We start from the raw sequence: 66,210 nt of genomic DNA, 5'->3' as shown, positions 1-66,210 counted from the left end.
CTCCCACCGACTGGAAGCCCTCCTCCTACCTTGCGTTCCGACTCAAAGCCTACCTCAAGCTTGGAGACTGCACAAATGAGGAGTACAGAGCCATCCACAGTTGCGAGTGTAGATGTTGGCGGGTTCAAACTTCCTCTTACGCCTGAGTCTCCTAGGTCACCTACATTTTCTACGAGCTCGACAAGTCCTAGTTCAGGAAATGGTAGCCTACTTCGCCAGGAATGTTGTTGTACCTCCCCTTGTTGCACCTGTGCCTATCAGATCACCAACTTCGAGAACTCCCCCTCCTGGCTCGCCCCCTTTCATGTCTCACATCGCCTTACTCTCCCAAAGGGAAGGATAAAGAGTACCTTCTATTCAAGATGTACAGGCTGTTCTACAGCTACCGCCTCGAGCACTGTCTCCGCTCACCATTTATAACGCAGCATAATACAGGCTCACCGCCCTTGCCTCCCAAAGCCAAGTTATCGAACCTAACACCCCGGGCGCCTGTTTCTGTAGCAACAGTTCCTGTGCCACCCCGCACAGCCTCTAGTACAAGACAGTCAGAGTATCTTTTCAGACGCTCTCTTCTTCATGCAACAACTCGACGAAAAGCCCCAAAACCCGCCGCGACGCGTCCCAACCACCATTTCTGAAGCCTCAAATTCCGAAGAGAGCTCAGTGTCTGACAACCCATTGCACCCATCATCAGCGCGTCGGGAAATACCGATGTCATTTTCGGAGCTGGGAAGGACGGAAGCTAATATTAGCGAACACAGCATGATTGGCTCGCGCCCTTCTCTCGGCCGTAAGCCGTCCGGTGCACGTGTACAACCTATTTCTAGCCGAGGCCCAAATGTGGAAGCCATCACCTCAGTTTCCTCACCTTCTTTAGAGTACGTTCACGTCCAGGCCATGACGGATTCGCAACAGAAGATCATCCAAAAGCAGAACAGCGGCGACGAAGTTAATGTAGATGCACTTGCTGCGTTGTCTTTCCTTGATGGTACATCTGATGTCGCACCCCCGCCTGCAACTACATCCCAGCCGCCGCTGATAGAACAAGACGTGTCGTCAGAGCCTACTGTCGAAGGTAGTGCTGCATCTGAGAGCTCGGAGGGCGTCACGCAGTACAGGTCGTCATTTGCTCCGTCAAAGCAGGCTGCACAACGAAAGGCGCGTGCACAGGCGCAGCATCAGGCAGTGCTTCACAAGCCTGGGAGAGCGAACGGGAAGCGTGTCAAACCTGGGAACAGGGTCTCTGGGTGGAATGAGAGCAGTGAGGAGGAGGAGGAAGAGGAGGAAGAGGAAGAAGACGACGACGACGACGAAGATGCTGATTCTGATGAGGAATCCCCTTCGACTTTGGAGAGCAAGAAGCCGGCTCCTGTCCCGCCAGTACCGGTTCCGGCTGTTAGACCTCTGCGTCCCGGTAGTGCAGGGCGTGCTGTGACACCTGGAGAACAAGCAACGGACGCGAATCCCTACGCGCAGTTACGACATCCTCGTAATCTGCCGCCTGTTCCGAGACCGCTGACACAAGGTTAGTATACCTTTATTTGTTGAATTTTCTGAGCTGATGATCTTCAGGCGGTGTGTCAGATGACTATATGAACGCCATGCCACCACCTCGGCGACTCGCTTCCGATCAGCACATGCGAACACCAGATGACGCCCCTCACCTGCGCCCACAGTCTGAATATACTTCCCAAGTCCTTCGTCCACAAGCGGACTTCAATCAACACGGTGCCGCTCGTCAAAACATTTGGACACAGGTTCTTGATCCTGGTCGCACGCCCGGTTCTCATCCTCAACCTGAAACTCCTTCACACCAACGAGACCCTTTCATCCAGTTGGAACCTGCTTCTCAATCCATGACGAAAGCTTTCACTCCTCACGGTCTGCTATCTGCTGGGATGCAGGACAAGCAGGACCGATCTGCCAAGAGACAAGAAGAGCTTGCGCGGGAAACCGGTGCTTCACTTATCAACGTTCCTAATAAACCACCACCACCTCAGACGGGTCTCTTGGGTGCGATCACTGCTCATGAACGCGAGCGTAAACGCGAAGGTGGCGTTGGTGCTGCTTTGACGGAGCGTGAGCGCGAAAAAAGGATGGCTGAAGAGCGGCAACGCAAGATTGACGACTTCCAACGCAACCAACTGGAGATGCAGGGCATGTATGGAGGTGGCCAGCAGTACCCGAACATGATGGCCAACCCAATGATGGCCAATCCTATGATGATGGGCCTGAACCCAATGATGACTGGTGGGAACCCGATGATGGTTGGTGCCAACCCGATGATGAACGGCACCAACCCCATGATGACCGGTGGATATATGGGTTATCCGGGTATGATGCCAGGATTTAGCAATCCGCAGTTCTTTGCACAGCAGGCAGCGCAAGCTGCTTACCAGCAAGCTATGATGGCATATTCCTCTGCCGGGTCACATGTCGGCGATGGCATGCACCCCACGCCCATGAATCCCATGAACCCCATGATGACCGGCGGTGGGATGGGCTACGATCCTCGGATGTCGATGATGGGCATGCCGATGATGGGCAACCCCTTGGGCATGAATCATATGGGCGGAGGCATGGGGATGGGGATGGGAGGCGGTGGTATGGGAGGTGGTGGTATGGGAGGCATAGGAAGTATGGGCATGCAGATGACAGGTGGTTCGGCGTTCGACGCACGGTATTCTCCAGCTAATATGGAAGACCTTCGTCCTCCCGGCTCGCTCGCGCAGGGTCAGCGTACTGGCCACAGTTCGTCCCGGAACAGCTCGGCTGGTCAAGGATCGCCCGCCGGACCGCGCCCTGTCGATGCCCGCGACAACCCGAAAAATTGATCTGTGGTCTTACTTCTACACTTCTCATTTAGGCATCTCTCCTTCTCGGTCAGGCGTGCAATGACAGTTAATTCAATCGCGTCTTTTTTACGAAGTTTACGACCATAAAATGCCTTTTGCCTAGTTTATCACTTTTCATACCTACATTTTTCATGGACTTGGTCATATCAAATTATCTTCTGCATCGTTATATCTGGGACCCTGAAGAGATTGTTACGGTAGTTTCAGGTGTTTCTTAAATTGCTTTTTACTGGTAAACATCGTGCAAAGGAATTCGAGTCAGCGGATGCAATATTCGGCCCACGGGACTTGGTGCTCGCATTAGGAGTCTTGTCCGAATCCGATCAAAGTTTCTGCGCAACTACACCCGTACTCACCCGTACTCACGTTCTTAGAAGACTGACAAATGGGTGTGAAGTCACTATGGGACCTCTTGTCTCCAGTGGGTCGCCCAGTGCCGTATGTACTCCATGATTTCTGGGGTTCTGACATACTTAAACGTTGGGTTCATTCTAGGCTCGAGACCATCGAAGGGAAAGCTCTTGCCATTGATTCTAGTATTTGGATCTACCAGTTTCAAGCTACTATGCGCGACAAGGATGGACGTGCATTGGTTAACGCACATGTGCTTGGTTTCTTCCGACGTATCTGCAAGCTATTATTCTATGGGATTCGCCCAGTCTTCGTGTTTGATGGAGGAGCTCCTGCGCTTAAGAGAAACACGATTGTAAGGCACTTTTTCTTTCTGCTCACTGCAATGGTGACAGAATGGTATAGATCGAGCGTAAGAAGAAGAAGAGTGGTGCAGCTGCAACTCACGCCAAGATTGCGGAGAGGCTGCTGGCAGCCCACATGAGACGGGAGGCTTTAGTACATGCTCAAGCGTTACAGTATGCGACCTATCGTATCCTGAATGAGTGTGCAAATACTTATATATGTAAGCCAGCCCTTCATCGTCAAAAGGAAAGCAGAAAGTGCCCTCAGGACCCGTGATCCTGGATGAGAATGCGGTTTACCTTGAGGACATTGATAATTCTGCACCGAAGACACCGGCAAAGAAGAAAGCAGAAGAAACACCTCTTTCGTCAAAAAAGAAAGCTCGCTTTTATGATCATGATCCTTACAGACTTCCAGAAGTGGATCTTGAAGAGCGCGTAGCGAAGGCCACTAGTTCGCAGGCTCCAGACCCGCGCCTCGCTACAGAGGAAGAGCTCCGGACATTCATAGAGGAGATGCGTCCAGAGGACTTCGATGTATCCTCTCCAGCATTCCGAGAGCTGCCTACAGAAGTTCAGTACGAAATTGTTGGTGACCTTCGGTTGAAATCACGTCAGACATCGTACAAGCGTTTGCAGAACATGCTACAGAAGGCAGAAACTCCTTTGGACTTCTCCCGAGAACAAATCAAGAATCTCAAGCAAAGAAATGCTCTAACTCAACAACTCCTGATGACTACTGATAGTATCGGTAAAGCACACATCACCATTCCTGTTCGAATTGCCAGTGAGCGAAATAGAGAGTATGTTCTTGTCAAGAACGACGGGGCGGACGGTGGTTGGGTCTTAGGCATCCGAGACGACGGCACGCAGTCAAAACCAATTGAAATTGATCAAGACAAGCCCACACTTCAAAGCGACAGCGATGATGACATGCAGATGGAGGAAGTCAGTATGTATGCTGCCGGAATCCTTCGTTATCATTGATCATCCGTTCATTGTTTTGTCAGACCAGGGAATGCAACACCTGATTCCGATCTTCGAGAGTTCCAGGCAAGTATGGCACTGCACGCCATAGGCAAACGCTTGCAGCCATCCATGCCAAAACCTGTCCAAAGGCGAATCAAATCAAAGCCTTTATTTGACCTGGATGATGACGAGGATATATCCAGACCCTTGGATGACGAATTTGATCACATCGAGGATCCTGAGCTTGCCCTTGCCATCCAGGCTTCACTAGAAGACCATACTGCGAATTATAAGCCTAGTAAGTTTTTCTAGGGCAGGGATACTGCGAAATTTGACTTTCGTTTAGTCACTTCAGAACCTTCTTCTAAATTTAGCCCTCCTGCAACTCCTCAGTCAAAACCTACTCTTCGACTCCATGATTCTGACGATGATCTATACACGTCCCCTTCTCGGCTGGAGACCGCACTTTCGATCGCAGGGGCTGGTCTGGTGCGAAGGCTGGCTGGAACCTTGCATGATCTTCCATCGCAATCTGCGTTTGGGAAGGCGGCTTTGTTAGTTTCACCGAAGACAGCATCGCGTCCCATGCCAATCGTTCAATCATCCTTGTCAGAATCAGAAGAAAGCATGGATGAAATATTGCCTGTACAGGTAGTCGAGGCATCACACAGAAAGCCGTCGCCGGTTGCTACTAGCGCCCATGTCAAGCCGCCACAATCCCCCAAACATTCGCAGGAGGCTGCACAAGATTCGGACGATGACATGGAAGAAGTCCCAGTCACTGATGGCAATCACGTCCGTGATGTATCCGAGGGTTTTGTACCTGCAGCAGTCTCAGTGCCGGAGGATGCGGCCGAAGAACGACGATCAATGTCTCCTACATCTTTTCAGCTACCAAAGTCATTAGAACGTCCTCAGCCTTCGACCTCTAATGTGGTCACGCCCGAAGCTCGGATACCTGAGAGCGACGATGAATTTGATATCGAATGGTCGCGGTCTCCGTCACCTGTGCTTGGTACTGCTCCGGGGAGTACCGATCAAGGAGCGTCTGCTGCTGTGGAAACCTGGGATGCTGCTGAGGAAATGGATCCACATGCTGAAGAAGGCGAATTTGCCCGATTCATCTCGCAAGTCAAGGGCAAAGATTTGGATGCCGTCAGACATGAGATTGACGAAGAGATTCGGACGTTGAATCAACAGAAGAAAGCAGCGATCCGTGATTCAGAGGATATCACTCAACAAATGATCTCTCAAATTATGGTATGTGTACCGTGCTGAAGGTAGTACTATTTATTTGAGCTCACCATCGGGTCCAAGCTCTTACTACGTCTCTTCGGGATTCCATACATAACCGCACCGATGGAAGCCGAAGCACAGTGCGCAGAATTAGTCTTGCTAGGTTTAGTTGAGGGCATCATAACGGACGATTCGGATGTTTTCCTTTTCGGAGGCATGCGCGTTTTCAAGAATATGTTTAATCAATCCAAGACTGTGGAGTGTTTTCACTCCTCCGATCTGTCCCGGGAGCTTGGCCTGGAACGCGATACGCTCATCCGTCTGGCGTACCTGCTCGGAAGCGACTACGTGGAAGGGCTCCCTGGTGTTGGTCCTGTAATAGCCATGGAACTACTAAAAGAGTTTCCGGGCGAGGACGGCCTTCATCAGTTCAAGGACTGGTGGACCAAAGTCCAAAGTGGGCGAGATCGAGCAGAGGATAATACTACCAAATTTCGCGAGCGTTTCGTATGTGCCTTGAAGAAAATTTTTGATGTCAGTTTATATGTGCTTATCTTTTGATCTAGAAAAAGAAGTTCAAAAACTTATACCTGCCCCTGGAATGGCCTAATGCGTTGGTGGTGAGTGGCTGCTGTTTTGTTGGGCTGCAATGGAGGGGTAATCTCCATGCCGTAGAGGGATGCTTATTATCATCCGACGGTGGATTCATCAGATGAACCGTTTAAATGGGGTATGCCCGACCTCGACGCCCTCAGACAGTGCGTAATGACCACCTCCGGCACTTAAAAAAAAATGCTCACAACTCCGCAGCTTTTTCCACGAAGAACTACACTGGAACCAAACCAAAGTTGACGAATCACTTCTACCGATCATTCAAAAAATGAATAAGCGGAACCAGGTACGGACCAAGCCACGTGGCAAATCAATGATTATTGATTCAATGTATTTGCTAGGCTGCAGCTATGAATCGGCAAGGCAACCTAAACAGCTTTTTTGATGTTGTACCCGGTAGCGGATTACATGCCCCAAGGAAACGACAAGCGTATGGAAGTAAGCGTCTTCAGCAAGTGGTTACGGATTTCCGAAATCAGCAGGCAAAACAGAATACAAGCACACCAGTATCTGATGAGGCAGATGTCCTTGTACTCGAAGACGGGAAGGAGCCTGTTGCCAAAAAGAGGAAAACAGGTGCTAAGAGCCGAACGAAACTTAGTTCCGCAGTAGGACAACAAGAACAGGGGACAGGGACTAGCCGCAGAGGGAAGGGCCGTGGCGCCAGAGCGCGGGGCTTGTCCTCCAAGACAGTTCAGGAATCCCATTCCGACACTGGGGATGAGTATGTCGGCAATGTGATTGATGACAGTGCTTCCACCACAGAAACATCAAAACCCTGTCTTCGCCCAAGGGCGAGACCAGTGGCGAAAGGGTCCCGAGTATCTGACACATACACCATGCTTGCGGCAGAGTCCGAGGGTTCTTAGCTTAAGCAACGTGTACATAACTACCATCATAGCATATGTACTTCCTAAGATCCGAAGTTCTGAACTTGCGTTATTTCCAGGAAAGACAATGCATTTGGCGTAGTCCAGTTACTCAACGGTGGCGAATTGGCAGGCTCGTGCAAAGATAGCAAAATGCGTGAGAGTGAAAGCCTCCCGGATAAGAAACGCGAAGTCTAGGTTACAACGCATTATTACTCGTCGATCTCTTCAGTCTCTTCTCTAGCCTAGAATAAGGGTCAAATTGACCCATTGAGTGCACACGTGGAGCAGGCCCACCTTGTTTTCTTCAAGTCCGCCAAGTTCACGTACAAGACCGGAGTACGGGTATTCCCGGGGTACAGTTGGCCTCTCTGGAACGAGCGCGTACTTGCATAGGAAACCAAAGCCAACGAATGCCGAGAAGGCGAGAGAAAGCTGAAACAAAGCCTTATGCGGAGGAATCGGGGGAGCATCAGGTCCCCACATGGACAGAACTTCGTCGTATTCTTGTATCTGAAAAAAGGTAAAGTCTGAGACGCGATTACGCGCCGGGAACTGGGTAATGTGCTGACCGGGTCACCGAAGTTCCGTCGCATCTGTTGATCCCACCAGCCTCTAGCAGGAAGTTCCTGGTCGGAAACCCATGGAAGGTCAGGGTAATCGCCTAGTTGAGGGTCTTTTTCTTGGGGTTTGAAAGTTGCAGGCGTTGCATAGGCGCGCCATGATAGGGGGGACAAACTTAAATGTCGCTTGGACACAACGCTGCTAATAAGACGTAGTGAGCTCATCGGAGTCGAGGTAAAGGTTCAGTGTTATAGTGATCACCCAATAAGACCACTGTCAAGACCCCAGAAATAACTATCAGGACACCGGACACTACTGCGGACCCACGACGTCTGAAGCGAACCCAAGCGACGGCATCTTTCCTATCTTCGCGGCCCTGCAAGTCTATGAATGGTACAACCTTCATGACATGCTTGGAGAAGATGCGGCTTTCCTCGGCCATTCCCCAAATTTTTAAGGTAGATCAATTTATCGTGTTGATTTAAGCTACACTGCTGACTTTCGAAACCTGGCAGGCCTCATAAACTGGCCTATCCGTAGCGTCCACTATCATTTACATGGCCATTGGCATCTCACATACCCATGCACCTTCTTCCTTCACCATGAACGATAGCCCACATACGAACATCGACGTCGACCTGCTTTCATTGCCAAAATGTAAGCGGCTTCGCGGCGAGGTCATTTCGCCTTTGACATATACAAATGACATCGTGGACTTGTGAGCTCTTTCTTAACAAGCTTCAACTTTCGTCGTTCTCACCAATGATGTCTCAGTGATCACTGGGATCATATGTTCATAACAAACTGCTGCAGGAGCTTGACTCTTCATGATTTCGACGGACCTCCATCTACAATTCTTGATCTCGGATGTGGGCGCGGTCTTTGGGCCATCGAAGCCGCCAAGCAATGGCAGGTTGGTGAGAATACATACAGCACAACCGTATTTTTCACGGAAGTGTGCAGGGCAGCATAGTTGTTGGTTTCGACATCGAGCGCATGCAGCCAGGCTTTAATGTCCTCGAAAAGTCTGTTTCTCGTCGGTTAAGATGGGTTCAAGGCAATCTGTAACGTGTTCTCTGCGCGTTTTATGTTCTGCGTTATATCTGATGCACTTCTTCAGACTAGAACAGCTACCATTTACGACCAACCAATTTGACTTCGTGAGGATGGTCCGAATGGGGTTGCACATCCCGGAAGATGAGGTTAGTGTCACTGACATCGACTTATTGACTTGCTAATGGCCCTTTCACAGTGGCCATCAATTCTGGCGGTAAGCGAGTCATCTGTCGCGTGTCGTAAAACCTTTTGAATTGCTTTTGCCCAACTCACATCAGGAGATCGCCCGCATCCTCAAACCTCACGGTGTACTCGAGGTGTGGAGCTGTTCTTCGGCCGTATTACGTATGGAGCTACCCTGACGGACTTCTAGATTATTGAAGAAGATCTATTATTTCCCTGCCAATCTACGCGATCACACGATGTGACACCCAGTAGCGGACAGTGTTCTGGTAGCTCTACCCAGAGCTCGAATACAGTTGTAACTGCAACCTCTTACCACGAATCTGTTTCGTCCTTGAAAGCCAAAGATGACACAAATACCAGCCTAGATACGCTTTCTGGAACTTCGTCAACCTCACTACCCTCCACGCTGGATGCCAAACTTAAGCATCCAAAACCTCCAGATCCTCAAGATCACACACGACTTCAGCGCGCGTGGGAGGAAATGCTATACAACTACTTCTTGTCACCGCAACTACTTTCCGTCTTGCCGTTGTATCTCTCGTTATCATTCCCCAGTATTCGGTCGCATCCCCCCCTACAAATTCCCTTGCCACTCGACTCCTCGGCCAGACAACAGCTGATAACCCAACATTCGGTATCGACTATACAGATTGATCCTGCAACTCTTTTTGAGCTTCGAGCCTTGTCAGCCCAACCGTCATTCGAAGCCGATCCCAGTGCCCGTGCTTCTGTGATGACGGCAGGGGATTCTGAGCAAACCATGTCGTCGTGGGCATGCATGCACCTAGCTCGGACCGTGCGGACAATCGTGGGTTGTAAAGAGTCGATCTGGAGTGCCTACGAAAGACTGTATAGCGAAGACCCCACACCCCGAGTTGTCCGAACAACACAACAGAAGCCTACCTCAGTTCGGTCCGACCTCCGCCCGTCGCCTACCAATCCACTTCGTGATTACTTTGAACGCGATTGGATCAACTGGGAAAAGTAATTCGTTCGCTTTTTGAACGAACGAACCTACTCAACTGATTTTTTGTTTGTATTCCTACAGCGACATGGCAGATCGCACTAGCTTACGAGGGCGCATGCGAGCGGAATTGACGTGGAACGAGCCCGTCGGTAAACCTCCAGATTGGCGCCTCTGGCGTAACTCTCTGCCGCAGGAAAATGCAAGTTCTTCTCAAGATGAATCAGCGGAATATTGCCGGAGCCTTCGTGGCTTTGTATGTTTTAAATCATGAATCATGACACACAACTTCATAAATATACCCCTTCATCATACACCATCTCGCACATGCTTCAATGAATGGACTGATTATATTAGGCATTTTCCGCACATCTGTGGCTCCTGTATATTATATAGGGCCTTCTGCATCTAAACCATTATTGATATGAGTGATCGGATTCGATCATCGCAGCCGCGACGTTGTGAAATCGACTTTAGAGTTGTAAGGGTTGTCAAGAAGCAGCTGTGAACTATACGTTATTATGTATCTATGCAGAGAGGAGCTTGTAAGGAGTGGATCAAAAGTGTAACAAGATTTGGACAAGATCGATACAGTACTAGTGTGCATCGATAGTTTAGGTATAGGGCCAGGATTGAAACATGTGGAGGTTAAAATGACAATTGCTCTTTCCGACGGAATCATTCATAGTATGCCACGCTTCCGATCGTGGCTGGCAAGAAGTTCAAGACGGTCGAGAACGTGAGGATTATGAAATAATATTTTCCGTGCCGAGTTGCGATGCAAATGAGGCCTCATACGTTAGTAGGCATGATGAAAGACCTGCATTTTGATAGGGTGAGGAACTGCCCAATCAGCAACCCTCCGTATCCTTATTGGTGTCACCTTCAAACCAAGTGAGCGACAGTTCGAGGTTCTGAGCAACTTTCACAAAGAAAAAGTCATCGAGCTGTGGAGGGAGCGAGGTAGACTCGGGGTCAGTACGAATGAAAGTGCGATCGACAAACAAAATCAGACAGGGAACAATCCCAACGGGAGATTCACACGGGCTCACAGCGAGGCGGATTACAACGAAAATCATAACCACAGCCCTTCGTGATCATCTGCCAGACCAAAAGAATATTGACCGCCATGTCAGGAGCATGCAGACAGGTGACTAGACGGATACGATGGTGATTTCCGTTGATAGCGAGTCAGGCTACACAATCATTACATCCACAGATGGCCAGGTGGCCGCCATTGCCAGACGGGTGCACGGTGACAAGACGATGGTGGAATACTACCAAAAGAACCCACAACCTCTTGAGCGATGTGGTGCAGTCCATGATGATAGAGATGTGAGCCGCGATGTCGGGTGGCAAAAGGGAAATAAGCGGCGAGAAGGTAGACTCTGTGGAAGTATGGAGAAGTCAAAGTGATGGACACAGGATTCGCTGGTGCGGCAAATGAGGGAATCGTGGTCGATACTGACGTGGCCAATACGGTACTTGCATCAGTGGCAGTCAACTTCTTTTTGCGCTGCCAACTTGAAGGAGCTTGACCTTCCATGCCACCCCCTTCTGCATAACAATGATCATGACCATGATCTCCCCTCCCGCATGCAGGTGTCGTGTAAAGCATACCACCTAGATTATGCTTATACTAGGGTAGCCGGGTGATAGGGTCTAGGTTATACCCTGCTCTTGCAGCTCTTTCCGCGCGTGCGTACTCGAATTCTGGGCAGGAAGAGGATGTGATGGTTTGCATGTTGAGAAGACGTGATGCCCCGGAAATAATACGTGCCGCACAGTTTACAAAGGTGTGTCAAGATGTATTGTTGCCATAATGAACACAGGCGTCGCCAGCAGTCCCAAGAATAAACAGGAAACGGTTTCGTTGTCGGCGCAAAAATCCATGTCCAAGAGTCTTTCCCGAAAAATATGTGCTGTCCGATAAAATGGAGGCGTCCGCCGAGTCTTGAGTCATCTTCGAGGTATGAATAATCCAGCTGGCGAATATGATACCAAGTGCTGATATCGTTGCGATGGAAAAGGTTATACGCTATCTTCGGTCGATTGTACCGATATTTTGATTATCGCTGTGGGTTATCGAGGATCAATGGCTTCCAACGGTTCCGCATGCTTGTTCTCGAACAAGTACTTTTCAGATCAGCGCAAGATCAACAAGTGGGATATGAATTGTTCACGTGACGCATTTTTACATTTAAAATTAACGCTCACTCTGGACCAGACGAGACTATCTTATCTGCGGCCAGACCTCTGCCATAATGCCTTCGCTTGATTCTTACAAAACACAGCTCCTCGAGCAAGCTGCACGAGTCGGTGCTCTCAAATTCGGCAATTTCACGCTCAAATCTGGCCGGTGAGTGACATACATAATTGTTTCCATCGACTTATCCTGGACTTACGCCAGTAAATCTCCTTACTTCTTCAATGCGGGTCTCATGTCCGATGGTACCATTTTATACACAGTCGCACAAGCTTATGCTGCCACCCTCTGCGCTGCGGCCTCTGGTGACGATGATGATCCCATGGTCAACCCCTTTTCCGACTTCGATATTCTCTTTGGACCTGCCTACAAAGGCATTTCCCTCGCAGCTTGTACCTCACTCGTACTTGCATCCACGTATGACCGCGATGTCAAGTTCGCATACGATCGGAAGGAAGTAAAGGATCACGGTGAAGGCGGCAATGTCGTGGGATGGCCGTCAGGTCGCAATCAGAAATGGCGCGTAGTGATTGTGGACGACGTGATGACCACTGGCCTTGCAGTAAGCTCTACGATAAAACTTGTGGCTCGGCAGGGTGGAGAAGTGGTTGGAGTTGTACAACTTCTCGATCGGGAGGAGTTTTCCGAGATAGACGAGCGGGGATGCAAGGTCAGCTCGGTGATGAAGCTGGAGACTTTACTGGGAGGCAAGGGGAAGGTGCGAAGTGTCTTGAAGATGCGAGATCTAGTACAGTGGTTAGAGGAAAAGGAAGCACAAGGGCAGACAACAGAGGAAGAGAAGAGGAGTTTGCGGGCGATGAGGGAGTATAGAGATATATATGGTGTGTCTTCGTCTTGAGACTATATACTCCTTTGAACTTGAATGTATTGGCGAGTATAACTATAGAAATTATAGCATCGATTCATGATAATCAGAAAAACCCTCGCGACTAATTTCTTGGTACTCAATGACGGCGTTCCTCCTTATATCCTACCGGAAGAAGTGTGCACCAAAATAGTCTCCTGGCCAAAGGTACCTTAGGCTTAAAGAACAGGCGAACAAGAATTAAGATCTCCATGGGTTAAGAATTAACGCTCCGCGTAGGTACGTTTGTACCAGATATGGTATCTCAGACAATGATATGAGGTGTCCTATCTTCCCGAAACGCAGCAGTCTAATTACTCCTGAGTATGGCGGCATGCGTGGGCGGCTAAAGCTTTATCGTGAGTGCTAGCAGAGAGAAACCAGAAAAAGTCCAATACCTTAGGCATCTCCTCCTGCCGGTGCCCATCGCATCGACCTGGCCTCAAACGTTACACTATTCGATCATGACGCTCTGAAACATAACTTCAAGTTAGTGTGTATGTTGCACGCTCAACTTACTATCTTGTATTGCCTCAGTTGGTTCAACTCCTTCCGCCAACTAGATATATGAATATCGACTTGGACTTATGGACTTGTTCTTGTTGAGTACCTTCATTCTTGTTCGTCCGGCTCTGCTGAGGGAAGGCTATGAACGTGTCAGTAGCGCAGTACTCGTCGGCCGCTTGCTTCTACCAACTGCCAGAGGGCGATTGGCTATGACGGTCCCAATCCTTCCTGGATGAATTCATGTGATCCCATACCAGACAGAAGAAACTATCATATCTCCCTAGGCGCACCTCTGGCATAAGCAAAACATAGTAGCATTAAGCATTCTGGATGGAGCGTATGGCTAAAATTTGATTTTATGTCTTCCCATCACAAAGCACCGGACTGAAGACTCTGCCTGGGCATTAGCAGTTGTACTGATATGCATGGCCACATACACCTCAACACGTCAAATCATCCCACTGCAGACCCGTGCGGGTAGAAACGACTCGTCAGGTACAGTATTCGGTATCGTTCGAACTGTTACGCAAACACGTCCGTGGACCATCGGCAAGCTTCATTTCGAGGGCGACATTATGGAAAATTGAACGAATGGACTCGTCTGGCATACGGGATGGATACTTGTCTTTGGGCAGTTATCATAATCAGGAATATATCGGAAGATTTTCCATACTTCCTGTACCTAGCATGCATAGAGGCAACGTAGACTCAGGAGTTTTGACCGTGATTACGGAAAGAGATATATTACCATATCGGGAATACCAAGTTTGAGGTGCCTGCAAGTCAATCTATCCAATCCTCGTGTGCATTCTCTTCTTTTGATTTTTCCTATTCTTGCATTTATTCTACACTATGGCCGAGGCTACTACAGACGCACCAAAGCCTGCAGAAAAACCACGGCTGATCAGCGAAGCCGATGTAACAAAGTACAAGGTATGAAGGCCGTAGTAATCATCGTGCTTGGTTCGTGAAGTCTGATCGAACGACTGCGATGTCGTATAGACTGCTGGTGACATCGTACACGATGTTATGAAGAAACTGATCGAACTCTGCGTCGAGGGCGCAAAGATCATCGATCTTTGTATCGAGGGTGACAAGTTCATTGAGGAGGGGACTGGTGGAGTTTACAACAAAGCCGTGAAGGGTGTTAAAATGGGCAAGGGTGCGTCAGATCATTTTTATGTTTTTGAAACGATGTTCATGACTTTTGACAAAAGGCCTTGCATTCCCCACATCGATTTCTGTGAATAACACTGTCTCCCATTTCTCCCCTCTGGCGTGCGTGGATTTTTATATTTCATCGCGTAGACCCTTTTAGAACTTTACTCTATTATAGTTCAGATCCCCTATCATCCCAGGCCCTTGCTAAAGGCGATGTAGTAAAGGTACACATCGGCGCACACATCGACGGTTTCGCTGCCATCAGTGCGGAGACCATTGTCGTCGGCGCATCCGAGCAAGAACCCGTAACTGGCAGAAAAGCAGACGTAATTAAGGCAGCTTGGAATGCAGCTGAGATCGCCATGAGGCTCGTGAAGGTTGGCAACAAAAACTTTACGGTCACCGATGCCGTCGCGAAAACTGCGGCGGCGTGGGATTGCAAGCCCGTTGAAGGTGAGTTTTGTGATGAACTCAAGTGCAAGCAATTCGCATCTGATGCTACGGATTCAGGCATGCTCTCTTGCCAGCAGTCGCAAAATGTCATTGATGGCAAGAAGCGCATCATTCTGAATCCGAACGAGGCGCAGAGACGCGATATTGAGTCGATCACGTTCGCGGAAGACGAGGTTTATGGAATTGATATTCTCATTTCCTCAGGAGAGGATGGCAAGGTCTGATGCTAAATGCAAACGAAAAATGAATCTTGATCGTTGAACATTTCACAGGCACGTATTGAGGATTCTCGGACGACTATCTACCAAAAAGATAGCTCAGTAACTTATCAGCTGAAGATGAAGAACTCGCGTGCTGTGTTCTCTGAAGTGCAGAAAAAGGCTGGCGCCTTTCCATTCAATGTTCGTGCACTGGAGGATGAGAAGAGAGCAAGACTTGGTCTTCAAGAGGCCGTGCAACATGGCTTGATCAAGCCGTATGAAGTCGTGTACGTGGATCACGTCCCTAATTCCTGACGCATTTAATGACATCGCCGTAGGTACACTCCTGCAAACACATTTGTGGCAGCATTCCACTTTACGATCGCATTAGTTCCTGCCGGCCCGCTGCTGCTGACTCACCCTCCGGTGTGGTACAAGCCAGAGCTGGTGAAGGCTGAGAAGGAGTTGGAAGATGATGAGCTCAAAAGCCTGTTGACCAAATCCCTCCGTGAGAGCAGAAAGAGTAAGAAGAAGGCAAAGGAAGCTGAAGGTAACGCGGATGACGTATAAGAAGCCAAATAAAATTTACGTGTAAAGTAGACGATCGTAGTTCGGCGATCGGTGAACTCTTTCTGTACCATGAAGGCTGTCGAAGGGAACTATGTCTTCCTTACAAACCATTGTTGTCCACATGACTCATCACCTAGAAGGTCCCTTGTTTTCGTTCCGAGTTCTCTCCAAACTCGCCAATAGTCCGGGCTATCAGATCTACGTTCTCCAGAAAGCCATTTGTCGTCAGCCTCGCCAGTCGAACAGTTGAAGTCGCGAATGACCTGCGTTTCGTTAATATCATGTATGCGATAGTAGGCGATCTCTCGTGAATACATACGCGACGAGATCATTGCCGTCCACCGTCAAAGTGCGTTTGACGGCTTCTCTCTGAAGCTCTGGATCCACGTCAATCACTTGCATTGCTATCGTTGCATGTTTTGGGTTTGCAAAGGGGACTCTTATGGTACTATCATGGTGGTAAGTTTTGGACGAGGTTGGAAGATTCAAGACAGGAACATGCTCAGGCTTACACCGTATGCCATGGAGTATCGGTCATGATGATGATGGCAACTAGTAAGTTCCCTCCTTGGCTGCTTTGTAGCTGCTAGCAGTACTTGTTGTTTGACGTTGAGGTAGCGTGGTACTACCAGCTGAAGAATCGGAAGATGATTAATAACCGGTGCGAGCGCTCCGAGCTCCGAGTCCGCAAATGTTTAAACATGCATTGAACACAACCACTCAACATTCGCCACAGAAGTAGCCTCGTTCGCCATCGGCATTTGATGATCGTCGATAACTAGGAGACTGCGATGCGTTCAACTCAAGGAACGAATCTGAGGGTACTCTCATGCTTCTGGATGTCTCAGGCCATCAGAGAACCTGTGAGAAGAAGATATCGTAATATATAGGAAAGGTTTTCGTCACATTGTAATATAAAGTGATATACTTAAAGCAATATATGACCATGTAAAAGCACCATAATCAGCATAATCCCCAGCAAGAACTCACCGGTTTACTGATGAAGCGTTTCCGAGTCAACGTTCAGATTGTGAGACATGGTGCCACGGTCGAAGCTGCGGACGGCAACAGCTCCGAGTCGTCGCGATGGTTTTCCAGGCAAGACCATTTCTACCGTACTAGCTCAAGCTTCCTCTGCGGCGTACTGTATTCCGAATTCCATATAATCAGGAATGAGTTCGTGGATTCCTCAATGACCTAGTGGATATGAGCTGAATTAATATGTTGTATAGATCTATCTTGGACGACTGCGACGACTGCGACGACTGCGTTGGTCGCAGCAGTGACGATCTCAAAGGTCTTCAAGTTCGTTTCGGGTCTAAAGGTGCGAAGCTTATGACTTCATTTTTTTTATGATCATAATCGACATTAATCTCTTCGCTTAGGCAGTGGATTACCTTCCGGGCTTATGGGTGCCATTTCAGCCCCTCAGTTTTCTAGGCGTGCTCGTGCCAGAAAGGTCATGGAACCCGGGTATGATGGATTTTCTCTCTCAAAGTACGATAATATCGCCTAATGTAATCCGCTAGGTGTAATCTTCGTCTGGACGTGGAGACATACCAGAAATAGTAAGTGTTGACATCCCCACTACACATCTGGCGCATTCACCGTCATCCCTGTCCACCACTAGTTTATCGTCGCTTTGACAGTGACACAGTCTCGGTGGTACCTTTTTTCTCTGGCGCACCGTCAATATATACACGATCTTTGGATGTCACCAAGCAGGTTGTGACTGTTGGTCACAAGACAGGTGCATTTGGGAAGGCTGATGATATGGGTCGCTTGTTTTTGTGAGTTGACCTCCTCCGTCGAACCATCGCATCATTTCAATGAATGTTAGATTTTGGGGTCCGAATGTTGTTGCGGTGACGTCTCAGGATCAATGGAGAAAGCACAGGAGGATCACTGGACCTGCGTTCAATAAGGATACGTGCGTTTTGTGCTTAGTTTCGGGATAAGCCTACCATCACCTATTATCACAGCTATCAACTTGTCTGGAATGCTACACATAAGGCATATTATGAAATGATTGACTGTGAGGGGTGGGGAGAGAAAGGGACAATAGACGTTCGACGTATCCAATCACTGACAATCAAGGTAAGTGTCTTCGTGCAACGTTCATACTTGAGATTAATCATTTGCAGTTCACCCTCATCATCATGGCTACTGCTGGCTTCGGTCTCCCATTTTCCTGGGGAGAGCCACCCTCTCATGATGGACGAATGTCGATTCAGCAATGTTTGGAAATTATAACGCTTAGAAATACCTTTGCGATTGCAGCTCCAAGATGGGCTTGGAAATTGCCGTTGCCATGGTAGGTCTTCCTTCCCCAATTCTTCGAGTTGAGTGTCATTGACATTCCGATTCATAGGGTTCGGCAGACCCGTGAAGTGTTCGATACCATGAGGGCATTTATGAATTCTCATATCCAGGCGAGGCGTGAAGCCATAGATTCTTCAGCTGATGATGATACATCGAAAGATATTCTTTCGTTGTTTGTTCGAGCGAGCGAACATGATGAAGGAAAGTTACATCTGGACAACAAGGAATTGGTACTCTTTTCCAAAATCTCGGAGAATATTTTGCTGAATGGTCGTTGTAGATCGGGAATGTCTTTGCGTTGCTATTTGCTGGCCATGGTGCGTTTTACCACATTGATCATACTAGAGTTTCAAGTAATTCTTCACAGAGACCACATCACACAGTCTGGCAGCTACTCTTGGTTTTTTATCATTACACCCATTTATTCAGGATGAGATAGTCGAGCAAGTTCACGAAGTCACTAAAGGGCGTGAAAATGGCGAGATTGTGAGCCTGTTCGAAATCAGACGTCTCCAATACATATACATAATCGCATTTTTAGACATTCGACGACTATAGCAAACTGGACAAGGCTCTCGCAGCATTTTATGAAGGAGTCAGAATGTTCCGTATGTGACTTTTCTTCTGACCAGTTCCAAACTGAGCTCCTCCTAGCTTCTGGTGTCTATCTCATAAGGGAGGCGAAGCAAGACACAGTACTCAATCTTTCGGGCATTGGCGAGGAACCGAAGATGTTGCCAGTCAAGAAAGGTACACATGTAAGTTACAATTGGTTTCCCAGAAGATTGTTAGTCATCTCATGCTGTGGATAAATAGGTCATAGTCGACATGATCGGTGTCCGTACGTGATTATATTGTTCTTGGATACTCTTTCACCCTACAGGATGACTAGATTACAACCCAGAATATTTCCCTGACCCCGAAGAGTTCAAACCTGCACGTTGGTATGCGAACAGCACGAGCAATGCATATATTGCAGGCGGCGAAGATCACACTGGTTTTAGTGTCGGTATGTACCATGCTGCCGGTTTCGTCTATGTCAATGGTCATTCAATGCTGCTTCCAGGCCCACGCTCCTGCCTTGGCAAGAAATTCGCGACAACTGAGGCCGTTTGTTTCCTAGTACTGCTTCTACGCGACTGGCGCGTTGAGCCTCTCCTGTCTGTCAATGTCTCTACGGGAGAAAAGGAAACCAAAGAGGAATGGCGCAAAAGAGTCATGCAGGCCAAAATGACTATTACATTAGGTGTCAGGGATGTTCCGCTGACATTTACAAAGCGGGTTTAAGGATTTGTTTTTTGTTTTTTTATAAACATCTGTAAACTACAAATTTCCCCACAGACATCGACATTTTTGACAGTTTCCCACAGTAACCCACAGAGGGACAGCGCTCACAGCACATTTCTCCGGGGCATCAAATTTTTTCGACAGTAACCTACAGTAACCCACAGCAGGACAGCACTCACAGCACATTTCTCCCGGGCATTGAATTTTTTTCAACAGTAACCCACAGAGAGACAGAGCTCACAGGATGTACAGCCTCACAGTGTTTGTCAATAAAATAGCTACCTCGAGCGCTAGTAGTAGTAGTACCTGAAAGTACTTAGTAAAATTAAAATTTAACAAGCGGACCGGTCGCCTTAGGATGTTGCAGCTGTTTTACAATCAATTACAATAACAGTCTGTATACTACGCTCGCCGTTGTCTTCTCCTCACCTACATGAATTGGTTCCGCGGGATCAAACATTTCGTACTAGAAGTCACACAATTCAAGCGTCGAGATGGAACAAAATTTTATGTCCATATTTACTATACTACTAGCCTAGTACCAGTACTGCTAAATACAAACTATTTGACACAATTTGAAAGAAGGGACGAGGCATCAGTCCAACTGGATCGTTAGCTGACGGCAGGATGCGAATGAGTCTATGACGAGGTTAGTTGGTAGTGTATACATAATAAGAGTACTTACCAAGAGAACCGTGTGCTGGCTGATGTGAAAGACCGTGTTTTTTGAATGTGACATGCATATGGCCTAGTCCTACATCGGCCTTGTCAAGCTTCCGCTTGGAAATGACAGACTTGTATCTTGAAAGACTGGTCATGACCTCTTGCTCTCGCACGATGCAATCAGCAAGTTTTTTCTCCGCATTAACTATATCGCGTCGGGCCCTTGCGAGATCCATGATCAGGTTGGCTTCACAGTCGTCAACGTCATTGATGGTCTGTACACACGTTAACGAGCAGTGCCTAGTAAGAGTCAGATATCAGTCACTTACCATTGACCCAATAGCATTGACCACGTCGTACAAGTCAGCGATTCCGCTACTGGGAGGCTCACTAGAAGTTCGGCTCGCTTGCCACTTATTGGAGTTTTGCGGGCGCATATTTGACAATGATGGTACGTCACTAGAAATATTTAGGTGGATTGGTACGTTGGACATGGGTGTTTTGAGAATATGGCTTATTGATTCCGCAAGGGATTACTTACAGCTTTCTCGGAATCTCACGCGTCGATTGTACTACATATGACATTCCAGTGTCCTTCGTGCGGGAAAGGTGGTTTCAAGGATGATGTAGCCGTTGCTCGGCACATGAGCCAACCTCGCTCTGGCTGCAGTACATGGCTGCAGGATTTGATATGCTCGCGCTCTGAGTCTGATATGGACGATGAACCTGTGAGTACTAATACTATGGACGACGGACCACATACTATTCCCGACATCGAGACTGGTGGTTTTGGAGATTGGGATGAGATGTTTGGAGGGAGTAGTAGTGAGCGCCAGGCTTACGAAGAGAGGACACCAACTCGTAACTCAGAAGTCATCGACTCGTATCCTGACTGCGCTCGATCATACGGCAGGGGCTACACGTTCCTCGACGTATTCAATTCAGACGAGAACAGCAGGCACCGTGCAACGAACCCGTATTATCCATTCAGTGGCCAGAAAGACTGGGAAGTTGGGTCATGGCTACTTCGCTCTGGATTAAGCATGGGGAAGATAGACAGTTTTCTTTTGCTCGACATGGTGAGTAATAAATTCTTTTTGATAACATACAATTTTTGAAGGTGTCTTCTTTAGATAAAGACCCTTCCGTTGTCGTTCCATTCGGCCAAGGAGCTGCGTGGCAGAGCGGAAATGTTGCCTAGTGGCCCGCGCTGGATGTCTCAAGTAGTACCTACAGCACATCCCACGAAATCGCCCGTTGTCTTGTATTGGCGTGATCCCTTAGATTGTATTTCGGGCCTTCTCAACCACCCTGCCTTTCACGATCATCTAGACTTTACGCCTCGCAGGGTGTATAGCACTGCGCAGCGGCTGTGCCGTGTATATTCAGAGTGGATGACTAGTGATGATGCGTGGAATATGCAGGTACGTATAGTTTCATCTGTGCGAGTCGTCATACTTATCGATTTTCGGACAGTCGGCCCTACCAAGAGGTGCAACACTCCTGGGGACCATCTTATCGTCTGACAAGACGAATATATCAACCATGACGGGTGACAGAGTTGCACACCCCCTTCTGATTAGTCTTGCCAACATAGGCATGTCCACGCGACTCAAGTCGTCTTCGAATGCCTTTGTGCTTACCGCTCTACTTCCCGTCCCAAAATTCATCTACAAGAAAAAACGCATGCGAGGCGTACTTGAGGATCGCCTCATTCACGAATGCTTAGATATTGTTCTCCGTCCACTCAAGCTGGCTGCTCGCGAAGGAGTCATGCTATCGGACCCTGTTGGACACAGTCGCTACTGTTTTACACCACTTGCGAGCTACATTGTCGATACCCCGGAGGCCATGATGCTGGCTGCTGTTGGCGGGAAAACCTCCCCAGTCACTACGGCCATGTACAAACAGTTTGGAGACCCTTTCCGTCATGAGCCTCGCACACGAGCAACTACACTCTCCCAGCTGGACATTGCGCGGAGTAAAGCTGATCCCAACGACATCGAGATATTTTTTCGCGAAGCACAGAAGTTTCGTTTGAATGGCGTGAACGCACCATTCTGGATGGATTGGGTCCTCAGTGATCCATCACATTTTCTCACTCCTGAATTTCTTCACCTCATTCATCGCGAGTTCTACGACCATGACGCAAAGTGGCTTATTTGCGCAGTAGGTGATACAGAGATTGACTTTCGGTTCTCTGTGTTGCAGGCTGTCACTGGGTTCCGTCATTTTCATGGTGGGATTTCAAAACTCAAACAGGTTACAGGACGTACTCAACGCGACATTCAACGCTCGATCATTGCAGTCAGTGCGGATGCAATTCCTAGCGCAGTGATGATTGCTGTACGAGCTCTGATGGACTTTCGATATCTCGTACAGTCACCCGTAATTGACGACATCCTACTCGCCCGAATTTCCACTGCACTTGATCATTTTCACGCTAACAAAGATGCTATTATAGAGGGTGGATTTCGTCGTGGTCAGCGTGGCGGCGTTATCGAGAACTGGTACATACCGAAGCTTGAGCTTATGCAGTCCATAGTTCCAAGCATAAGGAACACTGGAGTTCCTCTGCAATGGACAGCCGATACCACGGAGCATGCCCACATAACGGAAATCAAAAGTCCTGCTCGCTCGAGCAATAATAATAATTACGATCCCCAGATATGTTGCCATCTTGACCGTGCTGATAAATGCCGCCGCTTTGACCTCGCTATGAGTCTGCTCGACAATGTCCCAGACTCAGGGCAGCAGGATCCAGATGACGATGAGAAGGATGAGAATGTTGATTTCGACGTGGACGACGATCGCGATATCCCAGCAGACCTTCTTACGACAATGAAACACCCTGGACATTCGCGTCCAATCACAAATTACTTCAGAATTGCCAAGGTCCTCCAGCACAGGGAAGTGGGGACAGTCCCTGTGCCAGTGCGCTCGTTCGTTGTCGAACGCACAGCGTTTCACCTCACCTACGATCCTTCTATCAGAAACATATCTGTTGACGATGCTGCCATCAAGTTTGGTCTTCCTGACTTACGACCAGCTATTGCCGACTTTCTTCGTCGTGAGGCTACTCATGGGAGGGATCACATACATACTATTGGGGGGGCTAGAAGAGCTGGACCTACTGCTTCACTTCCCTTCGACAAACTTCAAGTCTGGTTTAAACTTCGGGTGCAGGACACTGATTTCCACGATGCTAGCATCATACGGCCTGCGCAGACCCTCAATTGTGCACCTCCTTCTGATCCCTGGACATGTGGCCGGTATGACACAGTCATCATTAACAATGAGGCGAGGTACTTATGGCCAGAAGATGGTCTTCGTGGTACGTTATGATCTTATGTCACGCTGAATCTCTACTTATTGTCAAGTCGCAGGTCATACGATTGGCCAAATCAGGCTTATCATGCGTGCTGTTGGAAAAAGTGGCACGAATTGGTCATGGAAGGACCACTTTCTGGTTTACGTGCATCGCTTTGACATTGTTCCTCAAAGCTCCGGTGCTGATGATCGTGAGCCAAGTACGCAGCTCCACTTGCTCAAACGAGTGAAGCGTTCGAATGGCACTTGGGTGGGCGATGTCATACCTGTGACACAGCTCAGAGCACCTGTTAACCTTGTCCCTCGCTTCGGTGCAAGTGCGGACAACCGTCTCACCCCATATAATAGCATGGAACATGCTTCTCAGTTCTGGCTCAACAGATATTGGGATAAGAATGTATATTTTCCCCTTTCCATGTAGCTTTTGGTGTAGCTTCCGTGCGACGTTCGTGATGGTTGAGTGGTCTTATCTAGCCTATGCCAGAAGTTATTCTAGTCTGTTTTATTCTTAGATCACCGAACTGAGTACTGAGTTTTGATGGGCGCTATTATGTGGCGATAAGCTCTCGTTCTTTGTGCCATTATTGTCTGTGTACGAAAAAATGGCGTTCTTTTTCAGGACCGTTGACAACGGAATCAAATTGTCATCGTTGTTGTCTATCCCCGATGTCACCGACGTCCATACTATGAACAAGATCACCTCTGACGAGCTCAATCGTCTGGTCACTCACGAGGGTTCACCAAAGGCCTCGCAACCGCTGGGACACCTGCTCTCCAAAATATTTCAGTCTTTCACGGTTCCTCTTCCCGATGTATTCAGCCTTAAAATCCCATTCGGAAAAATCCTTTATCGCAACCAACGCATCAACGAGAAATTCAGCGGGACATCGCCCGATACTCTTGTGCCACTGTACGATACTGAAGCGAAGGCTTGGAACTGGGCCCTTCCAGTTGACCCTCCTAAAAATGCCAGTAGTAGTCGTTCGGGCGCAGACTCAGAGGGCGAGTCAGAGGGCGAGTCAGAGGGTGATGATATGCAGAAAGCAACTCACGAAGAAATCTTTGCTGCGTTTCTCAATGCTCTGGCTGGCTGCTTGGCAGCGTCGCAGCCCAAACTAGTAGAAATGCGCTTTGCAACCAGCACATGGAGCGCAGCCAGTGCACAGAAGGCATTACCTGGCAGCGACATCAAGCGGAAGCCAGATCTCGTTCTATCTGACGATATATCGGCAAAGTGGGGGAACATCAGGGTATCAGCCAAACTCACTCACAGTCGATACCGGCCTGCGATGCGACTCGGGAAGGCTGCAGATACTCATGCCTATATTATGATGAGTGAACAGCCATGGAGGCGCTTTGCTCTCATATTATCATTCACAGATGAATATCGCCACCTTAGAGTCCTAATGTATGATCACTCTGGTGGCGCCGTGTCTCCTCGCTTCGATATTTACCAACAACCGGACATATTTTCACATATAATCACTGCCATCAATTTCGGGAGTCTAGAGTGCGTCGGCTATGATCCGACAGTCTCATTCTCAAAGATTGTTTCACCACCCCGATTCAAAGATATCAACTGCTATCGTCCCATTAGAAACGCTCCTGCCCGACCAAGTACGACGGACTGTACTGTTGCCGTATCCACTTCCTCCCTTCCATTTCCCGAGGATCCTGATGGAGTGTCGTCCAGTGATGCCCTTGAATCAGTAGTCGCTAGTGACTCTAGTGACTCTGACTCGACGGAAGAAGGTCCGAGCGGTTCCGCTACACATTACTCGATGGACGAAGAGCATTTCCCACCCCCCTCCCTCCCAGTGCACCCCACTGCAACCCGTAGTGCTCCCCTTCTCAGCCTCGCATCCCAAATGCCCCAGGCTGAGATGACCGAGAGCATCTATTCTGTCACCCCTCTCCCTTCCCAATTCCCTTACTCTGCTCAATCACCTGAACCTTGCGGTAAAATCCGTGTAGGGCAGAAGGTCTACACTATAAGAAGAATCATTTTTGCGAGCCGAGGTCTTGTTGGTCGCGGAACCGTTTGCTATTTGGCAACTTTAGACGATGAAGACTACATAATAAAAGACCATTGGGTTGTAGGCAAGGACGACAATGTAGTCTTGAACGAGATCAAGATGCTGGAATTGATGGATGGCCTCCCTGGCGTTCCAAAGCTGGTGGATCATTGGGTCGTTGAACAGTCAGATGGTGATCCCGATGTTACCTGAAAATATCGGCAGAAAGAACGCCGGAGTACCAGGGGCACTAGTCGTACTCATGTACGTCTTGTCTTGAAGCCATGTGGTCGCCCCCTTCACATGTTCCGAACACTGAAGGAGTTTGTGCGGGCACTAAGGGATATCGTTAAGAGTAAGTTTTTAGTACTTTGGGGTACAGGTGTCTTGGACTGATACTCTTTGATGTTAGTTCAACAAGCTGCGGTGGAGGAACGTCAGATTTTGCATCGGGACTGTAGTCTCAACAACGCGATGATCCTAGACGAACCTGAAGGTAGTGAAGGGTTTCTTATTGACTGGGAGTTTGCTGTTCGGATTGCCTCGGATCATAAATATCCTATTGGCGGTACAGTAAGTACACCTTATTCATTAAATATTCAGTTCATTAATTGATTTGCCAGGGCACAGTCCCTTTCATGTCACGCGGACTTCTCAATCAATATGTGGTCCTGCAGCAGGAGGCGGACCTGGAATCGAAGAGGAAGAAGACGGCGAAGAAGAAAGAGACTCGGGGACGCAATTCAGTCGACAAACCAAAAACCCCGAAATCATCCTCTGATTCTCTGGCGCTACCTGTATCATACGTCATCCAAGGCTATGCGGATGACCTGGAGTCCCTTTTTTCGTGTTCGCTTGGGTTTGCATCAAGTTTTGTGGTCCCAACGGTATGGTGCGGGAGCGCTTGCCCAATTCGTTGGTGGATCGTTGGACCAGCCTTGACCTGGGATCGTGCGCAGCCTTCAAGATCACCTTTTTCGCTTATCCAGGAGAGGAAAAGCGTCTCACAGACCAATTTCACCCGTACTTCAAGCAGCTGATCCCCCTCGCAGTAGAGTGGCGTAGAGTTCTGGTGGACAACATGATCCACCCCGTTACCTTCGACACCATTCTCGCTGTACTCAACTCTCATCTCGACAAACTCCCCGACGACGAGGAGCTCGTATCTGCTGTGGACATGCTCAGGAATGATGCTGCCATTCTCACGAAACATGTTAAGGGCAAACGGATTGCTTCAGACCCTCCCTCTGTAGTAGCACCCAAGCGGCAAAAGTCTCATCATAGTGATACCGAGTCTGACTCAGCATCGGGCAGTGACGCATGACCAGGAGGTGAAGCCTACTCATTACACATATTCAGCTATTTTTCTTCTTCACTGACTTAGTATGAATGACATGTTTAACTTTAGCAGTAGTATTTCTAGAATCTCGCTGGCTTGTACTATTAGTATGTTGCGTTTTTACTATAGTTCACTGACCGGTACCTATGATATTGTTGTTCTGACTATATCGTTCTTTTTCAAGCTTTTTTCAAGCGTTTATCTTTTTACAATCAAGATACTAGTAGTACACCAGGATCTGATATAGTATCACTACTAGTAGGTTCTGGTACGATTCATGTTATGTGTAGCATTTTTGCTTACGTGATCGGCAATTTCTCTTATGAGTACCATTACCAACGACGAAGGTTTTTTCACGCTAGTCATGCGAATCGATTCGGAGTACGACGTGATAGTAACAATCCTCATGGTGGTATGTTTCTTTATTACTATCATTCTTATTAATGATAAACTTTTCTCTCGCTACCCATACGGCTATTAAGTATTAGTACACGGATGAGCCATGGTATAAAATCATCGTAAGTCTGGGATAATTTATCAGAGTCACTTCTTCCTCTGTTCTTCATTACAGTCATGCCTCCTCGTGCCATCGCCAGTCCTAAGAAGAAACGATCTGGCAAGCGCAAAGGATCCGATGCTTCAAAGGCCGGCTTGCCAAAGAAGTCTCGGGCTGCAGACATTGCTGAGGTACCCAGCACGGTACCCCTCGTGTCCCTTGGCCTGACTGGAGCAGAAGCGGAACAAAATGCTCCCCGGCGTTCTGGTCGCCCTAACGCGGGAACTGGAGGTAGGAATGCACAACTGGAGAAGATTGGATCAGTATTGCAATCCAAGCCTCGGACTCAAGAACGTAAGGGTACAACATCCCTTGGTCTCAATGTTCCAGTCAATCCTCAAGCCCCAGAACCGCGTCGTAGAGGTCGAAAGAATCATTCAAAGGTAGGCGTCCAATTAATTCTGTTACTCATATTGATTGTTTCGTAGGCAGTTCCTCCACCCTACAGCTCACTCGTTAGGGATGCTCCAGATGCCCCAGCCAAGGACATTATCGCCACAGGGCCCAGCTTTACATCCCAGCAACCTGGTGGAAGGTTTGGATTTGTTGCTCCAACAGAAATAGCTCATTCCGGTACTGCCCAGCCCAATATTCAGGCATTGCACAACCCGCATGTCACCATTGGGGTGAAGGACGCTGAGCAGCGCGCTCGGGACGCCATTGCCGAGCAACGAGCTCGAGATGCCATTGCCGAGCAACGAGCTCGAGATGCCATTGCCGAGCAACGAGCTCGAGACGCCATTGCCGAGCAACGAGCTCGAGACGCCATTGCCGAGCAACGAGCTCGGGACGCTATCGCTGAGAAGCGAACTCGGGATGCAATTGCTGAGCGACATACCCAGAACGCTGTCTCTGAATATCCAGTGGTTTTGCCAAGGTCCGTCTTTCGGGAGGAGAATTTAGATCCAGCCCTACGTCAGCATGATGACACTGTTAGGGCTCAGCGTCGTCTGACGTCGTTTGAATCTGATGACAGTGACTCTAAAGACTGTAGCAGTGATGACAGCGATGATAGCAATGATAAAGATGCTGATGAAGAGGACAGCGGAGAGGATGACGAGGAGGAGGGGGGAAATGATGATACGGTCAAGAGCTCACAGCAGTTTGGTTGGGGGGAGGCTGGCCGACGCCAGAAAGAACACCCAGGTACACATTCTCGTCGTGTGATTTCGCTTCACTAATTCAATGTTATAGGGTTTGTGGAGGATGTACCACCTTCGCAATCTCCAGTCGCTCGCCCTCTCACACCTGAAATTCAGTTCCAGTACTCACGCGATGAAGATGATGTAGTTGCCCAGACGAGCCTTGATAAAACCTCGGTAAGTTTTCTGCTCAAGCCGGGAGTAACTCTCATTTTATATTGTTAATCCAGCGGAACGAAAGCTCTCAGGTATGGCCATATCGTTCAATTGTATCATGCTTACCATTGCCTTTCTTTCAAGGACCCTCCGGATATCTCACCAGGACCGCGGCGGCAAGCATCCCAACTCATTGAGGTGAGATCAGGGAGACCATTTTAATTGACACTCACCATCGAGCAGACCATCACCTCGAAGCCTGACGATGTACTACAACGCCATCATAAGAAAAACGGAAAGCCCCGTCTTCCTGATCCTGAATCCCTCGAACTGCTGAATCAAGTGTCCGAGTGTGATGTTCAGCCATTGAAAAACAAAAAGTCTAGGTCATCGTGTGGTGGGCCAACACCCGATCAATTATCTTGGTACGGACCACGCTGGAAAAGTTTCTTGGAGGACGCCAAAGTAGAATGTCGCGCGCAACACGCCCTGGAGAACCCGTTTCCAACTTTGGTGAAGAATCTTCCAGGAACAATCACTGAAGTTCTCATTGCAGTATTGGTTGTGTGGGATACGAACGGTAAACAATTTGAAGCTGGTAGGCACTTGTTCGTTCTCATTCGTTCTCGAACTAATATGTCATATTCTGATGCAGGGGTTTGGCCAGAACACAAATTTAATATGACTCGGTTGGTGCGTGCATAACTGACTTTGTGCCAATATCTCGTTGACAGTCTGTATTAAAGCTGTACGATGATCTTTCGACTTGGCGATCTGACTTGAAGAAAACAGCCATAAGCATTGCACCAGTATCATATTCGCTTATTCCTCCGCTTTCTGTCCCCGTTCAGGAACGTGCTGCTTGGGTCGAGCACACTGCTGCTGAATTGATCAAGGAAGCATTCTTCTTACGCTTTGGGGTGGACGATCAGGTAAGTGATCTTGTGGTGATCGCAACTCTACTGATGGAAGATTTCTAGGGGAGAACACGAAACTTCGCTCATCCCGCCCTTCGTGAAGCCGTCATCACATTCTTTTACACAGGACCATATCGAATTGCACGAAGGATGCCGGAGACCTTTAGCACGGAATTGCCACTCTCATGTTTGGCTTTGGTTGCTGCGGCGGTAATTTCGTCTCCCTCGCCAATGTCATGTGTTAATTTTCTGTCTTGAAACTAGTTCAATTGTGTCTTCGACGGTCTTGTGAAAAACGGACATGGGAAGTCATACCCAAACTTTTCCACCAAGGACTACGGCCCCGTCTATTGTCGGATGCTCGAATTGCTCAAACATATCCTTGAGGATGCGTATCATGGGCCTAGGCTGTCAGCTCAACTGCGAGAATGGGCTGCAGCGGGATGGTGAGGATCTTTTCTCTCTGATAATTTTTTTACTGATTTTCATTTGTACAGGGCTGCAGCTATGAATCTCGAAGGAGTTGTTGATGCCAGACACGACCACCTGCAGATTCTTCTTGACTAAAAGCTTCGTATTCCCGCTCCCCAGTTTATATCAAGCATTTATCGTGTTTGGCGCACGTATCATTGTATTTACTGTTTGTCGTGGTCATGTGATTCAATATATTGGTTTTGTTTTTTTGTTTTAAAATTTTTGTGTTGTCCAGTGTGTGTAAGCAGTACAGCAAGCAAATGTCTGTACAGCTCCGGGTCTCTGAGTGCTCTGTGGGTGTCTGTACAGAGATGGACAGCGAAAAAATTTGCAATTCAAGTAGATTTTCGTAATTACTGGGCGGTCTGTAGGTGTCTGTACAGAGATTCACAGCGCAAGGTGTCGCTGTGATGGACTGGCTAATTGGGACCAAGCTGTAGCGCTTGCACGCTGTACAGCGCTGTACAGCGCTGCACAGTGCAAAGTGGTTTACTGATGAAGGATCATGGATCATCTACGCTACCATCTGTTATAGCAGTGCAGTATAATATATTTCTTATCTTCGTTGCCTACTAGTTGCTGCAGCTTGACATCCGAGGCTAACGGTATATTATACTTGGCAACTGTGATACATGTAGCTAGAGATTGACATTCCCTTGACCTACATGGCATTTAGTCACCACTACTGAGTGACATTCACTCGGATACTGGCAACATGGATGATTTTTTCATGGTGGAAATGTTGATAAAATTCCAAAAGAGATTAAAATAAAATCCACAGTTTTGTGGCGTACGAAATGTTCCAGTTTTTTCTATTTCTTCATGATGAAAAATATTGATCTTAGTTAAAAAACCACATGCATCAGTAAAACACCTGGCTCCTTACCTTAATTATTTTTCACTTTCCTCGTGCAATAAGTAGAAATAAGCAAGGGTAAAAATAAGTAGATAGCCAGTCAGACCCTTCAGTCATTTTGTACATAGAATCAAGGCCCCAGATGTGAAAAAAGGCTGTAGAATTGATGCTAGCCAGTGTGCAGCCATTCTATGTAGATCTAAGGCTGGCCATTCCTCCTGGATAGCTGTACCAGTTTGTGGTTTGTCCATGTAGAGCTAAGGCTATGTTGGAAATTTCCTGGCAGCATCAAAATGCTCACATGTTTTAATCTACTGACTGGCCGTTAAAATCACATTGTAATTGCTATCATAATCATCATTAGAATCCGATTATAGATATCTGAGCTGAGTTTCAATACGATCACGATCCATTTCATTGTCACTGATTGACCAGGTTGACCATTGCACATATCCTGCCTCTTTTAATCTACTTCTAACTGTTCTACTACTGTTTGTACCATAGATTTGTGGTATATTTTCTCATGCCCCAGGCTTCAGAAGATGTCTTGTGCCAAATATGTGGTGCGACAATGCCAGTGCATGGGATAATGTCCCATACAAGGATGTGTGAAAAGAAGGAAAGGCAAAGGCAAGAAGAGGAAGAGCTCACAGAGGCCCTTCGAGAGACTCAGAAAAAGTGTAAGTAATATTCAATACTAAATTCATGCACATAATAAGATTCATCTCGAATGACTGTTGTTTGCCAATGATTTAACAATATCCAGGTTGACGTCAGAAGTTTCAGATCGAGAGTCACGACGATGGGAAGGCACCTGGACCGTCTTGTGCTGTGGAGAACTTGGGTGAGCTCGCAGCTTCTTCTGTCACTTGATCTTTCTGCTAACTCTGAATCCAATGGCTAGTCAACCCAATCACAATCTGGGCAGTGCAAGATGGAGTTGCTATTCAGGAAAACCAGGACAATGGTGAGTTGTTTCAAACATTCAATTGAAATGGCCCATCTGTGCAAGAAGCTAACTACCTATATTTGAGACATTGACATGCATGGATCGTCACCCCGGAGCCACCCATCATCTGTAGATTTCATCCCAGTGTCCTCTGACCACCAACACCATGACAATGCCAATGATGGTGTCAATGATGATGCACCCCCGGCACCTCAGCTGGACGACATCAAAATCAAATATCATCCACATAGCAGGATACCTTCAACCTTTCATCCATTGTCCGATTTTTCTCACCATTGTCCTACAGAGGATACAATACCTCGTCATGCCTCTCTGTGGGAACCATTCCGCACACGGCTCGACTTCAAGGTTGCAGAGATTGTGCTTGCTGCAGCAATGATGAAAGACCAGACCAACAGGCTTTTTGAGCTCATGCGCCATGCTGCAAGCACTAAAGAAGATTTCATTTTGCAGAGTCATGATGAAGTTTGTACATTGTGGAAAATGGCATCCGAACGATTTACACCTGTGAGTCATGTTGGTGCATGTAGATTATGGTGTTAATCAGGTTCCTTCCCAGCCGCGGTGTAGGGATTCATTTCTGGTTGGGCTTGTAGAGACTGTTTTTACCTTACCTTATGTTGGCACTTTTGTAGCTTACATAAGCAAGTTACCTTTTCACCAGTTTTACTATGAGTCTGAGAGATCAGCAAGTTTTTATGATATTTCCTCTACTCTGAGCCTTGAGCCTGGTCCAGAAACCCTTTAGGGTCGAATAGCAGCTAGGTTCTGCAAGACCCAACACATTGTTCAGACTCACCATCTGAATTGTTGTACCTTCAGCGGTGTCGAGAGAAGAGGGAGTCATCCGAGTACAAAAGAAAATAGAAAATAATATTATAAAATCACGTGCACATTGAGATTTCCAAATGCAGCCCAAACCTTATCCCTCGTTCTCTCTCCACAGTGGCTGGCAGAAAACATTTGTAAACATTGTTCAGCCACTGAAGCAAACCCTTCGGAACTTGAAAATCAAATGGCAACTTTGAAAACTGAATTTAGGGTTTAAATATTTAATCTATACTCCATATGGAAACATACTGCAGCGTCCTCGATATGTTTGATGGAGACAGAAGTCTTTCACAATTCCTTGTCATGATCCTCACAGTACCTCAATTTGCCAACCACCCTGCAGTTGTTGACCTTCTGGCCAACATAGGTAACATTATCTGCACCTTATTGCGACACCAGAATCTATATAACCCTTTAATTGGGTGGGCCAAGGATGCCATTAGCGCAGAATGTGCAAGGGAGGTTCGAGAGCTCGCAAAAGTGGAGAACGGGTCGCATTTTAGCACTGTGCATGCGAAAGCTGAGCAAATAGAGGGCTTCAAATTGATGATATGGCTCTACAGATCGCAGGAGAGGCTCCAATGCTATGGGCCCTGCTTGATTCCCTCTTGTCCGTGAGAGCTCTTCAAGTCACAAAAATCGAAAGCAAAGGGCACACGGAGATCGGAGTGTTGGTATTGGATGCGCAAGAAGCTGAGGATTCAGAATACTGGGCTCAAGTAGATGACTTAGAAGGTGTTATAGAAGGCATTACTGGTGATTGTATATCGAGAGCTGAACACCTCGCATCTCAATGTAGTGTGACAATGATGCTGGTATGAAAAATATAGATAAAATTCATGCTTGATCTAAACAGACCTCATCCAGCAGAAAGTAGTAATTGTTTTGCTTCTAAAGAAAAGCACAAATCAGAAGGCCAACTCGCTGTCAAGCATACTTGGAATATTTTTGCATTCAACACATGCACCGGAGAAAGTCATCGAAACAATGGTGAAGATGGGTCTCTTGATATCTGTCGATGCAATTCATGATACAGTCCGTTCGCTGTCTGCAGAATCAAGTCATGCACTACAATATCTTGGACAAACACTTCTAGCAGCGTATGCATATGATAATTTTGACATCAACCTGAAGTCCACTGTTCCGACTGCAGAAAAATCTACCAACAGTCTGAAACATCTGACATCAGGCTTACTGTTTCCCCTACAACATGGAGTCACTCATGATGACCTAAAATGTTCCTATGAACTGTGGCAAAAATCATGAATCAATCCTCTAAGCGATTGTTCCATTGGACGAACCTGGAAAGACTTATTGTAGCTACACTAAGATGTCTCGCATTCTTCAGGTCTCTCTCGACACGACCAATTTAACTCCTGGAAGTTTTTGCATGACCTTTGCCATCACGGACCGCCATATTTTGCACAGTTTCAGTCTCAAATATCAGCCCCCCAAGTGTTAGAACAAATACCAGTTGCAAAAACTCCAATCATACCAGCCTCAGCAATGGATGTCAACAACTCAACGGTCACAGGAAACATTCAGGCAATTGAGAGATTGATGGCGCAAGGTGGTGTCTTTGATCCAGCGGAAGTGGAGGATGGCGAGTCGCCTGATGTTACAGAGTATGTGGTGCTTGTCCATGGAGATCTGGGCATGGGCAAATGCATCGCGTCTATGCAGCAGCATTGGTCCATCGAAACAACTCTGTGGCAGCGATTCCAACACATAGTCTTTGTGCCTGGCTTGTTCCACTTGAAAATGGCAGCTGCAGATGCAATATGGAGGGCATTAATCCAGCCAATGTCAGCGCGTCAGGACCAGACGAGTCTGATGCATGATATTGCACAGCTATGGCCACATGAAACAGGGATTTTCGGATCCAAGCCTGGGTTCCGGATGATGCACCAGCTCATTGGCCATGATGGGATCTGTCGGCGTTTGGATTGTTGGCGGATAGAAGTTGAAAAAATGAACAATGCTCACAAAACGCTCGACGACTTTGCCATTTTAAAACCGAGCCTAGAGGAACTAAAGGAGATTGCCAACAGACTCACTCGAGAATATATTGCTACTTACAGGCTAACACGAGTTCGTCGGCAGCCTGATCAACGACAAGATAAACAGTACGAGAACAACTTGTTGATTAACAAGTATTTTCTACTGTATGAGGAGCTATCCTATGCGATGAACATCGGAGACATTGCGCATGTTGAAACCTGCATCATCGCATGGACATTAATATTCAAGGCAACAGGCAAACATAAATATGCCACATGCATGACAGAGTTTTTGATAAACTTGCACTTCAATTATCCCATGGGTTTGCAGTAAGAAGCATGCCTTTTCATTGACTCGAGTACTAACATTTTGACAGGAAAGCAATACAGTACCATTGGCTAGTCAATCCAACCGGAAAACCTGAACGCTTCCGTGCCATCGACTGGTGTGTAGAGCTCAACAATCTATTCATCAAAGTGAAAAATGGAGGGACTGGCTCAAACCGTAGTGTCATGAGGGTCATTCTCGAGTCGCCTCTGGTTGAAGTCTATTGAAATGCCCATTCCGTCATTGAAACTAACTTCATGCATACTGGGAGAATGAGTTTGCAGGCTGCGCCTGATATGAAAAAAATGTTTGAAGGACTGCCAACGAAGATGCGATCATCATCTCCACACATTCATACACCCGGACGACAAAGCACTTACTTAGTCCTGGATCTTCTTGACAAGGGGCATGAGCTCTTTGAGAAAGGATGGAAGGGAATAGGTACAGAAGATGATGGTACAATAGTAGATGAGGTAGAGCATCCTACAACTGAAGATGTTGTAGGAGAGTTATAATCCTGTATGTGGCGGCGGCATAATAATCCAGGTTGTGCCAGCATTTTCCTTGGTGGCAGATGATCGGTTTGCAGGATGCTCTCGACAGTGGCGATTATGAGCTTGATAGATAGTGGTGGTAAGTATATATCAAGGGAGCTACTAGTAAAGCACGCACCATTATGGCCCTCCTCCCCACAAGCACTACATCGCATCTTTCATTTCGCATTATGAGGGACTGATGTACTTGCGTTAGTATTCGACGAGATTGTACGAGGCTGTAGCGGGGCTGATGTTAAGGGCGTAGGAAGCGGGTGGACTTGGTGAATCAACGTGATAATCTCATCTCCATGTTTGTTGGCTCCTGACCAACGAGTTTCTTTGGCCAAGTCAGCTGTGGATTTGATCTTGAAGAAATGCGTGCATTCAACAATGCGATCTAGAATACTATTAGGCATTATGAGCCTGGGTCCAAGATCATGCAAATGAGCATGGCCATAGAGCTTGATAGTCACTTCCTCCCACCAGTCATCAAGTGCATCAGTCAACTTCGAATCAAGGAGGGCCATGTAAAACTTGGCAAGCTGCGAGCATGAAGGTCCTTTTTGTTGTTTTGGGATTGTAGAGATGAATGGGACAAAATACGCTGGAGTGTGAATATCGCAACAGATGTTGGACTGTGTGATGAGACACCAAAGACAACCCGGTGTAGGGATTCATTTCTGGCTGGGCTTGTAGAGACTGTTTTTACCTTACCTTATGTTGGCACTTTTGTAGCTTACATAAGCAATCAATCTTTTCACCAGTTACCAGTATGAGTCTGAGAGATCAGCAAGTTTCTATGATATTTCCTCTCCTCTGAGCCTTAAGCCTGGTCCAGAAACCCTTTAGGGTCGAATAGCAGCTAGGTTCTGCATAGACCCAACATTGTTCAGACTCACCATCTGAATTGTTGTACCTTCACCGGGGTCTCAAGAGCATCGCATTTGTGATGATCAGATTCTTAAACAATGAATCAGCCGGGGGAATTCGAAGTAAGCCAGATAATGTAAGTCGCACCCGCTTCCTCGTTCTTGAAAAACACATTCAGTACCTTACGATGACAACCAATCCCAGGACACATATCAGCGTTAATGAAGTAGTCCATAGCTGGCTCAAGTCTGGTTTGTTGGGAGGTCTTCCGTCGAGGCTGGCTAATATTTGTTTCTCTAGGCACCTCCATCTTCGCCCGTAATTGCCAGGTATCCATTGTATCACCGGCGTGAGTTTGTTGAACATGAGTGCTGCTTATTTCTATCTCATCGTCAGATCCATCAGATCCATCAGATCTTTCTTCTCCTGTTGGAATGTTCACGGCGGCAACAGGACTATTTTTGCCAATGCGCTGTTTCTTTGAAGATGTAGCTTTTCTTTTTGCTCGCTCCACTCTCCGTCTCTCTTTCTCTGCTTTATATACATCAAAGTACTCCTTCTCAGCAAATAGTATTGCAGTCCCCTCCAACAACATATTTCGAACTGCACGACCAAAGCGCTGCCATAAAGTAGACAGCGAACACCACATTGCCCGCCACTGAATCATGATGCAAATATCACTGATATCAATGCCCTGTGTTGCGGTAAGCTCGTTGATCAATAATATATCTACATTCAACTTACCATTCCAAAGGATTCTGTCGTACAAAACCCCCATGTGTTTCCTTCAGTAAAATTCTTCACCTCATCTTGTTTAAAGTGCATCGTCATGTCAGCATTGAACCACTTGACCTTATCTTGACATTCTTGTGGCAAACGCGCCTGCAGGAACTTCACGGCCTTGATAGCATTGTTTATGTTGTCAAAGAAGATGAGAAACTTAGGAGGGGGCGGGTCTCCGAGTTTCCACTGGTCGGGAATGAGGTCTGCAAGGTCTGCGAAGCTTTGGTATGTTCCCTGGATGGGCTTTACTCCAATATTGATATTTGGCCGATCTATACTTCGACGAATAGTGACGAGTTTATCCCTGCTCTGTAGATGGAGAAGTCTGGTGACATCTTGCAGCATGGACGAGGAGAGAGTTGCGGACATCACAAGAAATGGTATGTCCAGGGGGAGGATGAATCTTAGTCTACCAAGCTCCTTGTATTCTGGGCGAAATTCTCCCCATGAGCTGACACAATGAGCTTTGTCTATAACCACACCCATCAGGTGTGACACAAACAAAGGATTTTTGAGTAGCCTCTCGAATCCTTCGCTGTCCTTCATAACCTGTTCAGGACTGATAACGACAACTCGATACTCAAGGTTCTCTATTGCCTAGTACATAGATGATCATTAATTACTAGGTACTATTGATACCATCCTGCTGACCTGAAAGTTATGTGCTGTGGCAGTGTCTGCATGTATAGATATAGCTGAAATTCCCGCTTTTTTGAGGTCCATGACATTTTATTCACCAAGTAAATTCAAAGGAGTAATCACAACTTGTACACTGGTGGAATCAAATAGTAGAGGCATCCAGAATGTGAGAGTTTTGCCCTTCCCTGTCCCAGAAATGCAAATGATATCATGATCTCGGAGCAGAAAAGCTTCAGCAACTTTGAGCTGCCAAAGGCAAGCCCTGCGTCCAAATACCTCCTCTGTCCGCACACAAATCAAAGCAAGAGAAGGCACCATGGATCAATTATCGATGTCACCGAGTTTGGAATAAGGTAATGTTACATAATCTAAAATATTTAAACCCTAAGTTCAGTTTTCAAAGTTGCCATTTGATTTCCAAGTTCTGAAGGGTTTGCTTCGGTGGCTGAACAATGTTTACAAATGTTTTCTGCCAGCCACTGTGGAGAGAGAACGGGGGATAAGGTTTGGGCTGCATTTGGAAATCTCAATGTGCACATGATTTTATGATATTATTTTCTATTTTCTTTTGTACTCGGATGACTCCCTCTTCTCTTGACACCGCGGCTGGGAAGGAACCTGGGTGTTAATAGGCCATTGAGTGTAGTTTGAGACCAGTACAATATATGTGCCACATCACGGTGAGGCTCATGAATACACGATGTACTCCCACTGTCTTTGGAACTGGGCACTTGACCTAATGCAAGATATTTGGTTCACACCACATTTCATGTTTGATGCTCAGCGCCTCTATAAATTTAATGGAGCACAGTTTGTGCGATTCATAGACAAGCCCTGGACTGCTAATGCATTCTGGGACACACAAGTATGTTTCCAAGATTAATCTGTCCATGGTACAATATAGATACAGCTACAGTTGCACCTTCCACCCGATGCTAAGCCGCTTGTGTTCATCCTGTATGCCGACAAGGCCAAACTATCTTCTTTTGGAACCGAGAAGGGCTACCCAATTGTTGTGCAGATTGCAAATTTGCCTGTTGAGATTCACAATGGTATGGGTGTAGGTGGCGGACGAGTTGTTGGTTGGTTGCCGATTGTGAGTGTCAGACTTCGACATGAATGTAATCATTCAATCACATCTTCGGAACAGGTTAAAGAAGATCCAAAACATAGCAAAAAAAAAGAGTTTTGTGAACTTCAAGAACACAGTCTGGCACAAGTCATTCCTCAAGCTACTCGAGGCAGTCATAGTACACTCGAAGAGTGGATATTGGTTTGAATGTTGGGACTACATACAACACCTTCTTTGGCCTTTAATATTGATTCTAAGCACCAATTACGAGGAACAGTAAGTCTTAGACTTATGAGGTGGTTTATTGACTCTAATGATACATATGTAACAGGTGTGTTATGTCCTTAGTTCGGGGACTTAAAGGCAAATTTCCTTGTCCGGTTTGCTTGGTTCCTCAAGAACAGCAATCAGTATTGTCGTATGCACATCCATTATGCACAAGTACTCAGTCTCTTGACATTCTCAATGCAGCAAGATCAACATCAACAGAAAAGGAAAAGGAGAAACAACTCAAGGCATACTCACTGTGTGACGTCGAGGTATGGTGTCTTTACCAGTTGAGACTTAGCACAAATTTACTTCTAGCTTCACAGAATTGTTTTTGGAAGGTTTCTCACTGCGACATTCACTGAGCACTTTTGTTTGACTGCCTGCATTCCAATAATGCTGGGATGTGGGGTGAAAATCTGTGGTCGGAGCTCCAGTTTTGGCTTAAAGATTTGGGATGAGAAGCCATTGTTAAGATTGATGCTAAGTTCATCTTTCTACCATAGATGGTTTTGGAGGTGTCATTGACTTCATCTTAGTTTTGATGCTCTCCCAAGGTGGCACGACCTCAAACACTTCTTGCAGGTGGTGGGGGTTGATTTTAACGATGGCTCAGCTCATGAAGACATATCAAAGGTGTTTTTCAATTTGAAACATGTTTTATGATACTGATGCTGTTCTGCCAGATGATCATCTTTACAGCACAGAATGTCCTTAGCCGAACTAATAGTGAACTCGGTGTGGTGACAACAGTCCTGCTGAGTGGCAAGGACAAAGTTGGGTCTAGCTAATGCCTAGCTGCTATGTCTATACAGACATGTTCGACCCTAAAGGGATTTGCTACTAGAGAGATGATGGATATGTGTGAACCCGAGAGCGCGCTAAGCGTGGGAAAATAGCGGACAAGGTATGCGCAAGGTATAGGAATGTATCCGAGGTTATCTGAGGCGTGGGAACATGTGGCTGAAGGTGCGGGAAGTGTGGGAAAGTGCAGACAAGGTATAGGGAGGTTAAGGAACGAGGTTTCAAGGGAGCAAGGGCAAAGGTATATTGTGAGGTAAGGAATCCTAGGTATAGAGAGGTATAAGGAACCTAACACTTTGGCATCGGACTTGTAATAATACCTTCGGATTCCATTTCTCATGCTTGGACTTTTGACAGTTTATTGATTGACTAAATACAGACTTATTCAAATAGCAAACCCCTCAGGTCGAACACACTTGTCTAGTAAGTATAGCAGACTATTGGTTTGCGAACTCGGACATAACAAGATTTATTGGCACCTGTGCTCCACAGAACTTATTCTCACCCTAATCACACCCTGCAAGACTAACAGGAAGGACACCTCGGAATCTATTATCAGTTACAAAGAGCTCACAGCACAAGTCATTACAGATGCTCGAAACATTACAGGTGTGGTTGGTTGGGTGCAAACACAAGGTGGAACATTCATACATTGATTCAAACGAATGTTGGTTTGCCCATTTGTGATACTTGCCAGAAAAATGGGCCTCAGCATGGCGACAAAGGGTGGTGATTTCATTGACGAGGACACATTTTTTCCTACAAACAAGTGAGTGAGTAGTATGAGAGTACAAAGGTAGACTTACGGGCAAACACTGCACTTTCAGTGTTTCTTCACTTTGCCATTGGCCCCAGTTTGCTCAAATGTTGCTCCAAAGAATGCATCGATATCGGCAGTTTTACCTTCCTGAGATGATCCTGGGTCCACAATAGAGACATCAATGTCGATGAGAACCCCATCTCCATCAACCATCTCACTGAACTTAAGTCCGAACGAGTCATACCGTATTCTGACAAGTTGTTCAGACAAGCTGCCATTGAATGGCTTGTGGCGACTGATCAGGTACGTCTGCCTTCCTCGATTCAAAACCACGACTGACGGCTTATTTTTCTAGCCTATACAAGCACTTGACCACCCCAAATTTCAAGAGCTGATTCATGTTGCTTCTCGTGCAACCAACGGAGTCAGGATTCCAGGTAGGAAGGGCACTCGTGCCGAAATTATGAGAATGTTTAAAAACCACCTTACAAGGCTAAGGACCACGCTGAATGTGAGTGATGTATGTGTCTGTTTGTGGTATTTTGTCTCATTGGGCTTCATAGAGTGCTGCTGTCAAGTGAAACGTCAATACCACCTGTGACGCATGGCAAGCGGAGAACATCGACGGTTATTTTGCTGTCACAGGGCATTGGATTGAAGAGAAGGTACCCATGCACTGGGAAATTGAAAGCTCACTCCTCGGGTTCATGAAAGTCAACAATGCACATAGTGGCAAGTGGCTGGGCGGGGCCTTATTCAAAATTCTCGATCGTGTTGGGATTGCACAGAAGGTAAATCAGTTTATTTGACTATGACGTCCTACAGCGCTCATATAACTTACTAGCTTGGGCATGTCACCTGTGACAATGCTGCAAACAACAGGACAACACTACAAGAATTTGCACGCCTATACGAGGCTAAATATAACAAAGTGTTTCCCTGGTGCCAGCGCAAAATCAAGTAAGTCCTGTCATTGTCCGAACTCACTATGACACTCATTATTTGTGCAGCTGCTTGGCTCACGTCATTAATCTTGCAACACAGAGTCTGATCAGCACATACATCAAATCGCTGTATTACAACCCGCATGAACCAAAAAGTCATGAACCGACCACTCAAGATGAAATAGCCCTTGTTCAAAGTATTTGCGTCAAGGTACGTTCGTTTTCATTAGAATCATATGACACTACTAAGATATATTGATGTCCTGCAGGAACAGTCATCCACGAAGCGAAAGGAAATGTACTGGAGTGTGCAGATCAAAGCAGGAGTGTCTCAACCAACCCAACTGTTGATTGACATGAGAGTTCGTTGGTCCTCGACATATATTATGCTTAATCGTGCCAAGACAAACAAGGAGGTACGTATTTCATATTGTCATACTCTTCTACTCATTGATGCTTATTATTGGCTCTAGCACATTGATACTTTTGTATACGAGATAGGTCGTCAAGAGCGTGACTTGGCAAAATGTGCCAAGATCGACTTTCTTCAACTCTCAGCTGGTGAATGGACATGTGTCGGCCAATTCACTGATCTTCCTTCAGTATGAGAGTTTCTAATTTATGTGTACTAACTTCTTATGTTAATTTGTTTAGTATTCTGATGTCGCACAGCAAGCATTCTCATCTGAACGTGGCTCGACTCTGCATCTTGCAATCCCAGTGCTCGAAACCCTCTACAGAGCTTGGTCTTTGCGTGCCAAAAGGTCAAATTATGCATTGTTTGCTACGTCCCTTCAAGCAGCTGCTGCCAAGGTAGACGAGTACTACGAGAAGACAACGCAGTCCCCTGCATATATAATGGCAATTTGTAAGTTGTTATTCATAATTCAATAATCACTCTAATGCTTGCAAATGTAGTGCTTGATCCAGTAGGAAAGATGACTTATTTCAAGCACCACTGGCCAGAAAATTTGCATGATGACGTGGTAAGCACTGCGGAGGAAGTCGTGAGTCGAGCTTTTTTTGGCTTTGCACTATAGTCTGATTTTGCCACCAGTTCAAAGCTTGTTATTGTGAGCTGAATGAAGATGCTACATTTTTGTCATCATCCCAGCCCATGTCCAAGAAAAGCAAGGCAGGTGGTCTCAAGTCACTCATCCGTAAAGTCATCAGCGATTCGGAGGATGACGTACTTATGAACCCCACCCCTACTTCCATTGGTGATCCATCACGGCCATGGAGGGCCGAATTTATGAGCTATTTGGAGACTGTTGAGGCAGCTCTACCAGCAGGTGTATCTGCCATTCATTGGTGGGGGGTACATTCTATGGCTTGCGCTACTTGGAAAATTTGCACTGATGTCAATTTTGCTCAAGATGAATGCACCAAGATATCCAGTATGGGCCTCGCTCGCACGAGATTACCTATCCATCATGTCATCATCAGTCTCAAGCAAGCGTGCATTTTCCCAAGGTGGCATAACCATCAGTAAACGACAGAACCAGCTTAAAGGAGACATTATTGAAGCTCTCCAATGTCTCAAATGTGTGATACAACACAACCTTCTCTTTCATGAGCCTGGACCATCCTCTCTTGTGGAGTCGGAGGAATTTGACGACTCTGAATTGGAAGCTGACAGTGAGGAGAGGACCGGAGATGTTGCTGCAGACGAGGAGGATGCTTTGGATGCTTTGATTTCAGATGATGATGAGGTTTCTGAGTAGTGTTACTTCATGTATTTTCTTGTGCTACTATACTATGAATCTACAACTTTGCATACCACCAAGCCGTGGCCTAGTATGGCTCAAGCCACGGCTTTGGGCTGGCTTGGGCTCACGGCCTAGGCTTGAAATATGGCAAGCCTAAGCTGGGCCGGAACATCACTACTTGCTCTCATGGTTTTCATCACATATTGTGTCCCATACCAACACTCCGGAAACACTCCCCCAAACACTCTCTGAGCCATTCACCAACCACTTCGACACTCCCATGTCACCTGTAAGTCACACAGCGGGTACCTCGGATGTACTTCCCCAACCTTATTACCAGGTATGTTGCTGTTCTTCTTGCTGATTTGAGACTGAATTCGTTCTCCTAGCTTTCAGACCAAGACCGCAGAAAGAGGCAATCAGATGAAGAATCTTATATTGGTTTCCATGTGTAGGACTTGCGCAACTACTTTTGCTTCTTGCTGTCTTTCGAAAAATGGAGACGCAAAAAGATAGGAGTCGAGAGAAATTTTTGGTGTATCGATAGGTTTTCACTCTGTTTAGTTTAATATATGCGCTTGAAAATCAAGCTATTTGACCCAGAAAATAGTATCGCTACAGATCTAATAGACCGAAGTTATCGATGGGTATCGCTGTGAAATGTTGATATTAGATGATATAGTAGGGTATCTGCTAGTCCTCGCCCTGCCCACCACATCACCTCTCACACTAGGGCTACGCTTGGGTCCTGCTCTTAGTCGGTAACATTGGCACTATCACTGGCTTGCACCATCAAAGACAAGAACATGTGGCGGGCAGAGGAAGTTGACAGTGTTGTCGAAGTTTGTGGGAAGGCAGGAGTGCTGGTGACAGCCTGGGTGTAGTTCAGGCCCCGGCAGTATATAAGCATACAAGTGGTCCGTTCACCTTCGGACATTTTGAATTCTACAATTAGAATAAGAGATCATCAGGCCTGTACGCTACGTTCTCTGTTGCAAACAGCGCTTTGAGTGTCTCAGCGACATCACGCTCTGGTCGAGGTTCAGATTCCTCAGAGGACTCATGACGGATGAGGTGGGGGCTCAAGTGGAGCGCGCACATGGTGTCGACACCATATTGGAAATCGCTCCATCCTTATAATATGTAGATAGATGTTTTCGGCATTAGCTCAGACTTGAAGCCCAGTGAAAATCGGTCCTAGCGATATCTACGGCAAACGACAATGATATAAAATATATGCCAGGAATATTGTAATAACTATACAAATCGATAAATGTAAACAATATGTCAACAACGCTCGATCAATTATCAAATGGGTTTTCAAATACACATTTGACAATGCGCTCAGTAAATGTTGAACATGTTGAAATTCTTTCAACTTTGACTTGACTTTGCTCAATATTTCAATGTTTGAACATTCTTGCGCATCAGCTGCGCACGCACCATCACTTCACGCAATGACATCAATATGCAGCGGACCAATATTGGGACATTCCATCCCTACTCGCTTCATCTCAGCTTTCTTCTTCCCCTCCATCATCTCGTCTTCCTCTCAGCAAAACCTTGCCATTGACCTCAACCATCCTGGCATCATCTGACACATAACTTTCTCATGGCCACTAACAAGATAAGTATTAGGCTTTTTCATGGCTCAATCCATTTGCTGATCCCACCCACTCGACCGTTGGCCGTTCTTGTGACAAGTAAGCGCTATTCACGGTGCATATATGCACATATTTTGAACATTGTGAGTTATTTGGCATTGTCAGGTTCATTCACTGACTGTTTTACATCATCGCTAGCTCAATACCATTGTCCCGATGATCGACACATCCAGCAGCTTCAACAGATACACCGTTACAAGACAGTCAATTGGTGAGTTCCATTAAAAGCTACCTAATGTACTTTAACTGATATCTATTGCTGTAGAACAAGGCAGCTGCTGTTGAGAGCCGAAGAACCCGAGGACGGAAAGGCCGATAGAGGAGGATATGGGACTACGGCCGAAGAGTAAGGCAGCTCGAGGTGTGAGCGCCACCAAACGGAGATTCCAGACGACGTGTCAACGTCGGCTATCTTTTTTCATTCCTTTAGTATATGTTTTCATCAAAAGGCCAGCTGGCGCACTCACCATATAAAAGCAGCCATCCACCATCGAAACATCTCAGATTCGTAATCCGAATACTGAGATGTAAGTCTTCTAAAATGTAACGTTTGAGTACAAGTACTAACGTATACCGTAGCTTACCTGTCTAGGTAAAAACACTTGTCAATAAAGAGATTCGTAATCCGAATACTGAGATCTTACCTGTCTAGCCCCGCGTGAACGCCCTGCTATACTCTCAATAGGTTATGAGCCCTGCCCCGGTCATGGACACAACACTCCCCGCTACCAGTTCGAGCCTGTTCAACGTTCCCAAGTTAGCCGAAGACGGCACAAACTGGATAACATACAAAGAACGTACGTTAACGGCCATTGGAGCAAGAGGTTTGATGTGTTATGTGGACGGCCGGGCAGTACGACCTATCCCGTTCCTAGTCGATCCCAAGACTGGAGCCGTAACGAAGAAGGACGGCACCGTCCCTACCCAGACCGAGATCGATGACCTGGATAAGAAACTGGATGATTATTACCAGCGAAATTCGCTGGTAAAACAACAAGTGTTCAGCAGCATAACTGATCGTCTGCTGCTGCGGGTACAGAAGCTGGAGGCTGCATCCGAAGTCTGGAAGGAGGTCTGTCAAATACACGAAGGCAAAACCGAATTAGTACAAATCGACCTCCGTCGTCGACTTCAGGAGACGCGATGCGAAGAAAACGGCGACATACGTGCACATTTCAGCGAGATGCTGCGCATCCGCGAGTCCCTTGCAGGAATGGGCGCCTCCATCGAAGAAAAAGACTTCTACGCTATAATATTGGGGTCGCTCCCAGAATCGTACCGTCCCATCCTGTCGTCGATCAATGCGGCGGCCAAGATCACCAAAAAGGTCCTAAGTACATACGAACTTGTCAACGTCATCACCAAGGAATACGAGCATCGTTTGCTTACCGACAGACGCCCGTCTAAACGTGGCACTAACTCTGCCCTCTCCGCGCGCGCCAACGACGCGAAGTCCAAAATCGCGGATGGTGCTGCGCCCCACTACAACCCAGATGCGCTCTGTCAGAACTGTGACCGAAAGGGGCACTACAAGAGTGAGTGCTGGAGGAAAGGGGGAGGGAAGGAGGGTCAAGGTCCCAAGCAGAAGGCTAGAAGGGGAGGACGCACCCAAAAGCAGAGTGCTAACGCGGCTGCGGCCAAAGAGCCCGAAGCCCAAGACAATTACGCTTTCGCAACATCAGACCTTGCGAGCGTAGCAGAAGCTATGCACTTACCTGCTGCGCGCCGTGGAGCTATAGTCGACTCCGGCGCGACATCCCACTTCTGTCCGGACAGGTCCAAATTCGAGACTTTCGTCGAAATACCCCCCCAAAAGGTCTATACTGCAAACGGTTCCAACATTAGCGCCACAGGTCGCGGAGATGTGAGAATCGACTTACCTTTGGGCTCCAAAAGGACCACTGTGACCTTGAAGGACACCCTATACGCCCCCGGTATGGCGTTCACCCTCATATCCACAAATCGTATCGCATCCGCCGGTCTAGCAGTCCTTTTTGAAGGACGCATGTGCAAGATTCTCTCGCGAGGTCCCCGAAGGGACGTTATCGCGGAGATCCCACAGGTAGAAGGGCTGTACTCTGTTGGGACGAAGGGGAGTCAGGGTCACCACGCCAATGTGGCCAAAGAAAAGCTTACCCTAGGCCAGCTACATCGTAGGCTGGGACACGTCGGCCAGAACGCCCTTGCTGAAGCCGTGAAGAAAGGCTTGGTGGTGGGAGTCGAGTTTGACCTGGCGACGAAAGCCGAATTCTGTGACATCTGCGTGAGAGCTAAGTCAGCGCAACAGTCTTTCCCAAAAGAGACGAAGTCACGTGCACTTACCTATGGGGAGATAGTCCATATCGACCTCTGGGGGCCGGCGCAGACGACGAGCTTGGGAGGCTGCAAATATTATATCAGTTTCACGGATGACTTCAGCCGGCAGACTCGACTCGACTTCCTCAAACAAAAGAGTGACGCACTTACCGCGTTCAAGTCATACGAGGCGTGGGTGACGCGTCAGTCGCCGGGTGTCCGCGTGCGCAAAGTCCGTTCAGACAGAGGAGGGGAGTATCTAAGCGCCGAGTTCGACCGATACTTGCGTCAGCAAGGCATCGAACGGCAGCTAACAGTACACGACTCACCCCAACAGAATGGTGTCGCCGAACGACTTAACCGCACCCTGGTCGAGCACGCAAGAGCGATGCTCCTGGGCAAGGATATGCCGAAATACCTGTGGGCAGAGGCAGTTAGTTATGCCACATGGCTCAAGAACCGCCTACCGTCCAGAGCCATCCCAGGTAGCACACCCTATGAGATGGTGCGCAAGTCCAAGCCGGACTTGTCGCGTGCCCATGAATTTGGGGCACCGGTCTTCGTCCATGCGCTGGAGGCCGGTAAGCTGGAGGCGAGGGCAGAAGAGGCAGTCTTCGTGGGGGTAGACGCTGAGAGTAAGGGATACCGGGTTTACTGGCCCGGGAAACGTCGAGTCACGGTTGAAAGGAATGTCACCTTCAAGCCGATCCTGGCAGCCGATGGTGTGCCGGACGAGGGGGAGTCTACTACTGTTAACGAACATAACAGCGGCAACGGTAATAATAACTCACCTAATAGCGTCCAGCCCACCACCATGCCACAGCAACCTCAACCATCTACTCCTCAGCAACCTCAACCATCTACCGCCCAGCAACCTCAACCATCTACTCCTCAACAACCTCAACCATCTACTCCTCCAACGAGGTCCACAAGGGCAAGACCACCCCCCGGCTACTATGCGACCCTAAACGAGGGCCAGACGGCTGCCCTAACAATGGAGAATCTGTTGGAGGCGTCAGAGGTGGACCTAATGGATGAAGAAAATTATCTTCACCTTGCTTTGGCCACAGCAGAGCCAGAACCCACCCTACAGCAGGCCCTAAACGGTCCAGACGGCGTTGAATGGCAGGAGGCGGTGGACTATGAGATAAGTCAGTTGGAAAAGCTAGGTACGTGGGAGGTAGTGGACCCACCTCGAGGCGCCAACATCATACCGTGCCATTACGTCCTGGCCACTAAACGCGGACCGGACGGCGAAAAGCTGAAGCTGCGTGCCCGACTCGTGGCGAACGGGCAGAGGCAGAAGTTTGGGGTCGACTACTTCGACACTTTCGCCCCCACAGCCAGCATGATAACGATCCGGATGGTCCTAGCGATGGCGGCTCAGCGAAACTGGGAAATACACCAGGTAGATATAAAAAGCGCTTACCTGTACGCCAGCATCCAGGAAGAGATATACATGCGCGCCCCGCCCGGCTACTTGAAGGAGGACCAGCGTGGAAAGGTGTTGCGGCTGAGGAGGAGTTTGCCTGGCCTGAAACAGGCAGGATTCGAGTGGGCCGAAGAGCTATCGGGCGTGTTCCTAGCGCTGGGCTTCAGCAGGTCCAAGGTAGATCAGGCGGTGTACTATAAACGTACCTCCAACGAGCACATGGTCATCACGGTGTCCGTGGACGACATGGCCGTAACGGCGAACGACGTCGCCCATATCCAGCGCTTCAAGTCCCAGCTCCAGCGACACTTCGAGATAAGTGATCTGGGAGAACTAAAATGGCTGTTAGGACTGAAGGTGACGAGGGATAGGAGGGCACGTACCATCACGCTATCGCAAAGGGCGTACGTCGCGACCATCGTCGAACGTTTTCGCTTGGGCGACGCCAAGAATGTGCAGACTCCAATGGAGTCTACAACGACCCTGTCAGTAGAGCAAGGACCCGCTACCCACGCCGAAATTCAAGACATGCGGGACGTACCATATCAAAGAGCCATTGGCTCGCTGATGTACGCGGCCGGACATTGCGTTCGCGGTCGCGACGCTATCCCAGTTCATGAGGAATCCCGGTAGGGCCCATTGGGAAGCTGCAAAGCGGGCCCTACGTTATTTGAAGGCAACAGATGACATGGAACTTACTTTGGGAGTCACAGATGCTGGCCTGGAAGCCTTCGTCGATGCAGATTGGGCGTCCCAGCCCCACCGACATTCGATGTCGGGATACGTCGTCATGTTCAACGGCGCACCCATAGCCTGGAGTGCGAGGAAGCAGCCATTAATAGCGTTGTCGACGGCAGAAGCTGAATATATCGCACTTACCAGTGTGGTGCGCGAACTCCTCTTCCTGCAGCTCCTCATCGCCGAACTCTACGACGCCCCGAACCTGCCGATCCCCATACACTGCGATAATCAAGCAGCCATTGCGTTAGCATCGAACGGGAAGTTCCAATCAAGGACGAAGCACATTGACTTACGATATCATTTTGTCCGAGGGCACATCAAGAGCGGTGTCTTCAAGCTTCTCTATTGTCCCACAGACGACAACGTCGCCGATGCCTTTACCAAGGCACTACCGCGTCCCAGACTGCAGAGGTTGAGGGGAATGATGCGTTTGGATAGCGCTCGAGGGGGAGTGTTGAGAGCCGAAGAACCCGAGGACGGAAAGGCCGATAGAGGAGGATATGGGACTACGGCCGAAGAGTAAGGCAGCTCGAGGTGTGAGCGCCACCAAACGGAGATTCCAGACGACGTGTCAACGTCGGCTATCTTTTTTCATTCCTTTAGTATATGTTTTCATCAAAAGGCCAGCTGGCGCACTCACCATATAAAAGCAGCCATCCACCATCGAAACATCTCAGATTCGTAATCCGAATACTGAGATCTTACCTGTCTAGCCTCACGTGAACGCCCTGCTATACTCTCAATAGCTGCCATCATTGTAAGTACTGTCTACTTGCCTGGCAAGTATATTCTGACAATGATTTGTTTCGGTCAAGGACTCCCATGTGCCAGAAGCTAGTGGACTACATCATCCTGATGCGCGGGTGGGGGTGCTATGGTATATAGAGTATTGTATTTGTAATTTTTCATAATACAATTATTTTTGGTCGATTTGCGTTGATGAGCAAATATGCACAAGTCAATTGGGAACTACGGGAATATACTAGAATCTATGTCGCAAATTTCCTAAGTCGGTTGTAATCAGGTACCGTTTACATCGTGTTACAATGACGATTACAAACCATGTTGTAAGATTGATGGCGGGGTTTCAAGCGGTTGCAATACGCATGCAAGATGATTGATATTTGTCTCGATTCTCGAATTCCCCCCCTCGCAGCATTTTGAGTGTTCTCTCCTATTCTTTCCATCCAAATCTCTCCCAGCACACAAACCATCCACAAAATGGGCCCTGAGAGGACAAGATATTGCGACTTGTGTCAACAGGACATCAAACCTCGTGGCTACACCACCCACCGCAAGGCTTGCGAGAAGAAAGCCGAAAAACAACGGCAGAATCAACATTTCGTTGATTCTATTCGAAGAGACACAGGTACGCACAATTTCTCGTTGTTTACAACGTCTAATTTTGCTAGCGGGTCCTTCGAATCTGCAACGGACGATGGGAGATCACATTGATACAGTGTCGAGACAGGGAGGTAAGTGCCTGTTAGTCTGATTTTAAATTGATACATTCAAGTTGAAACAGGGCAATGCAATACCTCACCTGCAGGTACTTGGAATGATCTGGATGGTGCGGAATACCAAGGTGAGCTCAAATTATGTGCTTTTACATTCATTATCGAAACTTTACTAGATCTTCCCTCGTTTCTCGATGCCGATGTCCCTGAACGCGTGGAACCCATGTTCCAGGTCGATGACATCAAGCTCGAGCACCATCCTAGCAGCGGGATCACACCAGAAGTACACGGCTTCAACGATTTCAAACGCCGTCCACCAACGTCTTCTGCCCCACCTCATAAACGTCCCTGGGCTCCATTTAAGTCACGCTTGGAGTTCGAGATAGCCGAACTTGCTCTGGAGGCCTGTCTCAACAATGATCAAACTGATCGTCTCATTACGTTGTGTAACAGGTGCGCTTCTCAATCGGAAAAATTTACGTTCAAGAACCACAAAGACATCCGCGAAAGGTGGGAAGCCGTCTCCCATCGCACTACTGGGGTTTTTTTCCTTCGTTCATTCTGATATTCATTGTCTAACAACTAAGTTTAGTTTACTCATGATGTAATATCTGTACCATACGATGATTCAATTCGACAATTCGAGCTATACTACCGGGATCTCTGGGAGTGGGCGGCAGATCTTCTCCGTGATCCTCGCTTGTTCCCACACATGGTTTTTGATGCGCAGCGCTTCTCGAAATTTGATGGCAAGACCTTCGTACGTTTCATAGACGAACCTTTCACTGCCGAAACCTTTTGGAATGTTCAAGTAGGTACTTAATCTCACTGTCAATTTTGATCGCCTTACTTTGCTTTGTAGTCACAGCTACCACCGGGCGGCAAGCCCTTAGCTTTCATTTTGTATGCGGACAAGACAAGGTTGTCGTCATTTGGTACCGCAAGAGGGTATCCTGTTGTTGCACGTCTAGCAAATCTCCCCGCGAACATTCGTAACGGACAGGGTGTGGGTAGCGGCTATGTAGTTGGATGGCTTCCGATTGTATGACACAGTAATATTGATATATCTGCGGTTGGGACTTATACTCTGACGCAGGTGAAGGAGGACAGAGACCAAGCTGGCAAGCCCAGCTGGGTCAACTTCAAGAATGCCGTTTGGCATGAATCATTCTCAAAGATCCTATCTTCGCTCGCATCAAAGTCTCATACTGGACAGTGGTTTGATTGCCCTGACAACGTTCCGCGGTGGTTCTTTCCTATTATCCTAATTTTATCTGCAGACTACGAGGAACAGTGAGTAATATCACACTTCGATGTTAATCTGAATCGCTAATGAATATCATTAACTATTTAAGATGTATTATGTCGCTAATCCGAGGGATAAAATGCCTTTGGCCATGTCCAGTGTGTCTCGTTCCCCACGACGAGCTTTTGAATACATTAAAGTGTTATCCTCCTCGAACGGCTACCCAGTCGCAGGAAGTGGTGAAGGCTGCACGAGCTGAGGCGACTGCTGAGGAGAAAGAGGAGAAACTGAAAGAGTATGGCCTTCGTGACATCATGGTAATGTTTTCTCTGTTGTAAGTTCGTTCTAACTAATCAAAGCTACAGAATGCCTTTGCGGCCATGATGCATACTGATGTACATGATGCGTTGTCATGGGACCGACTCCACTTCAATGGTGGTCTGTATCGTGACCACCTCTGGGCCGAACTTCAGAAAATCGTTGTCGGTTTGGGACGAGTGAAAGTAGCACAAATGGACAAAAAGTCAGTTTGTGACTCAAGCGCTGTAACATTGTTTTGAATTGACCCATTTAACTACTAGCTACGAAGCATTCCCGCGCTGGCGAAACTTGAAGCACTTAGCTCACGTTATGAGCATCTCTTTCGCTGATGGCAGTGTCTACGAGGACATATCAAAGGTGTGTTTTTGATTTAAACTATTACTTCATTGCCATTGACACTCTTTCAGATGGTGGTATATGCTGCGCACGCGATTTTGACGGAGGACGACAGTCCACTCGGCTATCTCCTACTCCGTTGCATTCGGCACTTTCTCGAAGTTGACGCATATGCGGCGCTTGAAGTTCACACCACTGAGACTATCAGTGCCGGCCGACATGCAGTGCAGGCATTCTCGACTTATCTTCAGGTGTGTCTACCTCAGTTCACTCAGACAATTATCCACTGATTAAGCCTATGATAGCAATATATAGAGAAAAGCGCTGATGAGAGCGACAAAAACTGGAACTTCCCCAAACTGCACATGAGTGTGCACATTTTTGACAATATCGAAGCAAAAGGTGCGACACGTAACTACAATACAAAGCCGAATGAAAGGATGCATGGGTCGCTGAAAGACTCGTACTTATTGCGCACTAATTTCAGGGATGTGGCGCCTCAGGTGACGTTCTTTTCACTCTAACTATCATTTTGATACCAATTTCATTGCAGATACTCCGCATAAACCATTGGCAAGTGGTTGCGGAGAGCATTCGCCGCCACATATCAGACCTAGACGAGTATGAGTCCGGAGGCAGCGAAGATTCGGGTGACCTGGAGGATTTAGGAGATGTGGATGATCTGGTCTCGCCGGATGCAAATGCGCCTCATGTAAGACTTGGGTCGAGGCAAGCTGCGCAGACCTTTGAGTTGATCGAGGATGCTCATAAGGAGGATGCCGCGTTCACTAATTTTCGGGTCAAGCTCAATAATTTCTTGACTGACTTTCTTCAAGTTATTCGGCTCCCTTTACCAGGTGGAAAGCGGGTACAATTCAAAGCAAGTGATAAGGTTGGTCATGTTCAGTTCGGCTCTATGTTTCGCTACACTAATATCGTTAAACAGATCACTGAGTGCCGTTTTTTGAAGGTTAACTACGAGTCCTTGGTGGATTGGCGACTACACACCGACTACCTTAGATGCAGTCCCAAGTTTTTCAATGCTGCGCGTTTTGATTGTGTTTTCATTCAGACAGAAGCCAAAGTGATATTTGGTCGCCTTCTCTTTCTGTTTGAATGTATAGTTGGGGATATCACGCTCTCTCTAGCTCTAATCCATCCTTTTGACGCTCCCACTGGTGTACGGCTCCGAAAGGACAAACACCTCAATATCTATCGTGTTCGAGCAAGACCCCGAGCGCAAGCCGAGTTTTTCTCAGTGAGGTCAATCATTCGCGGAGCTCTCCTTGTGCCGGATGGCAGTACCGATTACCTTGTCGTCGACACTGTCGACTCTGACATGTTCATTCGTGTAAAGGAGCTACATCTTGCAGCAGGGCATCCAATACGCATTTGATTGTATCCCTTCAAGTCGGCTTCCTCTCTCTATGCCTGGTAAGCCTCTCATTTTCTTCGCTCGTTGTCTCACTAATGGTCTAATTATACTAGGCTATCTTCATGCAGTAAGTCGTCGATTTTGTTGCAGCCCTTGGCTGCCCCTCAACTGTTCTGAAGGCCTTGCAGTACCGACAGAGTATGACCGCAACGACAAAGAACCTATTAGCGGCAGCCGCTCCCGGTGCTTCTGAGCAAGGTTTCCATCCTGTGCAAGGTCAACAACAGTTTGCTGGTCCCCAGAACAATCGAATCGGCCAGAACTTGGCTCAAGCCAAACCTATGGGCGGCATGGCGCCACCTGCGTCACCAGCTATGGGTGGTCCCATGAAAGATCAGAAGGATGTCAAACCCATCATGATCAATAACCCTTCAGGTATACCAGAAGGGTCACCTCACAACGCTCCTGCTGCTCCAGGCCACCCGACTCCCAATACCATCAACTCAAGTATCATGCAGTCTCCTGCTCCGAACGGGACACCTTCAGTACCTCCGGCTTCGAATCCCCCGGGCGTTGGCAACCACAACAGATTCAGCAGCAATTCGGTCTTACCTCCACCCAGCGTGTCCCTCCCTCTGCCCCGTCTTTTCATGACCCTCAGTCCAACCCTCCTATCATACCACCCAACTTCCCCTCCATGCCTATGAATACCCCACAAATGAAACCGGGCAATTCGATCCCAGTCTATCTGATCTACCAACTCACCTCATACAGACTTCGTGCAATCTATGACAGCAGCATTGGAACAGCGTGTTTCAGATGTCGCGTTGTTTGTGACCTCTGTTATAATGTTTTTTACGTCTTGATCTGACCTTGCTTGTCATAGACCTCTAACGCCGCCATGAATGCTGCAATTGCTTTAACTCCAATAGGTTCCTTGGCATTGACGTGCCGATGTGTGAGAGAGAATGACTAGGGTAGGTCGCTCTTCCATCAACATGTGGCCTTCAGTCGTGTTTTTGTTTACGTGCCTCTCATTAGTTCACTGGTATTATTACGCGCAAGACTGAATCAATGTCGTCACTCGCAGTAATGTTACGTCTAGTATACACGAGGTAAGCAGTACATCTCATCCTATATATTAGGGTGACATTCACACTGTTTTCTCCGTCACCTTACCATCGAGCATCTAGAACATGTCTCATCTCTCAGCGCGGGTGTCAGATGATGATTCAGATAGCGACTGGGACGAAGGCAATACGGACCAGGTCTCGAATAACATCCCAGGGCCTAATGCCTCCAAGGGAGAGTTAATGGAAGTATGTAGCCACCGTCTTCATCGCATAACGCTGTCTAACGTACACTCTCCTCAATACAGGCACTCAAAGCGCTGCAGCTTGAGGTTCAGCAGCTGCGTGCAGACAATCGTGCCCTTAAGGAGAAAAATAAGGTTCTGGTTTCCGAGAAGCCTAAACGGAAACGGCGTGTAGAAGCACCGGATGCCCTCGTCGCCCATGAGCAAACTATCTCGTTGTATGCCCGCAAATATGGCATGACAGTGGAGATGTTCCCAGACAGCGAGCTTCTCATCAAGAAGCGCCCCGATTCACCTACACCTTTTAATAGTGCTGATCGTTACAAGACGTCGGCAACTCAAGAGTCTGCTTTCTTAGATGAACTCTATGCACATTTCCCTGAACGCATCCATGAAACGGTAATGGGTAGCGAGTACTTCAAAGACCTCGTATGTCAATTTTGCTTTTCATTCTAGCCACTACCTAATGTATTTGGTTGTTACAGGTAAATAAGTGCATCGCCGATGCTCGTTCTAACGAAATCAAGAAATTGCGTGGCGTTGCTGGAGACATATTCGAGCTTCCGGGAAAATACTTTGCCAATGCCAGTTATGACAGAGCTGCGATTGTCGACATTCAGAAGATGTTTGGAGTTTCCGGCAAGACTCAGACTTACAAGATTTTTCCGCCTCTCTTGTTCCCAAGTCTCCAAGAAGACACAACCCTCAAGACCGTTTTCGGCAACTGGACACTTTTTGCAAAGGTGCGCTATCATTCTCTCATAATTGTCCTGCTGCTCACTAGTACTCTACTGATACTGGCATATCTAGATCCTGAGGGCCTCACTCTATGGCGTCACCTCGCTTCATCAAGAGCCTTGTGGTGGATCGAAGACTAACGCTCGGAAGTGGAGTTTGCAACAAGTCACACCAGGGTCCATTGCATGGGCTGCGGTTATTGTAAGTCATTTTGATGACATTGAATCGTTCTACTACTCATACACTACTGCAACACAGGTCATTTTTCTGCTCTCGCCAGACACAGAGTTTCCAGGTTCGGGAGTTGGCAAGTCGTCAACTATCAACTACAAGGACCTCTTCTTTCAATACAAGAAGTTGCTAATTACGAAGTGGGAGACAAAACGTATCAAAACCATCGTGACTAACATCAATCGCTACGTTTTCGGTGCTGCAAAGTTGTCTACATCGATGGATCCTGCTGGTGCCGAAGATTTTTCAGAGGAGATCAACCGCGCCATGCTAGCACTTGACATGGACACTGATAGCGAAGAAGACACTCCAGTGACTCCACCGGTCTTGTCGGCACTCTCAGTATTACCCTCGGCAATATCAGCCTTACCAGCTCCTTCATTGGCGCCTGGACCTGAAGGTTCAAATCTCGTCACTCAGCCAGTCACACATCCAGACGAATCAGTATCTAGGGCTGTCATTCGCGCTAATGATTCGAATACAAGTGTCAATGCAGTAGCTAACAATGCAGATGAAGCTGATGATGATAGGACGGAATCGGGTGGAGGACAAGCAAAGGCCAAGAATACTAGGGGGAGGAAGGTTGTAGCGACGCAGGGTCCTACTCGTCGTGGACGTTCTCGTAAAGTCTAAGTGATATAATACATGATAGCTAGCTAATACCCTTGCTGTTCTCTGTCAAATCACTCAGCGTCAATACACATCTTGTCATTCTGCAGCTCAAAAGAGCGGGTGGACTGATCTTGGAGCTGTTCGGACTGCTAACCATTCCTAGTCTCAATGGCAAACAAAATTGTCGCCAAACAAGAGTCTTCGCAATAGAAGGTTTGTGCGGGTAGTGTGGCGTGCCGCCTGACACACACACGAGGCCTTGCCACCAGAGGCGAGCCATGACAGTGCAAGATATTGGTGAAACAATAAGGCTAGTCTCCATGAACCATTTCGCGGTTGCTGCATGGATACAAATAGAGTCAGCCTTAAGTGCAATAGGATTGATGTGGATACCTCACCCTGGACAATACGTTCAGCTGATTCCTTTTCGCAAGTGGACCCAGGCGACCCTTCTCCTGTGAGACCAACTCTGGGACCTTGGCGCAGATTGCATCCAGATAACAGAGCGCTGTCTGTAGAACGCTGCCTGACGTGCGAGAACAACGAAGAACCTCGTGAACAAACCCTTTCATGGGCATAACGTTGCAATGCGGGGGCTGATTGCTCGAACCAAACGTCAGGGGGGTGGGCATGGGAGATGGTTGTGTCTGAATCATCAGAGATTGTAATATAGCCAGGAGAGGGGAGCTGAGTAAAGTTTGAACGTACCAACTAAACCAGATACATATTTTGATTTCTGGGAGTCGTCCGCCGACATTCTTGGGGATAAAATTGAGGAATCCGAGTCACAGATTATCCTACAGCTGCTTGATCTGAATCGCGGGTAAGTGATGCTTACATAACAATCATTTATTATTCATTGTAAAGTTTTCACACCGGTTTACATCTCTTACAACAACCACATTGTCAGTGTGACTGTAACGTCGCTTAGACTTAGACTTGTCGTCGCTCTGCTCGGACTTTCCGTCGATTCCTCTCTTGACTGAATCCCTCTTCCCCTCCATTAATAACCTCCACACAAGTCAATGTTACCAGTGATTTGACGTCGAGCACATGGCAAACGGTGTGCAGTCTTTTTTTGGGGCGACAATTATTGAAAAGTTCTCATTGTCTAGTGACCTTATGCCTTTCGTTGGTCAATGGTACAGACATTCTGAACCATCCATTGACAGTGTGTCCAACGAATAATCGCAGTTACAGGTCAGTCTTTTTATTATATTGATACTTGATACTTTTCGCTAATGTTTTAATGCCAACCCAGACTGCACCGTCGTGGCCCAATTCCCAATGGTGTCCGCGCTACTACTGGTATGTAGAATATCTAATTTGGTGTGCTGAAGCTTATTACTGTCAAGGTCTTCTCACATCGCACAGCGACCACCAAACCGTTACCCTTCCCATGCCACACCCCACCCACACGCAAGGCGCCACTCCCTAGACCACTGCCAAATGCCTGCGGGATACCCATAGCGCCCAACCAGCATGCCACCTCTCGGTTCCACCCAAGCGCCCTTTACCCATGTCAGGCCCCATCATCGATCGCCATTTGGCAGCGGCTAGCACACTTTGCTTGGTGGTCTCTTGTTCGTCACCAAATATCTCCCGCACAAGGGCAGGGTTGGACCGGATGATGTATGGCGACCTATTAGATGAAGGGAGAAGGTTAGTGAGAGGTATCGGCAGCAACAGAAGGATCCAGAAATGATGGACAAGCGCCCCATTCATTCAAGGGAAAGATGCAGGGTATATTAGGGAGTGGGGGATTTGGCTTCAGAGGGTTTCCATTGAGTATCCGCTCATACTTGTCTTGTAATTATGGTAGAATATGACAATTCAAGATCTCTATTAAAATATCAAAACCAAGATTTCAGGTCTTCATTTCGCATTACAAGCTGCTACTTGACATTGCAATCGATTTCAACGCCATGCGGCTTTCCAGCCAAATCACTCATTACAATGACTAAGATTGATTGCCACGTGTTGCAACGGCAATTGCCATCGTAATTGCAACCGTCGTTACAGTGTGATTGCAATCGTGACTCTATTATTGAAAGGACTTTCAATCTACGCTCGGTCTTTGAATATTGAAATGCGTGACAAGGCACTTAAACCCAAATTAGGAATTTGCGACATATGGTACACAAACACAATCGATGATACAATATCTCGCTCGATGCGAGTCGCTAAACATCGACTATAAGTCTCATTTTTCTCCGGAAATCGACGTGAATATTGTCACAATATTTCCGTCGTTTTCCGGAGATATGGCTAGGACCGTTTCTCACTGGGGCTTAAGCTTGAGCGCTTGAGCGCCTGTTTATGGCGTGCCGACCGTCTGCCAAGGCAGTCGTAAGCGATTGCACAGTAAGACACTTCGAATTCGCGAACCACTGCCAAATGACGTTTATTCTATATAAGTTCTCACCCGAGTCACGGTGGGCTGTTGCAACTTGCAGTGGCTACTCGGCCAAAGCTTCATGCATGCATGTTCAAAAGCAATTTGTCTGATGTTCACGTGGGCCTCGGCCCACTGCGGTTCAAGTTATGGCTATATGTGACCGAACATTCATTCTGCTCTCCACTTGTGCACTCTCCTCTATTGACGACATTTCACGAAAAACGACTTATATCACGCTCTTACTACTAACTTATACATTCCTCGAACCTTTCTGTCAAGTCTTCGTACAAGCCTGTATATGTGTCATGGCTAGTAGTTGGCGCGCCGCGGTTGTGCTGCCCTACTTGATACCGCTTGCCCTATGTCAATATACTCCACTACCTAGGTACGTTAATTATGTTTGTTAACGGTCACTTATCAGTGACGGTACAATAGATGGGCACAGGCGGTGGCTTTATTGGAAAATCTTCTATACGTTCACGGAGGTCTGACAGATCAGTATGATCAATACTCGTACACATCTGCACCGCCCACATCAGAACTATTGCTACTTGACCTTTCCATATCCTTCAGCGCCACTTCCCCGCCGTGGCAACTGCTCTCAAATACAACAACCACGAGCTCTTCTCCCACTTTAGGATGGCACACCCTCTCCGCATTCAACACTACTTCATTCCTGCTTTTTGGAGGTCAACCAGGACCGAATTCACAAACAGTCCTTACTTCCCTCAATGATTCTGCCACGCTTGTTTCCGCTTACGACCGCACGGACCCGTCATTTTTCATTGAGCCTCAGAACTGGGCTGGTGAACCAATGAGGAGGATCCGTCATTCAGCATCGTCAACTGGCGGGAAGATCTGGATTGTTGGCGGTGAGAAGGCCGATGGATCCGGAAATGCTTTCTCTGATCACTACCTCTTCAACCCTATTTTACAAGAGTTCGTGGAGCTTCCATCTGGTGGTAATGCGCCGCCTGACATTTATGGACATGCATCACTCATTCTCCCTGACGGACGACTCCTTGTCTTAGGTGGATATTGTGCATCATGCGGGGGGCTTATACCCCTGAATACCATCTGGTCTCTTGACACAACACAGGCAACCCTCGCATGGGATACGATATCCCTCTCGAATTCCACCATGCCAAATCCACGCCGCGACTTCGCAGCTGTTGTCCTCGCCACGGGAGAAATCCTAATTCATGGGGGAGGCGATGGCGAATTACAGACAACCTATAGCGATGGATGGATACTAAATACCACCCAAAATCCCATGGTCTGGGAAGAAGTACAGTCTCTTCAGCAACTTGGCGCTCGCAAGGACCATCTAGCAGTACAGTGTAATGGCCAAGTGCTCTTTGCCTTTGGTGAGTCCCTCCCTGTTAGCTCTTTGTTCCTGTCTGATCCAACGCAGGCTACGGAACTTCTGCACCTGCGTCTGCCACTATGGAAATATACAATCCTTCTAGTTCGTCCATGGTCTCCTCTTACAGCCCGCCACCTGCGGGCTCGACCCCGGCCATCATTTCTCTCCCTGCACCTTCTCAAACTGGCCACTCTGGGTTGAGTGGGGGGAGTACAGGTGCATCCTCAGTGGTGTATCCAACGAGTACTGCCAGTGCTGGTTCCAGCTCTAGTAAAAATAACATAACCGCTGTCGCTCTAGGTACCACCTTCGGCATCATTGGGCTCATTGCTGGTGGACTCGCAACTGTTTGGTATATCAAACGCTCGCGGGGACGTGGGAGGTTCCTCATTCTTGGTGGTGACCATGAGTACGACAGTACCGAAGGTGGTCCCGCTGATTTCTTGTCCATGGGTTCCGAGCGAAGGAGTTACGGATTCCTAGGTGCACGCATCATCCCGCTGGCTGCAGCTGTCGCTCGTTTTAGGTTAAGCAAACATTGTTCCCCAATGCCACATCACCCGCGCCGCGACATGTTTGCCGACGAAGATACGCGACAATTCGGGTGGGGCAGTCCTCCGGATATGTTACGCAGGGAAGGCAGTGGCGGAACTGGCTCATGGTCCATGCGCTCGATGGGTGCAATGGTGCGCGGCATGATTTCCAGGGAGTCCAGTGCAGGCAATAGCGGCCGAGGCTGGGATGATTGGGAAAAAATTGAAGGTGATCACGAGGGCCTGATGAATGAGGGAAATAACTCGTACAACGGGATACCCAACAGTGGACACTCCCATGACCGAGGTGGTAGCTCAGGGTCGTACATAGATCCATTCTCAGATCCTGTGCCACATGACGGAAAGTACGACTCGCATCAGCCAGACCATGGAGCACTCAAGCCTGATGGCGAGTATGACAACATTAATGTTGATGCTGCAAGCCGAGACTCGCCTCCCCTTCGCCCACTGAGGACCCATCTACCTTTCTCCGCACCCATTTCCACCCTCAGTCCTTTACATGAGGTCGCGTCCGACTCAACCAATACCATAGCATCATTCCCCAGCCCGTCACAAGATAATTCGTCCTCCAACGGCAACTCTTCCAGCAACGCTTATGCCTCCCAACCAAGCTTTTCCTCGCAGCCGCCTTGTAGTCCTGTGACCGCCTCCACATTGCATTCCTCTGCTCCTACCATTGCACCCTCACGACGCCACTCATCTATCCTCGACTCGTATTCACCTCCTTCGACCCCCATTCGTCGATCAGACAGCTGGTGGGGGCGATTTATGAAGACATCTCTACTTGATCGACAAAATTCTACCGGTCAGAAGCCATTAGATTTACGGGACCCTAACCCAGCTCCGCGACTCATGTCGATCAACGAATCGAATGCTTCCCGGGACTCTCTAGAGTCCGAACGTGAGCAATCAATCAAACATATTCGCCTGATCTCTCCATCTGTCTATAGTGGCCGGACAGCGAATACCGAGGTTGCAGAGCGGCTAGGTGGAAGCTATGATGTCGTACAGCGAATTGCTTCGGACGGATCTACGTCACATCGAACAGCTTCGATTGGTTCTATTAGTGCAAATGAGCACGGACTATTGGGTGGCTTATCATCCGATCAAACCAGGCTTACCTCTTCCCGACCTATATCTCCGGCATCATGTCCCTCTTCTTCCTCAAAAGAGCCTTCGAGGACTGGACCCACTACACATGATTCTCGGTTCACCAGGGCCGCAGGTCATGCTGTGACGTCCAGGGTTCAGGAAATGGAACGGCAGATGACGAACAATCTGGTGGCGGAAGGTTCTACACCTCCGCGGAATACTCGCAAGCGAGAAGAAGTGCCTTCCCGTACCCGTCCAAGCATTCAGTATGGTCTAGCTCCACGAGCATCGTTGTATGTTGCCAACCCTGACAAGCAGTGTGCCTAACTTCTGCCCCTCTGTTAATCTCTGGAAGGAACTGTATTGCTTATCCTCCTGTCTTTACTGCGGTTGTTTGAGTGGATGTAACACGATATACTATCTGACCGGCAATTATTCCACACGGTCGCCCAATGTGTATTTTATTTTATTTCAAATGCATATACTATGGTCCGGAAGGCATCACGGTGGTTGGAGAAGTGGCGATTGTATGTTTATCATACAGACCAGAAAGGGAGTTGCTGTGCACCCTGAACACATTTTGGGAACGTACTTGACTATGACCTCAACTGTCGTGGTAGTGTCCAACACTGTGCGTGTTGTCTTCTTGGCAGGTAGATCATTTGGGCATGCCACGATCAAAGATGATGGCAGGGAAACATCAGATGATTGATTACGATGTTCGTAATTTGTGATCGGTCCATATAGTCAAAGCCGATGGCGACGAGTACGCGAGTACTTTGGACAGCCAACTTGAAGTTCGGTAGTTGAACACGAGCCTGCCCCCACTTTCTAGCACGCGGTCAGCGTCATGAGACCACAGGGACCGTTCCAGAACGATATACTGAATCCGAGTGCTTCTTAGCAACTATGAGAGAATTAATAGAGGTGATCTGCCCACGTCCTGTCATCTGTAAGCCATCGAACCCCATGTTCCTGTGCTGAACGATGCCAACGTACAATCAATCATTAGACAACACGTCCTCACCGCTATTTTGACGGTCGACTCGGTTATTGTTTTATTGTGGGGCAGGGCACGTCCGCCACGATGGTCGTTTTTGTCGCTGACAGTGACGGATCACGACGACCATGCCCTGATAGAGTGACGGGATACAGAACGAACCTGTTATGGGTGCCCCTGTCCCTGTAAAGCTTAGTGCACCTGTCAATGTGCTTGTCATGCGCCCCGACAGCACAAGACAAAGTGCTACGGCCGTTATAGTAAGTCGACAAACACGAGGTGAAATTTGAATTAATGTTCGTCAGTGCTAGCATGTTATGGCTGGGGTTCAAAGAATCCGGTGACCGGGGCAGAAGGTTCAGGGTTGGTGCCAGATTGAGAGCCTATAGATGGAATTTCCCAAAGATAAGAGGAAAGCATGGCTTTTTAGCTGCCCATCCTAAAAGGGGCGCTTAAGTTCCGAGGAAGTTGATAAGCCAAGTCACAACCTTACTCACTAGAGTTCAACGGCGCCGGATGGGGACAGTGGTAGGTAGAGACCGGCGGGCACTTATGGGACCGCATAGCACTTCCCAAATAGCGATGGTGCCGTTATTTTAACTGGATCATATGTACATATATATGTGACATCAATATCAGTGCTCTGATTTGTTGGTGTGAGCTTGATTGTGACTGGTGTGGGTATAAGTTGGCCCATGGTGACCAAAGTGCGAAGTTAGATCTAGGGTCACCGCCGTCGGGAGAGTGCTTCACACAGGGTAGTTCCGGCTCTTGAGGCATTATTGAGACATCTATATCAGGGGCATGATTCCTTGATCGGATTCTACGAAAAACATTTGAATGAATTGAATTGAATTGAACCGCTTACATCAACGAAGAAGCGATTAGAGTGTAGGGACGAACAAATTCACAATTTTTGGGTTAATCTTGGCGGTGCGATCAGATTGAGAACGACCGCTACTGTGCCCCAACGCTACAGGGTTTACTGGTCGCTGTTCGGCTTAGTGAGAGTTCTGTTGAAGACATCTTTGATAGATGGTGGCAACTGTACTTACTAAAAATGAATACACTGCGCCAAGGCAAATGCAGTCTGAGTGGAAGGACAACGTGTCAACCGCTGTAGTACCGTGCGTCTCGCTGAGCCTTAAAAATGATTTTCTGAGTTCAACTTTGCAACTTCAAAATTCGGGAAGCTTTGATCGCCAGGGCATAACGATGATCGCAGAGTTATTCAATTGTGTTAGGCTTACCTACGTCGTGTCTTCGCATCTACTACTTGCGAAGAATTCGAAGCTCATTAATTCGATGCTGTTTGAACCTTGTTTCAATTCTGCGCTGTACTTCCAGTGAGTTTATCTCCGCAGCCAGCCTTGTCACTGGACGGACGAGTGACTTTGCTCCACTTGATCTAGGCCATCTGCCAATGTGATGCGATGATAGGTATCCGGGTTTTCGTCATATCCGTTCGATCATATCTTGAATGAATTGCAAGGTTCTGCATTTAACTTCTCTGACTTCTGTGGCAGGTATGAAAAACGGGCGCCGAAACTTACCACAACAGACGCACAGCAAACCACCCAGGTCCTCGAACACCCCTTCATCATCATTTTATGTCATCTTTAATCGGAGATCCCATGTGGTAGCCTGTGGTAGCCACTCAAGGCACCTATCAGAAAGCGCTTCGCTTAGAACGTGCTGCTGACTTGGGCGTTCCAATCTCGTTTGGGGATGGCTTGTTGATACCATCATGCTCCTATACGTTCGGGTCAAGTTCCAGTCCGATTGCTTCTTAGCTGTATTACAATACACGAGTATGCTGCCACTATCCACGTGTCCCACAGCGAGCAGATAGTTTATCCCTCCAGCTCTTTCAGGATGGGCTCATTGGGGTGCTTCTCCTTGAGGTACTGATTCCATCTTCAGACACAACATCACCGCGCAAAAAGTATCACGAACTTTGATAAGCTGTTTCACATAGTTCTCCTCCGCATCCGTCTTCGACATTCCCTTGATGCTGTCCCAAGCCTTCCTGCGAGACAGGTCAGGTCAACTTATCTAGCGTTGTTTCCACTCACCATTTAGCACGCTCGACAAAAGAGAACACACTGGGTTCCTTGGTCGGATCTGCATCTCCCACAGTAGCTTTGATCGCCGAGAAAAGTCAGTTTTACATTCTTCTACAGAGGAAGCACAGGAACCTTGCTTGTAGAATTTGTAAAACTGTGGATGATCCGTATCGATCAGTATGGTTCGTCTACGATCTTCAACGAAGTCATGACTCGCCTCCAACTTGACAGTAGCATCCGGGCCCGATGCCGTCTTGTCCAAACCTTGAACGTACGCCACAGCTTTTTCGAATTGAGAGGACATCGTCGTCGAAGGTCAGAAATGAAGATGCTGGGTGAAGACAAAACGCAGCTCTCTAGCAACAATTGCCAGATCTGGAACCGGCTGCATTTATTTCTTCGAGATCTTATCAGCTGACCACCGCGATATAAT

The 66,210-nt window shown here is 47.7% G+C and overlaps 9 protein-coding genes across 9 annotated transcripts; 8 read left to right on the top strand and 1 right to left on the bottom strand.

Moving 5' to 3' along the window:
- Positions 1–20,172: 20,172 nt before the first annotated feature.
- F5891DRAFT_1199274 (uncharacterized protein) lies at positions 20,173–20,734 on the bottom strand (the record flags this gene model as incomplete). The annotated part of the gene is made up of 3 exons (XM_041368732.1): positions 20,173–20,216; positions 20,263–20,515; positions 20,570–20,734. The coding sequence occupies 3 exons, from the start codon at positions 20,732–20,734 to the stop codon at positions 20,173–20,175; spliced, it is 462 nt and encodes a 153-aa protein (XP_041217156.1).
- Positions 20,735–20,818: 84 nt separating this feature from the next.
- Positions 20,819–23,991, top strand: F5891DRAFT_966236 (uncharacterized protein; the record flags this gene model as incomplete). The annotated part of the gene is made up of 5 exons (XM_041376217.1): positions 20,819–21,319; positions 21,374–21,664; positions 21,717–22,028; positions 22,176–23,574; positions 23,627–23,991. 5 exons carry the CDS (start codon positions 20,819–20,821, stop codon positions 23,989–23,991), a joined length of 2,868 nt encoding a protein of 955 aa, XP_041217155.1.
- Positions 23,992–24,172: 181 nt separating this feature from the next.
- Positions 24,173–25,798, top strand: F5891DRAFT_1199272 (uncharacterized protein; the record flags this gene model as incomplete). The annotated part of the gene is made up of 1 exon (XM_041368731.1): positions 24,173–25,798. One exon carries the CDS (start codon positions 24,173–24,175, stop codon positions 25,796–25,798), a length of 1,626 nt encoding a protein of 541 aa, XP_041217154.1.
- Positions 25,799–25,888: 90 nt separating this feature from the next.
- F5891DRAFT_1199271 (uncharacterized protein) lies at positions 25,889–26,909 on the top strand (the record flags this gene model as incomplete). Its single annotated transcript, XM_041368730.1, has 4 exons — positions 25,889–25,940; positions 25,998–26,158; positions 26,209–26,536; positions 26,575–26,909. 4 exons carry the CDS (start codon positions 25,889–25,891, stop codon positions 26,907–26,909), a joined length of 876 nt encoding a protein of 291 aa, XP_041217153.1.
- A 588-nt stretch (positions 26,910–27,497) lies between these two features.
- Positions 27,498–30,262, top strand: F5891DRAFT_987834 (uncharacterized protein; the record flags this gene model as incomplete). Its single annotated transcript, XM_041377955.1, has 12 exons — positions 27,498–27,863; positions 27,909–28,357; positions 28,478–28,626; positions 28,675–28,799; positions 28,853–28,870; positions 28,923–28,976; positions 29,022–29,376; positions 29,434–29,471; positions 29,513–29,710; positions 29,759–29,905; positions 29,960–30,141; positions 30,193–30,262. The coding sequence occupies 12 exons, from the start codon at positions 27,498–27,500 to the stop codon at positions 30,260–30,262; spliced, it is 2,151 nt and encodes a 716-aa protein (XP_041217152.1).
- A 21,094-nt stretch (positions 30,263–51,356) lies between these two features.
- F5891DRAFT_1218237 (uncharacterized protein) lies at positions 51,357–54,393 on the top strand (the record flags this gene model as incomplete). The annotated part of the gene is made up of 11 exons (XM_041369352.1): positions 51,357–51,668; positions 51,720–51,938; positions 51,990–52,169; positions 52,224–52,420; positions 52,483–52,690; positions 52,739–52,896; positions 52,955–53,051; positions 53,102–53,283; positions 53,353–53,533; positions 53,584–53,922; positions 53,977–54,393. Coding segments are annotated over 11 exons (2,490 nt in total), but the record flags the coding sequence as incomplete, so codon positions are not given.
- A 64-nt stretch (positions 54,394–54,457) lies between these two features.
- Positions 54,458–55,112, top strand: F5891DRAFT_1199261 (uncharacterized protein; the record flags this gene model as incomplete). Its single annotated transcript, XM_041368729.1, has 3 exons — positions 54,458–54,464; positions 54,519–54,532; positions 54,585–55,112. The coding sequence occupies 3 exons, from the start codon at positions 54,458–54,460 to the stop codon at positions 55,110–55,112; spliced, it is 549 nt and encodes a 182-aa protein (XP_041217150.1).
- Positions 55,113–55,601: 489 nt separating this feature from the next.
- On the top strand, positions 55,602–57,322 carry F5891DRAFT_987828 (uncharacterized protein; the record flags this gene model as incomplete). Its single annotated transcript, XM_041377954.1, has 5 exons — positions 55,602–55,724; positions 55,784–56,149; positions 56,206–56,463; positions 56,531–56,659; positions 56,717–57,322. The coding sequence occupies 5 exons, from the start codon at positions 55,602–55,604 to the stop codon at positions 57,320–57,322; spliced, it is 1,482 nt and encodes a 493-aa protein (XP_041217149.1).
- An 815-nt stretch (positions 57,323–58,137) lies between these two features.
- F5891DRAFT_1075727 (uncharacterized protein) lies at positions 58,138–59,160 on the top strand. Its single transcript, XM_041363375.1, has 3 exons — positions 58,138–58,364; positions 58,417–58,609; positions 58,657–59,160. The coding sequence occupies exons 2-3, from the start codon at positions 58,589–58,591 to the stop codon at positions 58,930–58,932; spliced, it is 297 nt and encodes a 98-aa protein (XP_041217148.1). The 5' UTR covers positions 58,138–58,364; positions 58,417–58,588; the 3' UTR covers positions 58,933–59,160.
- The last annotated feature ends 7,050 nt before the right edge of the window (positions 59,161–66,210 follow it).

The sequence above is a fragment of the Suillus fuscotomentosus genome, assembly GCF_016647785.1.
Source record: "Suillus fuscotomentosus strain FC203 chromosome Unknown F5891scaffold_181, whole genome shotgun sequence".
Taxonomy (NCBI): Eukaryota; Fungi; Basidiomycota; class Agaricomycetes; order Boletales; family Suillaceae; genus Suillus; species Suillus fuscotomentosus.
Note: the sequence above shows the minus strand (reverse complement) of the source record. Positions and strands in the feature narration are given on the sequence as shown.

Bases quoted from the DNA above. Each gene is read 5' to 3' on its own strand.
- F5891DRAFT_1075727 (XM_041363375.1), top strand. From the start codon at position 58,589: ATGGTGTCCGCGCTACTACTG. The intron at 58,610-58,656 runs GTATGTAGAATA...ATTACTGTCAAG, and splicing joins TGGTGTCCGCGCTACTACTG to GTCTTCTCACATCGCACAGC.